The 60565-nt window shown below is 45.1% G+C and overlaps 1 protein-coding gene across 2 annotated transcripts; it reads right to left on the bottom strand.

Annotated features, from left to right (window-relative positions):
- Window positions 1-14001: 14001 nt before the first annotated feature.
- pelo (protein pelota) lies at window positions 14002-41653 on the bottom strand. 2 transcript variants are annotated; one of them, XM_070534565.1, is made up of 12 exons: window positions 41635-41653; window positions 41485-41572; window positions 39919-40011; window positions 34494-34644; window positions 34239-34329; window positions 33397-33560; window positions 28014-28074; window positions 27898-27938; window positions 24200-24320; window positions 22990-23182; window positions 21598-21704; window positions 14002-14187 (listed from the first exon to the last, which is right to left on the bottom strand). In XM_070534565.1, the coding sequence occupies exons 2-12, from the start codon at window positions 41523-41525 to the stop codon at window positions 14096-14098; spliced, it is 1155 nt and encodes a 384-aa protein (XP_070390666.1). In that variant the 5' UTR covers window positions 41526-41572; window positions 41635-41653; the 3' UTR covers window positions 14002-14095. The 2 variants fall into 2 exon arrangements, with proteins under 2 accessions (XP_070390666.1, XP_070390665.1); XM_070534564.1 differs by having other exon boundaries at window positions 41631-41649.
- Window positions 41654-60565: the final 18912 nt, after the last annotated feature.

Raw genomic sequence — 60565 nt, forward strand, 5'->3', positions numbered from 1 at the left:
TACAAAAGAAGTTTCACTTTATAGTGGGTAACAATTGCCTGTTTGCTTAAGTTGAACCAATAATACTAGCTAATCTCTTTGTTATGTGGTCACTAAGTAAATCCCACGCCATGTTTTCGATGAAGTCGCCTAATGTTTAAAAAGCTCTTACCATCTCTATTTTTTTCATATCGCATCATTGATGCACATTTTTTTTTTAGGACGATAAACAATAGCCTTGATTTTACTCGCGTTAATATACAATGCATTATACTGTGACCATATATGAAGCCGCGTGAACGTGGTGTTAACTCTGGCGATTAACTCTGAGGTAGTCGGAGCGGAAAATAGTAATGTCGTATTATCCGCATATACGTAACATATTTTGGTTCAGTGTCTGTGTGTGATAAAATTCAAGTATATATATTAAGAAGAAAAAACCGAGAATGCTCCCTTGGAGGATTCCATATAGGATTGTTCTAACGTGAGGAATGCCCATCTGTATCCACGTATTGCTGCCTGCTACCTAGATACTTTTCTGATAGTGTGAAACTTTTACCTCGAAATTTATAAGTTTCTAGTTTCTTTTAAAAGGAACATGAGGGGAAGCTGGTCAACCAATTTCAACAATTTCCAACCATTCGTGCTAGTTTAAACGTTAGATGTCACAATTCGATGCCATCACAATTAGATGTCAAGATGTCGCGGAAACAGTGGAAAAGTGAATCGCGGCCACCATCTTTGCGCCAATTTCTGGCCGTGTTGCCGGGTCCGAGATAAAGGTGACGCGTGCCCGCTCGATGGGACAATGGCGGGATTTGCGCGCGACAGGCATAATAGCTGCATTGCTGCATGAGGCCACCCCAGATAAGAGCTACCGCGGGGGACGCGGGCGCGATGGTGTCACAGGGGCTGCACGAAATTACCCGAGACACCAGCGTGGAAAGGTCCGGCCAGTATAGCCGCGCGAGCAAACAAGCAACCATTCAGTCCGCTATAGCGATGCGTGGGCAAGTTGCGTGTTTGTGTGTGCACAGGGGCATCCTGCTTGCGATTGCTGGGGAGCTTCTAGCGCGTTACCCGTTTATGATCCCGACCGGCTGCCACAACAGCGCACGTCTTCGAGTTCAACGACATCGACAAACAGCGCGCATTTATTTTTTCCATTCCTACGCTTACGTAACCAGATGTATTTACCTGGATACAACCTACAATGTAGGATCGCTCTCGTGGTTACATTGTACTGCCTAAAGACCGTCCTACAGGACAAAACAGCCTTGTTTGGCTGTGTTAGATGCAACGAAGCCAGGCAAACTAACACTAATTCATCAGCGCACTCTGACTACTGTCATAGTATAGGGTCTCAGTATAGAACAGTAGCGATGCTATTTTCTTTTGCTGCACTTTGCGGCATCTTGGAAAAGAAGCTACGTACCAATATAGTCACAGAAACCAGTTTCTTACTAATCTGCTGGAACCAAATTCACGACTTTCTTTCTTAAGAACTGTTTGCCATTGGCCGGTCCCTTTGGCCAACAATGTGTTCGCGATCACGAATAGGCCGCCGCTTGTTTCTACACACAGCTCTTGTGTATCAGCTGTTTTGTGAATGCAGGCCTTGATTAGCAAAGTTGGTACAGTGACTGACCCCTGATTAGACTACCCGGCTATAACGTATTTTTCAACTCAGACCTTCGGCCGGACTGCACCGACGCGAAGCGTCTCTTTTGTGTCGGTTGTGGTTGGGAGTTGCCTTCACGAAAGCTTATTCAGCACTCATCATAATGGCTGACATTCCTGCAGGTGATGTCCGCGGCTGCGAGGAGAGCACTCTACACCTACTGTGCCACTGTCCTCATGAAGTTTGAAGCACAAAGACAATCCATGACCAACGCATTCAGGAAACTAGATGATCGTCTGCTGAGTGAACAGGCTTATTAGAACACTGTCTTCACCGATCATCGGCTCAGAAGACACTAAAAGCCCTTTTGCGCTTTCTGACAACGTCTGGCTTGCGCGAGCGCCTTTGACTCTGTAGTGCTGTTCGCGGACGTCTCTCTACCCGCACCTCTCTCTTTCTCTCTCTCCTTTCTATTCCCCTACTCCCTTCCCTAGCGCAGGGTAGCCAACCGGACTCTTGACTGGTTAACATACCTGCCTTCATTTTATCTCTCTCTCTCCGTTAGGCGATGGTACTTACCACACCAGTCAATTATATGCCTGGCCACAATATCTCAATAAACCATACGGCGATACCTGCCCATGCTGCTTGGATTACGCATTCACAACTACCATGAAATACATCGTGTAGGCGTGCCAAGACCTCAGTCATGTCCGGTCACCTGCTGCAAACACTGCGCTTTCATCCCAGGAGACTGCCGGACTACATCGGACTACATCCGTGGCTACATGCCCCTACCATCGAGCCCTGCTGACGTATACTGCGGAAGCCGGCCTGTATTTGTACATAGGATAGCTTATGTCACTGGGCAAAGTTCAGAAAGAAAAAGAAGGAACTAATATAGATGATAATAAGAACCATGGAGAATGGATCACCTGAAGCTACCGGTGACGAGGCGCTGTCAGGACTTTTCGTCCCCTTTCTCTCCATGCAGAATAGCCAACCGTGTTACCCCTGGCCAGCTGCTTGGTTTTCCGCTGTCATTTCTTTCTCTTGAGCAAGCACCATTTGACACTGCCGGGCGCCAACGTCGACGTGGGAACCACGTTAATGTCGGTTTTGCGCGACGTCTACGCAAAATCGATTGTACGCGAACAATGACGGCGACGTAGAACTACGCGAGTCACTTTTTTTATACGAAAGCATCGAATGGCCCATTGATCACCTAAATTCCCATTGGCTGCGATGCACGTGACGTGCGCGCCTCGACGTGGCAGAGCGGGCGGAAGGGCACACCTGCTGCCGCGCTGGCGTGCCAGGTGCTGCGCGAGGGGACAGGGCATCGCCGCGAGGCAACATCGCCCTCGCTCTCGGAAGCCTGTGTTACCCGCACGTTCCTTTCGGCACAAGCTCTCGCCTGCGTTATAACTCCGCCTCTGTGATCGGTATAAAGAAATTAATGTATAAAAACTGAATAAAATAAAAAAGAAAAGCGTTGGCGGTAGGGATCTTTGTACCTACAACTCTACGCCCAGTAGCCGAGTGTCTTACCCACTGCTTAAACCTGCGCCTCTTAGATAGCTGGCCTGTGCACTCTGCTTTATGACATCATGCTACGTGAACCGAAATTTCCATTGCCGAGCCCGCGTGACGAAAGCAGTCACGTCAAAATCACCATGGCTTAGTCGGGAGCGTTTCGATTGGATTATGTAGCAGTCGGGCAGATAGCATGACGTCACGGATCGAAGTGCACCGGCCTTGTGCTTGCGTCACGTTTATTCACGTCACGTCACGTCATACTGTTTATTGAAATGCTTTGCTGTGAGTTCCGAGAAAGACGCAGAATAAAGAACCACGTAGACGGGGACCAAGGGCATAGTCACATCTCTTTCTATATACTGCGTCTATCTTGTGATTGCAGTAGCGCGTTTTAAGGAAGAGAATAATTTAATATGGGAACGGCATAGAGGTCGACCTGAGCTACATGAACAGCTACTGGTCTGGCCTGCCACTCTGGACAGGGGAAGGAGGGAACGGGACAAAAAGAAAGAATGATGATGATGAGGACAAGAAGAAAGGATGGGTGTATTGGCCCTTTTCGCGAAACGGTTTGTTCTGGGGAAGATGGCGGTTCCGGCGGCGAGCCGCACGTCGCCTCAGCGACAGCGCACGATTACTAAACCAATACCGCTACCACCTTGCTTCTGTGCGATCAGCTGTCGGAAATGCAAGTGAGTTTCCGCTAACGCACTGTGCTCCAATCATGCCGGATTGAACCACGTAGATTGAAGACGTGTGCAGTTGTTGGCTGCAAAATTATTGACTGGAATACCAAGGAATGGAATCAATCTGTGTAGCCGAGCTCGCGGGCCGTTGCTCCAACTGTCCGTACATGTTACCGGCAGTTCGAAATGTACGCCTTTCTTCGAGGATGCAGCCCCGGAAGTGCTTCAGCCCTGGAAAGAGGGCAAGAGTGCGTACCACTCGTTAAACAATGACAAATGGAGCGGCGCTGCTTCCTGTCATAGTACATTTCGCGCACAGTATCTACCCCAGCTGACACGGAATCTTACGGTCATTTTCGCCAATGTGTCAGTCGAATTTCGCCAATCAAGCTGAATGTTTCGTGACGGTCCACAAGAATAAGCGAGTTTCTAGCGATAATACATCTTTGCTACAAGGTTTTACAATGTACAAAATGGCTACGTTTCAAGCCTTGCGCACAGCAAGAACAAATCTATCAGAACTGTGCTAAATATGTGCTAAATAAAGAACGAAGAGCAAAAAATACTAATCCTGATTCAATTCACGAGCGTAAACATTGAATAGCTTGGAGTAGCTTGACCTCGTTTTTAAAACAAGCACCATATAAGCTGTTCGCGCCATTTGGACAAAGCTTAATCAGCTTCCAGAACGCTTTTGCATGTTTTCTGAAGCTGGGGCCAAATCTTCGTGTCGTCCACCCAGTCATCGTCTTCCATCTACAGAAACAGATGTTTGCTAAGCCGCACCGGTGTCATACACACCCACTGTAAACGCGGAGGCCACGGAGGCAGTTGAGGTACGCAATGGACGCGTCACCACGTGTTCAAACGTGGCAGCGTCGACGGGATCGCCGTGAAAGGGGTCAATACAACAACCACACAGTGGTTTACACAGGGCCACTTAGAAGAAAAAAAAGTTTAGCTATATTATCAAAATTACCCCAATACCAAGAAAGACATTAATACCGTGAGAGGGAATTAAAGACGCACTAGAACGAAAAATGGGTGGGGACGCCACCTCAAGTTCGCGCGACAGTTCACCATGATGTCATGAATTTTCATGGCGTCTGTTCAAACCCTGTTCTTCTTTATTGGTAAAGGTTGACGACAATGTATTGCAAAAGAGAGGTTGCATGAAATTTAAAATGTTTAAAGAACATTTACTGAACTGCGACGGTCAAAATAAGTAAAAGCACTCTGAAACCGGTGACGTCCCACCAACGTCACAACGCTGGGGTTTCGGACCGCAGTTCAAAAAATGAAAGTTTGGTCTTCAATTTTCGAATAATGAACCTATTACCATGTAATTTACGAGAATGGATTTCTGAAACTGCACTTTATCGGTCTAAATTATTAAGTGTTTCTCTTTAGTGTCCCTTTTAAAGTCTCGATCGAATCTAATCCACTACTCTGCAAATAGTTCATCACAGCACTTGTACCTCTCTTTGCTGCTGTATGGCAACACACTGAGACCAAAGTAGTATCCTCCGACAGTGCATGGCTGCTAGGATACCTGTGTTTCAATCAACGTGTACAAGCCACGAGCCCCAACAGTAGCTCTGACTGCCTAGCTAACTATACTGAATTTGCGCCGCTTCGTAGAAATGCCCTTATACGATCAGTGATGTCACCATTGCCGATGGCACTTTGTGTTTGTGTACAAGCTCTCGTCTCGCTTGAATTTTTGGTCTTCCACTTTTGAGAAACGCGTTGAGCGGCCGCATCTTCTCAGTTCCCTGCATATCGGCCTACCAAACGCTTCCTTCAGGCGATAATGACAACTTCGGGCTCGCAGCAACCTAACTAGTGCTGACGTTGTTGCATTGATGCACACGCAGGGATGAAGCTATTGCTACCTGACCGTTGCAGGAAAGTCAGAAAAGAAGTAGTCGCGGAATAAGGCTTCAAATCCCCTAAGCCACGCTAAATACTTCTTTTCTCTCACATTTATTAGCAACTACCTATATATGTGGCGGCTTTAGCTGGCAGCGTTAGACATAGCTGAAAAAGATGTGCTAACACGGAGCTTATATGGACGCCGTATATTGTGGAAGGCTCCGGATTAACTATGACCATCTGGGGCTCCCTTTTTTTCTTTTATGTGCGCCTTAATTTAGGCACACGATGCTCTGCATTACGATTACGCCCTCAAATGCCCTCGATCTCGTGGGCATTCAACCTATGCCCTCATATTCACTTGCAGAACTCCATGGCAACCGAGGTGCTGCGGCAATCAGGTTGAGATAAATCAACTGGAAAAGCTAACAGGGAGCACTTGCTTTTGGCTACTACATGTCATGCCGCTTGTAGCCTGAATTTTAGTGTAAGCATGTGCTACGTGGCTCCAACGGTTTAGAACAAAGTTCCACACCTACTGCCTTGGCCGTGAGCTGCGCCGGCAAGCAACTCAGACAGGATTACCTTCACATAGGCAATGCTATGTCAATGAATTCTCTCCATTCTGCGGCGCGGCAAAGCTTAAACTTTTTGGTTCGTTTATAACTCGCACGTGCTAAACTCGCGTGGGGAACAAACATGACTGCAGGCGTTACACGTGGTAGAAATGAGGGCACAAAGAAACGTGGTCATGCAGTGGCGCAGTACTATGTTGCCCGTTAAGTTGCTCACCCTTTTCAACCACTTCCAGGCAGATGACTGCGTAGCTGAGCACGTTTTCCTGAACGCATTCACCATCATTGCATCGGCATTGCGAAGGATTGAATTATAACGCAGTTAGGTAGATCCTCGTTCAATCAAATACCATTGATATATAAGACGTCATTGAAATTCGCGTGTCTAAGTGATTGCTATGTGCGAGCTCGTGGAAGGAATTCAGGTGGCTTGCGTATGTGCGGATTTCAGTTAATGTTATTGACTTCAATAATTCTTGAAGTGCGCCGACGGACGCATGGATGGATAGATACCTATAAGCATTCCCTTTGAAACTTCTTCGTGACGGATGCAACTAATCAATGCGGTGTCTTCGCCTTTATTGCGGAGGATATTCCGTCGGATTACACAGAAACTGCTAAATCAAGCCTCTGGCGCTTCTTATTTCTTCAAGTTCTTCCGGGTTCCTTCAAAGAAACAAACAGGAATTAAGAAGAACGTCACCTGCTCTTGGATGTGGACACGTGCTCTGTGAAACCGATATCGAAGCCCACTGGCGGTACCCACTGATCTCCGAATTTAGTGGAGGTCAGTGGCGTATACATTTTGTTTAAGTACCTGCAACAACGATGACCTCCACTTTTCAACCAGCGGAACGAACAAGTCCTGTCGGCCCCTCCTAACCCAACGTCTACATACCCTTAACTTCTGTCCGCTTACCGTATCACATTTTTTTACGTTCAAGGACGTAGTATCCTTCAGCTGACACGCGCAGCCAAACGCGTAGAATGCCGCTGATTAGACGTTCTTGCCCGCAAGGGGCGTTGTAAAAATCAGCCTCTTCGCACGTGAACAACACGTGAAGTGAGCAGGCGTCACTCGCGATGTCCACCCGTCGCGGATCAGGTTGGCGCTATCAGGGGCAGGACCTTTCCTGCTTCGTTGTTGTTTATTTCTTAGTTCAGCAGTGGCTGTATACTTCGTCGTACTTTTGTGATGAAGTGAAAAAACACAAGCTGTTTATCCATGTGCATCTTGTAAATGAACAATAGGTAGTTACACGACGCAGATTGCTTCGAAGGTTCCGCGCTGTCGAACTCGACAGCTCAATCAACTATATGTAGAATGAGAAAAAGTCACAGCAATAGAACTATTCACTTGAAATAAAAGAAAGGCAGATACAAAATTGGTCTTTTGGCAAAGTATAACAAATCAGGATGTTGGATTAGTATGTGCATGTAGTTGTCGATGTTTGTGGTACACAAAGTAATTGGAAGAAGGAAGAAATGGACAGAAAGAGCACCAACTCATATAGCACAATGTAGCCCCTATGCCCTCTACGTTTCCTCGTTCCCTCACTAGCCCGACACGCTCTATTGCGCATGGTATGGGCCTTTCAGCGTAATCCAACCCTAGACGTATACTTCCTAATCCCTGTTACGAGCAGTTGGGGAGAGCTGACCACCTCGCCCTGAGGACCAGCTCCGGCTGGTAGACGAAGCGGTGACGACAGCAAGATCTACCGATGTCCTGAACTGAGGACACCGCCAACCACGCGAAACGAGAGTTTATTCCTTTTCCCCCTAAGCCGTCTTTGAGACTTCTCTGAACATAAGCTTTCGGAATCACATCTATATAGGCGCGCAGGTAGCCAGTACAGCCGCTATGGTGCAAGAATATCGAAAGGGCTCGACGTTTAGCGACAACGATATGAAGGAAAGAAAAAGGGAATCGTTTGCTAGTTGGTGAACGTTCAGACTTGACAACACAACGCTAAGACAGACAGACGAGGACGAAAGAAGGAGGTGCACAAGCGCTCATCCTAGTCTGTTCTAGCGCTGTTTTTGTCTAGTAAGAGCCGAGGAAAGCATTGAGGAAATTGTTTCCTTTATTTTTTGTACAAATGTAGAATTAATTACGAATGGGGGCTAAGTTTTCGATCAGCTTTAAATTGGTAATAAAGGAAAAAAGGGGAATGAAAGTAGAAGGGAAGGCAACTTGACGCCGACCAGAGTCGAATTCGAGGCAACCTCTGTATGACGCATGCCATTTGCTCGGCTACATCTCCGTCCGCTTTCTTGGGTGTTCCTTGCATAAACGTACTGAGCCTAGTCTAGTTGAAGCGTTGCCCAGCAGCACTCACGACCATGGCGGCGGATGCGGAACATACTTCCAACCGCAGGTACATACTAGTAAACACTTCTCGCTCACTAACCTTAAATGTGTGCTTTAAGCGTACACGCACTTTGCCCTGGTAAGAATTTCGTACAGTGCAGATGTCTGACATGACTGTCGTCGTGCTTGCTTCAGCGTTGCAGCTATAAGTGAAAGTGCACATGCGAGCGCTGATAAGGAGGTCCTTTTTTTTTCTTGTTCTTGCTGCGTCATCACTCGTTGCGTCATCACCCGCTGCAGAAGTGCAGCAGCCTCTCAACGGCGACTGTCAGGAAGATAAAAAGGAAAGCTGGGACAACTGAAGAGACGTAAACAATAAACAGTTGCTTAATAACAGGAGACGCGACGAAAGCTGCAGTTTACTTATAATTCAATCTCCGTATATATGTATATAACGCGCCCTCCTCCCTCCGTATCCTCCCACCAATAGCCTCGGGCTTAGCAGCCCAACGTCCCAGCTTCTAAGCTACTACGGCTCACATATTTTCGAAGTTGTACGCACGTAGGGTCTCTTCTCGTACATGAAAGCATCACACTAAGCAACTAAGATTGGGAAAGAAAATATTTTAATTTTATAATAAAAGTGTGCCGATATGGCTCGCATCACTTCATTGTGACGTCATTACTGAGAAAAATATTGTTTTCGTCGTATATAGCAATGCGGCTAGGTACGTATGATGTCGTTGCCACGAAAAGAATTCTCGAGTGCTGCGCGCGCTTCTTTTCAAGTGTACTTCGCGTGCGGCAGCCGCAGCGACCACAGGAACGGTGCGTTATGACGTCATGACGCACCCTTACCCCTGGGTCGAAACCGACCCTCGACGAAACCAAAACTGGTTCGTAGAAGCAAGCATTGAAGTAAATTATGTGGGACGCTCTAGCGCTTGCGATTGTTTCATTTAAGGTTTAGGGTGTCTGGACTTTCATTCGAGTAAAGCAAAAAGACAAATCTAAAACTGGCACGCTGTGCCCTTATGGACTGATACGTAAGCTATACATTCTGAAACCCTCCCCCTTCCTCTCCCCAAACAAAAAACAAGGAAAAATCACAAACAAGTTTGGAAGTGTGGGGGCAAGAACAGTCCAATGATATATTTTGAGCTGGCTTTAGCCAATCATGGCACCTATTGGCGCGATCACGCCCTCCAGGATCAGAATTTTCTATTGCTGTAGCATCAGCAGAGCGGCTATGGGGTAGGATCCCGGACCGCAGATCTGTTAGTCGAATCCTCGCGGCACAATGAAAATCTTAATAACTTCTGCAGTTTTCTCGCAAACAATTTCGAGAAACCAGCGACGACACTGAAGAATATCAAAATGTCCAGGGGAGTGAGCCCACATAAGTTATCGCTGAAAGAAAAAAAGACAGAAACACGAGTGTATCCAATAAATAATTTTGCAGGAAATGTCGAGCGTCGACCAATCGTTGATTGTGCGCAAGGCCCCCGTAGCGGGGCCGTAATGTCTCGTTTTCAATGATTGGTCGGCGCTCGATATTTTCTACCAGACGGGCTTCCTTGGAACCCTGGATTTCAATAAATAATATTTAGAAAAAATGCGCAGTTTTGCTTGAAAGGCGAAGCATCGATTGCGATAGCAGATTAGTGGACGGCTATACGAAGTAAGGATTGTTTATCTGCTGTATAAACTTGCAAACTTAGCATACTAAATAAATGAGCAGGCATGGCGTCACGTGCGCACAAGCAAACATGAACACGTTTAACTCGGTGACCGCACACACTCGCTGTTAAAACGCTGGAGTGAGAAAGCGCAGTAGCAGCAGCGCGCGAATTGACCTTCGTGCTGCGTCTCACATCAACGCGAACTCGGACTGGAAAGCACAGCGCGCGGCGGTCTGTGTCCATGTCGCACATGGCTTGAGAGATACCGCGCCTCGGGCGCGTGCGTCCACCCGCGCCGCCATGTGTGATCCCCCCCGGCGGACCTTGTACACGTGCAGGTGGCTTTCAAGTTACAGCGGCCCGGGCGGGCGCGCGGTCGCTCGCAGTAGAATGCCCCCTCCCCACCCTCTCCAGAGCCTTGAGCGCGACGTAAGACGGCGTGTTTCCGCCCCGCTTTCTTCCCTTTCGGGCGCGAGATTAATGCCCCCTCCCCACCCTCTCCAGGCAGCCTTGAGCGCGACGTAAGACCAACACAGGAGGTGTTGGTAAGACGGCGTGTTTCCGCCCCGCTTTCTTCCCTTTCGTGCGCGAGATTAAGAGGAAGCTTTAGCTCGGGTGCTCCTATCTAAATACATGTAAAAGGAGAATTCGTTTTTCTCGGCAACCACTGCACCAAATTTGACGGGGTTTGCTGCATTTAAAAGAAAAGCTTAAAATCTAGTGACTGTTGGTTTAGAATTTTCGATTTAGGTCGTCAAATTTTTATAAAAATTTGGCGAAAATCGCAAATTTTCAGAAAACGAAACTATCAAGTTTACAATTCTGTAACTCAGCAAGAAAAAATGATATCGCAATTCTGTGAATTGTACCTGATAGCACATCTAAAGCGGACAAAATTGATATGTTACACATGAACCTCAAAAAATGGAGTAATGTTTAATTACAACTTTTGCAGAACCTTTGTAAACAACGTAAAAAATTCACGTAAGATGTAAACTGACATATCAAATTTGTCCGCTTTGAATGGTCTAATGGATGCCGTTTACAGAATCGCGATATCTTTTCTTGATGCAGAGCTATTAGCTTGTAAACTTCGTTCTTCTATTTTTTTCAAACGTCTGAATTTTTGAAAATCCTTTTAACAAAATTCATGCCCTAAATCAAAATTCCGCTTCCAACAGTCACTAGAATTTAACTTTCTCTCTCAAATGCAACAAATTTCATTAAAATCGGTCCAGGGGTTATCTCAGAAAAACGTTTTTGCATTTTTACATGTATTCGAATAGGCCGCGTCGGAGTTGGGCCCGAGCTAAAGCTTCCTCTTAATGCCCCCTCCCCACCCTCTCCAGACAGCCTTGAGCGCGACGTAAGACGGCGTGTTTCCGCCCCGCTTTCTTCCCTTTTGTGCGCGATATTAATGCCCCCTCCCCACCCTCTTCAGAGAGCCTTGAGCGCGACGTAAGAAGGCGTGTTTCCGCCCCGCTTTCTTCCCTTTTGTGCGCGAGATTAATGCCCCCTCCCCACCCTCTCCAGACAGCCTTGAGCGCGACGTAAGACGGCGTGTTTCCGCCCCGCTTTCTTCCCTTTTGTGCGCGAGATTAATGCCCCCTCCCCACCCTCTTCAGAGAGCCTTGAGCGCGACGTAAGAAGGCGTGTTTTTGCCCCGCTTTCCTCCCTTTCGTGCGCGAGATTGAACCGCGATCGCCGGCTCACCCTCGCGCGCTTCCACTCGCACATACAGCGTACGGCTTGCGGAGGCGATGTTATTGTCCTTTGACTTTATGCGGAACGTCACGGCGACGGCAGAAAGTGCACCTGGATTGCCCATAGGATTGCTATTAGACGCTTTTAACGCTATTAGACGCTTTTAACTTATCTGCGCTTCCACGTGTCATCCGCTTGTGGAACGACTTTCCCGATATCCTGGTAGCTGAAGCTAACAAAGAAAAATTCCGTCACGACATAAACATTCATTTCTTACTTTAAAAAAAAAACTTGTCTGTGTTGCTTCTTGTATGCTTTTTTTTCTTTTTATCTTAGAATTATTTACTTGGTGTAAACTTGACTCTTCGTTGTGTTTTTATTAACAAAGCATTGTATAATTGTATAATTTTGTATAATTGTTTGCTCTTTATACTGTGTCAATTTTTCCCCCCTTACCCAATGCCCATTCTTCGGGCCTGTAAGGTATTTTGAATAAATAAATAAATAAATAAATAACTCCCCTGAACATTGTGTTTGCAACCTTCAAGTATCCTTTTGGCATTGAATAATCCATTCAACCCAAACCTTGTCCTCAAGCGACACTTCTATGCTCTTGGCTTCCTTTTGCAGGATGGGGTGATTGATTTTCGGAATCAAGCTCTTACTTATGACATTGCCGAGTGTTTCATAGTGCTGTTCTCTCAGACATTTCTGGGCAATGTATCTTGGCTGAATGACTGTGTTGCAATACATGTATGTTAATGCTCTACATTCTATTCATTGGTTTATCAATAGTATGCAGATAGTATCTGTACCTTACAGGGTACAGGCCCCGTCAAGCAGACTCTTCAAGCTTTTAGCCTGTACTCTAGATATGTGTAATTCAATGTCGAACAAAGGTGATTTGATTTCATTAGTTGACTGACCAACTCATTGCTTTATCGCAAGTAGCCTTATTGGGCTAACCCTAGTGCTATACTTCATGTTCAGTTCAATAATAGCTAATGTTTTCTGCAATCCACTTAGCAGAATATATGTGGCATTTTCTTATGTCTCTGTTAATATAACAAAAAAGATAGATTAATGGGTAATTTTCAAGCTTTATAAAAACTAAGAAAAGTTTCTTCAGAGTAATAGGGACTAGGTATAGGTATAAAAGATAAACAAATGTTTGTGGTAGAAAAGAGTACTTTCACTTCAAATGATTCAGCATAAAAATATGTCAAGATGTTGATTAGCTTTTGTACAATCCTAAACATAATTATTTTTATGGATGACCACATTATACACGCCAAGTAAAATACAGCGAAACATTTTCGGTAAAGTGAAGCTAAAGAAGTGTCAGCATATGTGGGCATCTCTTGGCTAGACACTTTTTAATTCTACTAGTGCTTGCTCTTTACAGTTGAAAGTGGAGCATGGCACTGGTCACAAAGGCTTTGTGAAATTACATGTAAGCTAGAAGACCTATAAAAATGGTGCCAATCTATTACGAGAATAAAGCAGAAACAGCAAACAATGCCTAAGTAATAAGAAAGGATACGTAAATGTGATCACATGCAACAAAGTATATGACCCATTGAAGGCAGACGCTTCCTTGACGCTACCTCAATCCTTCCACAGTACTTAGGTCATACCAGGCTGCATGCTTTTATTTGATGACTTTTTTTTTTACCCCTATTTGTAGCAAATATGACAAATAAAAAAAAAAGTTTGTAAGACTCCCTCAAAGGTGCAAAGAGCAGGTTCGTGTCAGCACTTCATTTCACGTGATATTTCAACATATGCAATCTATCATGTTGGGGGCACTGTAGCAACATTTGCTTTGTGCATGTGTATTTATAACCTTGCTTTGTGACTGCCATTATAACAAATGCATATGCAGAACTTTTCTGTTCCTTGTGAAATGCACTTTTCTTAATCTCCACAGACAAGAAAGAACACCGAGGCCTTATTTGCATATTCTATAACATTGTTTACTCAAGATACAAGACACCTCGTGTGCACATTCAGTAACAACTAGTAGTGACGTCCATGCCCTTTGCTTTATCATACACATTGTATGTACACTGCAGCAGTCGAGATAAATTAGAAGATGCTATGTGAGGAGAAGCTTCCTTTCAGGACTCTTCATCAGAGCTCAGCTCTTCGTCCTCAAGCTCAGGCATCGGATACCTCAGGATGGCTGCTACTCCAGTCAGTTGGTCCAGCTCTGAGAGATAGAAACCACACAAAATGTCACTCAGAAGCTTACAACTGGCAAGCCTAGACTTTTGCACAAAACTGGAAGTCTAGCCATAGACCTAGAATGGGCACACTCAGTGTGGTTAAGCCAACATCCATGGGTATGACTAAAAGCCTATTCAAAGGACTTGGGACAGGCAAGTCTAGACCTATGGGCACAGCTAATGTCTAGCCAGTGGACCTGGAATGGGCACGCTTAGAACGGGCAAGCCTTCCACGACGGCGTGGCATGCAACTCTGAGTGCAGGATCAGCAATAAAATGGATGGGAAGATTGGCAGCATGGCGTGGCATGGCAGCAGCATTTGACTAGAAATAATGCGGAGTGTGAAAATTATAAGAAACTTTAAAATTATGAATAGAATATTGTCCTATTCAACTTGGTCCTTGAATCAAACAGTCACCCTGCACAAATTTGAATATATTTAGAGTATCTTCTATTGTCAACTGTGCATGATCAAACATAACACTGCAGCAAAAATGCAGTTGGGTGTTTCCAGATAAGGACAGACTAGGGGGCGGTCCCAACTATTTTTAGTTTTCCACCAAATTTTTATATGAGGTCGGAAAATGTCTCTGTAGGAAGGAATCAGCCTTCATTAAGCAAAACTTAGCAGGGATTTCTTCAACAATTCTTATTCCAAAAGAGCATTTTAAGGACTTGCAGATTTTACAAATTCGAAAGCCTATCACTTTAAATACCAAATTGTCCCCTGCCAAATTTTTTTGGGGCGCAATTTACACCACTTTTACTATTGGCCTATGGGAAAGTAAATTTAAGTCGCTTATAATATGTTTCTTGAAAAACTGCCAAACTTTGGTTTTTGTGCAAATGCCTTCAATTTACCCTGAAATCAGGGTTTTTTTGGGGCCATTTTAGCCAAGTCAATGAAGACGAAAAATACTTCTGACAAATCCTCAAAAGCTTTTTCGCAAACTGAAAAAAGAAGTATGCAACTACACCACATATTTATTTCGTTATAGAATCCAAAAAATGCCAAAACTGCAAAAATAGCGAGAACTGGAACATTTTAGACCTCTTAAAAAATAATCATCGCCGCTTTTTATGACAACTTTACAGATTTCCCACCTAGGGATGGTAAATATAGTAATGCAAAAATACGCATACCTGCCAACCTGATGATTTGGAAATTCGTAAGACTATCACGGTGGGGGAGGGAGTGAGGGGTGCGCGGCAGCACTTCTTTTTTTAAGGGATTTACCTTTTGTGACAAGCTTACTCATGTTTTCAGAACCACAAGTGAAATCCGTGTCTTGGAGAGTAAAGAGCGAGAACGCCACTGGGGCACAATTTATTTTTGCAATGATTTTGCTGTTGCCGACTTTGCCTGCTTCAGAAACTTCTCCGTGTAGGTTTCCTCAAAGCAAGTACCACTCTAGTGCCCCTTGACCTTCAGCAGACTTTCGAGTGTTTTCTCACTCACAGATGAGTGAAACTCCATTCACATTTTGTTCACAGTGCTCAATATTCTCTCACATTCAGCATTGCTGTGGGGAATGGAAAGAATACCCAGCATAATCATTTAAATTCTGTGGAACCTGAGCGATCCGCTGACACTTCGAACGCATCATAATTGCGACCACTGCACGTCACACCTTAGCTCAATCAATATGTCGGCTGGAACTTTATATGCTTGCAAGTTGGCAAGCTCGACTTAAAGTGTGTCAATTGCTTCTTATTTTGATTCTCCACTCTGCTGGGGTAGAATAGCACGGAATGCCATAATAAAATCATGTACGCTGCTGAATGAAGCAGCTTCCAGAGCTTGTACTTGAGCAACTTCAGCCATCTTGAGACTGACGTCTTCTAGCGGGAATTTGTGGCGAATGTAACCGCATGCTGCCGTTAAGTACAGAGACGCACAGCAGAGAACTGCTCTCTCTCAATGCAGCTCAGTGTCTCAACCACAGAGTAGGTTGTGCTTCCAATGACTATGTCTTCATCACCTTTCTGTTTCTCTGCAGCTCCATAGTCAACTTCCAGCAATGAATGACATGACTTGACAACACCTGGGCACACAAATCTAGTCAGGGGATCTACGAAAAGGCGAATCAGGAGGCCCCTCAGTACATGAATCTGAGGAGCCTGTGCCTGAAGAAGGCAGTTTGCCTTCTCGAAAAGTGGTATAACATTTTGGATAGAAGGACAGCATGCCCTGTTTACCTTCGATGAAAAAACAAATAAAACAGGTGCTCCTCAGGAGTCACGTGGCTGGCTTCCCCAGAATTCTTGGTATGAAGTTTAAGTTCTTTTGCTTGAGGTCCAGAATGAGCTCCTTTCCCCTTTCGCGAGAGTTCATCGCCGTCGGTACTTTTTTTCCCAACGCCTGCAGTAGTCTTGTGAAGATGTGCAGTAAACTTTGGTGTCAGTGCAGGGCTCTTTGGGGTTTGTGAGGAAGCCTTTGGAATTTGGTATGACTCCAAAAACAAGCTCTGCTTTTTGCACTGTTTTGTTTCAGATAAAAATAAGCTGAGTAGTAGTTTCCAGTGGTCGAGCAGCCGTTTCAAACACTTTCCCAACCACAGTCAACATGTCGGCATCAACATCTTTCTGACCTTGGTGTCATGCATTTTTTTTTTAACTCTTTAAATAGATTTTTCTATTTTGAGCTTTTCTTTAGGTAAAAAAGAATGTTAACTAAAGCCTCATCAACCTTTACAGGAAGACATGAAGCTCCTTTTTGGGCGACCAAGTTGATGAGACGGCACGGGCAACCAGCTCCTATCAAACCTGGTTGAGCCTCTCTCAATACAGTAGAAACACTGTTTTTCTTGCCAACCATGACATTGGCATTGTCTGAACACATAACCAACAGGTTTCCAACAGGAAAATTCAGAGACTTCATCTCGTCCAGAACAAGATTTGCAACCAATCTTGTGACCGGTTCCTTCTCCTAGGATTGTCCAGAGGCACCTAATGTGGCTTTCGACTCTTCTCGTTTCTTTGACGAAATATGTTGCAACAATTGGGTAAAGCTGCGTATCCTTATCGTTACTGCCATCCAGAGTGATCGAAAATACTTGCTGTTTTAGGGCATCCAGCTAAGGAGTCTCTGCGGTGGCAGCCATTTCCCGAACAATTGACTTCGTCTTTGTTTGTCCACAGGCATAGCGTTTCGCTTCTTCGCACTTGGGGAACATCTTCCAGAAAAGCGGTCCAGCATGATCGCTGACACTCAGTGGAATGTTGCGCTCAACTAAAAACGTCGTGAAGAGGCATTCTGCACAAATCACACCGAGATCATTGTCTCTGCATACAAAACTTGTAGGCTTGGCTGACTGTCCGCGGCTCGCACGTATCCCCAATTCTTTTTCGAAGTGATGTGGACCTTGATGTCAGACTTGCTGCCATGTGAGATGTTCCCATCACAGGCACACATGGTGCAGAATCCAAACTCCTCCCCTTTCTTTGACGGCATGAAGCACGGAAATTCTGCTGTGTACAATTTCAAAAATGCTTGTAAGTGCTGTCCGGGCTTCGAGCCCACTATTGCACTGCAAAGCTGCTACAGGTCAGAGTCGCACTGCGTCCTACGCAGCAGCTAGTCACACAGAAGGCAAGGCCAACATTGCAGTGACTGAAGCTGACTGAAGTCCAAAGCTGCGCACCTGCGCAAACAAAGGCAACAGCATGGCAGCAGGTTTGCGGAAGCACTAGCGGCGTTATCAGCACTATTGAACTTTGGATATTGATTTGTGACCCCCTTAGTAGACGACAGAAGTCACTACAACCTTGTAGCTGCTGATTATCATACCATGCATATGTATTGCCCCCTCGTGGCGGTGCAAGGTACCAGGGTGTAGTTTTACTACATTTTAACATTTTTTTCTTTTTCGTAAATAAAACGCTTTCCATAAAATTTCAAGCAAGATTCGTAAAATCGTAAGACTGCTCGAAATTCGTACATTTTACAGAAAATTTGGAAGAGTTGGCAGGTACAAACATGTTGCATTATTTTGTTATGTCGTAATTATGTTGCAAGTGAGAAAATCTCCTATTTTAATACCCATGTATGGTCATCCCAACGATCTGTACCATTCTAATAATAAAATAAAAACCACACTCATATTGAATTCTGAATTGATTAATTTTTTTATCGTAAAGAAGAGACTCAGATTGTCTTTTTTGCCTCTTTTTAGCCATGAAATGAGTTGAGCATGGGTTTTCAGGGCTCCTGCATATGTATTCCTACTACGGTACGCTGAGGTAACAAGCACGTGAGAGGGCATACAGCAAGGTCTTTAAGACTAGTCAGTGGAAACTATTCTGGCATCTCTAATTCCATCTGCAATCTGAAATGCTCCCCGTGTACATGAACAATGCACCAGTCTAGTGAGAAATTGTGAAGACGCCACCGCAGTGGATGAGACAGCTGGGTATGTTCAGATCAGGACAGTTGCAAAACGGGTCCCAAATATTTTTTTATTTCCACCTAAATTTTGACACATTAGGCTTAAAATCCTTCCCCACTGCAGCAGTATTACTACTTTTCCAACGCACATTTTTTTTTTCCACACACAAGAAATCTTAACTGAGACAAGGTGTAAAAATCTCATTATTGAGTCGCAAAACGCTGCAAACATTAAAAGCATGTGGTATAGAGAACGCAGTTCTCTACAAGTTAACCCTTTTTCTCGATACCTATAACCCTGCTCACACGGAATTAAGGCAAACTGAACTTTGTTTCCATGTTACTGCCGTAGTTATGTCTTGACATTAGTATTAACAGTCTCAGATGCATAGGTCAGCATATATTCACTCATGAGTACACTGAATCATACTCTTTCCATAACGATTATATAGGTGCAATCTAGAGCGTGAGTGAGCGTCAAGAGGTATGGGCATGAGCATAAATGAGTACCGACTAGTCTGAGTGGATGTAAGTATGAAGAGCAAGTACAAGTTAATGTATCAATGAAAATCGGTGACAGTGTTTGAATGGACATGAGTACGAATGTGAATGGCTGTTGACGAGCGTGAGTGGATGTGAAATGAGCATTTCTGGATGCTGGTAAGTGTGATTTAAGGTGATTATAACCATGAGCGAGGGTTAGTGAGAATGTGCGCTGGCACAACTAGGAGCGTGAGCAAGTGCCAATGAGTGTAAGTAGACATGAGTACGAAGAGTACAGATGAGCACCTAGTTATTGTGCTTGCCTAAGGTCACATCAAAATGTTTTCCTTTTTAAATGCTGCTGCTTGTGCAGCCAGACCTAAAGTGTAAATGTGTTAAATTTACCTTATACCATATTAAAACCATCATTATCACCCTATTTTATGTCTACTGCAGGACAAAGGCTTCTCCCTGTGATCTCCAATTACCCCTGTCCTGCGCCAACTGATTCCAACTATCACCTGAAAATTTCTTAATTTTATCACCTCACTGAGTCGTCTGCCGTCCTCGACTGCGCTTTTCTGCTGTTGGCATCCATTCTGTAACCCTAATGGTCCACTGGTTATCTAATCTGCACATTACATGACTTGCCCAGCTCCATTTCTTTCTTTAATGTCAATTAGCATATCAACTATCCCTGTTTGCTCCGGATCGACACCGCTCTCTTCCTGCCTCTTAACCTTACGCCTAACATTCTTCGTTCCATCGCTTTGCGAGGTTCTTAACTTGTTCTCCAGCTTCTTTCTCGACCTCCAAGTTTCTACTCCAAATGTTAGCATCGGTAGAATGCACTGATTGTACACCTTTCTTTGCAATGACAGTAGTAAGTTTCCAGCCAGGATCTGGTCATGTCTGCTGTATGCGCACCAACCCATTTTTATTCTTCTGTAAATTTCCTTCTCATGATCAGGGACCCCCCTATGAGTGACAGACCTAGGTAAATGTGCTCCTTCACAGACTCTAGGGGCTGACTGGCAATCCTGAACTCTTGTTCCCTTGCCCTGCTATTGATAATTATCTTTGTCTTTTGCATATTAATCTTCAACCCCACTCTTACACTCTCTTTGTTAAGGTCCTCAATCATTTGTTGTAACTCTTCCCCAGTGTTGCTGAACAGAACAATCTTATCTGGAAATCAAAGGTTGCTGAGATATTCACCATTGATCCTTAGTCCTAAGCCTTCGCAGTTTAACAGCTTGAATGCTTCTTCCAAGCATGCAGTAAATAGCATTGGAGAGATTGTGTATTCTTGTCTAACCCCTTGCTTCATAGGCACCTTCCTACTTTTCGTATGGAGAATTAAGGTAGCTGTGGAATCTCCGTAGGTACTTTCTAAGATATTTACGAAAGCGTCCTGTACTTGTTGATTACGTATTGCCTCTATGACTGCTGGCATCACTACTGAATCAAATGCATTTTCGGAATCTATGATTTCTCAATTACATGATTAAGGACATGGATGTGATCCATGGTAGAGTATCCCTTCCTGAAACCAGCCTGTTCTCTTGGTTGAGTGAAGACTAGTGTTTCCCTTATTCTATTGGAGACCATCTTAATGAATATCTTATGTAATACTGGAAGTTAGCTAATGGGCCTATAATTTTTAAAATAGTTTAATGTCTCCCTTTTTGTGAATTAGTATAATGTTTGCATTTTTCCAGTTTTCTGGGACCCTTGCAGTCAATAGACACTTCTTATATAGAGTTGCCAGTTTTCTAAACATTATGTTGTCTCCATCTTTGATTAAATTGACTGTTATTCCATCTTCTCCTGCCACTTTCCCCGTTTCGTGTCTTGCAAGGCCATTCTGACCTCATCACTAGTTATAGGAGGAGTTTCTGTATCCTGTTCAATACTGCTGCAAATGGAGGTATCGTGGCTCCTCTGGGTACTGTACAGGTCAGTACAGAATTCTTCCCTTGCTTTTACTATATCTGCGAGATTGCTGATGATATAACCTGGCTTATCTTTCAGTGCCTGCATCTTGGTTTGTCCTATGCCAAGTTTCTTTCTCACCGATTTCAGGCTGCGTCCATATTTTATGGCTTCCTTAGGCTTTCTCACATTACAATTTCAACAGTTCCGAAAATTCTATTTTACCTTTTGAGTTTGACACTTTCATTCTTTGTAGTTTTTTTATTAGGTTCTTTGTTACAGGGGAGATCTTACCTACAGGTTGCCTTGTTGCCTTACCTCCCACTTCAATTGCTGCTTGTGAAGCCAGCCTAGTTATGGTTTCATTCATTGCCTTTATGTCATCTTCATCTCTCTGTTCTAAGGCTGCATATTTGTTTGCAAGTGTCAACCTGAATTTGTCTGCTTTTGCCCTTATTGCGTCTAGGTTGGCCTGTTTCTTCATAACCAATTTTACTCTTTCTTCAAATTGAGGTGACTCATATAAAATAAATTTTATCATCCAGTAAAAGCAACGTCAATGTGGTGAAAGCATGAAATGTTACTCACGTTCTCCAGATATGTGCAAGCTGGAGAAGATCTTCACTTCACCTCCGTTTTCCCGCACAGAGTCAACAAGTGCAACGTAACGTTTCCTTTGCTTAACATCCTGACACCTGAGGACCGAAAAAAAAAAAGTTGTCAGTTAGTTTCGCACCACGTCATTAAAGTGCAATTGAAACATGGCACAACTAAAATCCCAGGAGTCTATGAAGAATGTGTTGTAGTACTGCCCTTGTTGCAATACCAGCAAAAAACAGCAGATTGAGCCTGGCATTAAAGCAGAACCCTATTCATACTTTTTGAAAAAGCACGAGAGAGAAAATGGGCGAACCGAGAAAACAAATGATCCGAAGTAACTAAAAAATTTGGCAGACTCAAACTGTAGCTGACATCTATGTAATGCAAAGTGTTGCATGAATCATTGCAGCAAGAGACACAACATGCTCCAATCTGGTAGGGCCCAGGAAGGTTACGACAAGGTTACGATTGGCAAGGTTACATTCATGCTCCTTGATCTGCAGCTCCTTCAGGAGGGGCATCTCGGCAGAAAGGTTTTGACCTGTCCAGGTGGCAAGGACCGTTGTGGCATGAAATATCAACGCGCATTGAGTTGCAGGGACCCGAGAGGCCCGAGATGTATTTTGTTGCTTTCTTATTACATGGCATATTAAGGAAAGCAAACCAAAATCGAGTGTTGGCCGCGATAGCTGTGAATAGCGATGTGTGACGACTCTTGAGGGGATTAGCTGGTACCAGAAGAGGAAACAAAGTACGTGCTGGCATTTTCACGTGAGGCAAGTATTACGGGAAGCTGCCATAGCGGACGCTACTGCTCTCGATCATATGGGCCTTGTGCCTTTTTTGTTCACGTGGGACCTATAGAGGCCGCAAAATGTATGATTGCAGTTTGACGATGTACTGAATGTTGGTGCCAAAAGATCGTGTTTTCTGCGAACTTATTAACTGGTAAGAAAGAAGTGTAACTGTAGTGGGTCATTTTGTGTATTCTCGATCGCGAACATTTGTGCTGAGAAATTTTATGAAGTGGGATCATATCAATGAGGTTCTACTGTAAATGATGATGCATCAGATGCGTCACCCAACAGCACTGTTCCAAAAATCAGAAACTTGATTATTATAACAAATCCTGTAAGGAGCTTGCTCTATTCCATTCACACACATGATGAATACTACAAAAATCAGGTGAAAATTGTTCCATACTCTGTCACATTGTGCAGATGCTCAATGATATGTTCTACTACTGACAGACCCATAAAAACCTAGCTAGAGGTGTAATCAATTAAGAAAGCTGAAAATACTATATTGGTGCTAAAATCTAGTTCTGCACTAAGGTCAGGCCAACATTCTAGAGTAGACACATGTCATACAAATGCTCACCGAAATAGGTTGTCCGAAATCAAAAGCGTCTCAATGGCGAGTCCCTCGTTGGCGCGCTCTACATGCTTCGTGCCATAGAAAGCTCGGCTAGGCTCTGTCTGCAGTATCTGATAGAACTGCTCCAGGGCCTTCACTTCCCCGGCTGCCTTGGTGTCACTCAGCTTTGACTGCACTGAGGGGTCTTGTAAGATCTCTGCAAACAAAGTACTCATTACATCACCTCAGGTACTATGTTTTTGAAAGCTTGTATTCTAAAAGAGTGCTCTTTCAAGTCGGTCTCTACACATTTTATGAATACGAGGAAACGTCACAAGGAGATGACAAGCGGCAAGCACAAATAAAGCTCTGTAAACTATGGTTTGGTGCAGTAGTAACATGGGAAAACTGAAAGTGGTAAAAAAGAAACCTGTGTTTTGGTGTTCTGCTGGTATAGCATCTTGTGGTGTTACTGAAACCAGAGCCCACAAAGTGTATGAAGCTACTCTCAATTACCAGCACTGTAACACCATGCCACAATTTGCTTGCTAAGAGAGCAATGAATTGGCACATTTGTTGTGTGTTGGACAGCTGCGTGCAGGCACACTTCCTCGTTCACACTACTTCTTCCACTTAACAAAGTCATACAGGCAGTCAAAAATTTTATGAAATAGAGCATTTCGTTATGTCAACTATTCCATGTTTCAGCAGTAAAAATTACCGAACAGGTTCTTAAAGCAGTCTTCCTGCTTTAGGAAGCAAGTAAAATTCAGGTAACAATTATAGGATCAAATAACTAGCTAATGTTGATTTATTCGTCTTAATTGATTGGGCATTTGTATATGCATACAAAAATAAAGAAAAAGTTACATCTATGGGTCTTTATATCTCATCAGTAAATGATGGCACATTACTAACTGTGCGTTCCCTGTAACAGGGCAGTATATACTGTGCACTACACCTTCCCCCACTTAATTTATCATTGTTCGCCTACCTTCAGTGAGAAAGCTGGATGCTTACTGTGACAATAAAAATCTTTTGGAGGCCGCCTGCATATTACAGAAAGCACCACCACTTATAAAATGTGTGCTGACATATAGCACCTTCTCGCTCTCAGAAATATAACAGTGAGGCAGCTACTAAAGCATCACAAACACTACTCCGGTGTGGACTCATTATTGAAATGGTGAATAAGATAAAGCTACTACTAGAAGAGACAAGCTTTGGTACCTACCTTTCAGAGAGTGCTTGAAACCTGACGAAGCATGTGTAAGCACAAATTTGCCCTTGTTCTCAAGGATCACCTTAAGGTCAAGCTTTGTTGCAGCCTGGAACATGTACTCGTAGAACTGGTCCTGAATAAACGGTGAATTAAAACCCAATCAGATTTGAGGGAGAACATGCTCTACAAAAACTGGATCGCATGCTTAACATCAGCAGAATACAATACAGCATCCATTCACTAGCGGTAAATGAATCAGTAATGAACAGTTCAACATGATGGTTAGGCATGTGCACTTTGTGTTTATTCAAACATTAGAGTGAGTGTGCTGTGCTGTTATACACTATGCAACTTGCCTACCTTGTGAATTCCATGCCTCATGAAACATAAATAAGTCATGGCCTGTGCAGAATGTGCATGCAGTGAATATTGTGCAAATAAAAGCTATAGGTATACTACGCAATGTATGTACATGCATCTTGAAGAGAAACTTCTGTGCATGATGTGCTTGAACAAGCTGGGAAATCAGCGGCAAGAATCACGCATGCATAGCGCCCTTGTTTACATAATACATACTCAATATGTTCCAGCCAGGTCTATACACAATCTATTACAGCTGGAAAACTGTACTTTCAACCACTCTTATGTCTAGTTTACAAGACCAGTGCTCTAATGACTGCTCTGTGAGCCTATAAGCATCAGCTTACACTCAAACACATCACTGTAGCTGGTAAGGCCTATGATGCACATGAAAGTTCAAACAAAATGTGTGTACTAGGCAAAAGATGGCACGTACAATGGCAACAGGTTCATAGTGCACAACATAGTTACCTGCACTAAGTATGCCAGGAAACCACTCCATATGAAGCAAAACTGCTAAACGTACGAGAAGAAAATGAAAGCAGACAGGGTCACAAGCCCTCACATGAACAGCTGCCGTAAGAAAGATGATAGTGCTGGCACAGCTCAAGGGCGTTCAAGCTACAAACAGAAAATGGCTGAAGCGTGAGACCATACATTCGAACCCACTTATAATGACCCTAGATATAACAATTGATCATTTATAATGACTAAATTTCGATGCATTTACAGATTCTCCGACCCTACCAAATGAAATTACACCTCGATACTACACAGTGCAGTCTTAAAACACTATACTGCTAAAACAACGATTTATACTCTGGTCATAGTAAAAAAACAGCGCATGCAAAATTCCGGAGCACCGAAGTGCGACCGAACTAGGAACATGGCAATGCCGTCCCGCTCCTTCGAGTAGGATGACCTTTGAGATGAGTGAGTGTGCACCATCTGCATATCTTGAACACAATAAAATTTAAAAAAAAAAGTAAATTAAAAAGAGGCCATTAGCTTCCACATTTCAAGCATGCTTTCACAGCACATTTTCAAGAAGGGGCCGATTTGGAGGATTTATACCAACGGCCACCCAGCCTTGCTATAGTGGCCTGAGACTGTGTGAACGCAGCACGATGCGCTGCTGCAACGTGAAGTTGCAAAGGGTCAGCGGTTACTTTTTTACGTTTCCCACTACGCCGTTATCAGGAAAGCACTGTTTGTCGACAATTTGTTTACATCATTGCTGGTTGCTGCTAACAGTTTGTGATGATGTTTTACTTTCAGAACTTAGAATTTTTTAATCTGAAGTGGCACAGAAAATGAAAATTTTATGGCTCTCAACAATTGCAGCCTCTTGCCGTAATAATGGTGAGACCTTTGCGAAATAGCAAACACTGCAGTAATTTTCACTTCTAACCAACTAGAATGCTTCACGATTGCATGCAGGATGCACTCATGTCTCATTGATAGCAAAATATATCGCAAGTTGTCAAAGGAACAAATGGTGGCGGAACTATTGGATTGACAGGTGACTGGAAGTGAACACTGTTTTAAAGTGCTACGATGCTCACATTTCATTCTTCAGATCCAGTGTTTTTAACAGAAATTTTGAGCTAGGTGGCGGAAAGTCCCAAGAACAAAAATGAAGATACTGATAATGTAATTATTGGACCAGAGTGGTGCTGAACCATACCTGCATGCCTACGCCAGCTTCAGTGCTGTTTGCACATATTAAAGGGCATGTTAACATGTAACAAACAACTGTGCTGATACAACAGCCACTTTTCATAGACCTATCGAGTTTGCTATATATGGGTTCAACTGTAATGCATGTGTCGTAGAATTCAATGCGTCATGACATTTAGTGCAAATACAAAATAAGGTATTTTTGTGCATGTAACCCACACCCCAAATTACAACAGCTCGGAAAGAAAAAAAAAAGATATCCACATGTATAAGCCGTGGAAATAACTGCATACAACAATGCTCAAATCCTTGCAAAGACCGTCTCCACTCATAGATGCGCGATATGTCTATGCTGTATCTTTGGCAGCGGCTGAGTTCCCCCCTTCCTTGGCGATGGTGACAATGCTGGATTAACACCAGAGATGTTATTGCGAACAAACTTGTCACCGTATATGTGACGTGAATATTCATGGATCATTTCGCTCATATGCAAAATATGAAATATATCATATACTCATATATACTCACATACTCATATGAAAGCAGGTGACAACGCGGACGGAGAGATTTCAAATGGGCAACAATGATGAAGCAAATGCGATTGAGCCGAAAATCTCAACAATAATTTAGCTCACCATCGTATCACAGAGCTTTCTGTGCGGACCAAGGGAGCATAGTGACAGCGGGAGATGTACGAGTTTGCCGGTGCTGCGTTTGCTATTTGCTAGCTACCGTAATAAACACAAAAGGGTGACCTGTACATACGAGGAGAATGGGTGACCATGAAGCAGGGAGATGGGAGCTTCAACATGCAGGGGTGAGGTGAGGGTGGGGCTTCCTAAGAGATAACGAACTAGTTTGGTCTGGCTTGTCATTTTCTTTAAGGCTATTTGACTAGTAAAGGTACTGCTGCCCACTTTACAGTTCATGTGATCATTACACTTTTTGCTGTGCACTCATACTTCTCTCTGCTTCGTTCCAGACATGGCATATGATGTCGCTAAAGATGCTGACCTTGTAGCAGTGATGGTACAAAAGGGACTTGCTCATGCCTGTCTTGTCACGTCTTCCCCGACTTTAGTGCAAGCTAAGATTGATGTCAGCATTCCTCGCGACAAGACAACCTTGCAATTCACTGCGATTCAAAGTGGGTTATATGGGCAATTCACATATAACCCCACCCCCCTTTTTACTGCTAAATGTTTAGAAATTTCGGTGTGGGTTATACACGTAAAGATACAGTAGTGTCCTGTGTACACTCGCCTTTCATCTTTAATCATAAAAAAAAATTCTGGTGTTATACGTGCCAAAACCACTTTCTGATTATGAAGCACGTTGTAGTGGAGGACTCCAGAAATTTTGACCACCTGGGGTTCTTTAACATGCTAAGTACACGGGTGTTTTCACATTTTGCCCCCATCGAAATGCGGCTGCCGTGGCCGGGATTCGATCCCGCGACCTCGTGCTCAGCAGCCCAACTTTAATCATGCTTCCTGTGCTGAAACAGGTCATCAAACATTGCAGCTGGTGGTACAATTACAGTATGCGTAATGGTTGATGTTTATGTCTTATTAAAAATGTAGAGTATGCACTAACCCACATCAAATGAAAGAAAAATCAGTCATATTGTGGGCCTCCTAGAAGAAGCAACAAAAGCGAGTTTCACTTACTTTGACAAAGCCAGGACTGGCAACCAATACACACTTGACAACTGAAAAATGCAGTGAAGGACAGGACAATACAATAATTTCACCAGTGTCTGTTTGTAGATGTAGCAATAACTCACCATCAAAGTTCACATGGCGCAAAATTGCTTGCATCACAGCTTCGTAAAATCTTTGTAAACCCTAAAATAAAACAAAGCAGAAAATAATCAATCTAAAGAACATCACAATCAACAATGTTCTCTTAGCTTCATGTGCTGACGGGCTTTTACAAGAAAACTGAGCCCCTAGCAAATCAGTATTCACATCATAACTATACTGTAGCTAGAGCCAGGCAACTTTAACGCGACAGCGTTAAAGGCCCCCTGTCGCAGATAATCCAGCGTCGGACGTCGTTTCGGCAAAAAGATTTTGTTGATTCGAACCACCCATACCCAGGCCCTCCATTGGTGCAAGGAAGCTACTGAACAAACTGAATTTTTCAAGCTAAAATACGTAGAAAAATCGTAAAGTATGGCTTATACACAATCTGCAGACATGATAGCATTGGAATGTAATTTGACTATATGAGAAAACATAATTTTGTAAGGTAAAAACTCAAACCCCCCCTTTTCCAGTGTTTCTACCATTCATAGACCAGCCACAGTGTTTGCTATTTGTGTGTGCTGTCGCGTGAGTATCTTGGAGGCCACGAAGCAGTGCACCTAGTTCTTTGTAACACCTCCAGATGGCGCTTGCCTCCACTGCATCTCCGCATCCATCCATAGCTAGGGAAATGACGGAGCATGTTTTATTAGAATGTGAAGACGTCTACTCAGCGGTCGATTTAGGCACCACTGGCCTCCTTGAGGCTCTTGGGTTCAGCGGGAGCAGTGGTAAAGCAAACATGTCCGCAATAGGCATTTGTAAGAGGCGATTGGAGGATTGGTGGAAGAAAAGTAGGGAAACGACAAAAGACGGAGACATACAAAAGCACAGTTCGCACGCAATAGGGGATCAGAAAATTTGAGCGTGGTAGTTCATAGTGTTTTTTTTTTTTTTTCATTGTTTAATTTAGGTAGGACATTAGCTAGTACAATAGTAAGAGCTTGGTGGCGCAAACCACCGCCCCGTTCCAAAGGGGACACTCATAACATCCATCCATCTATTGTGGCCCACGCAAGAGGTTGCATTCCTACCAGAAAGCCCACATTTGTTAGCATTCACAGCCAGTGCTTCCTACTAAACATCATGCTTACATATGCTCCAGCTGCCAGGAAATGTGAGAAGCAGTCAGGGAGCTTTGAATGCTATCGCGCTCCGCTCTTAAAGGTGGAGCTTCATCGTCCTCCACCTTTTTTGTTTATCTAGTGTGGAAAATCAGGTTCAGAACTAAATTCACCGAGTTATTACATTGCTGAGGTATGACTTTTGAAGAATCGTGAGCAAAATATGAACTTTACAATTATAACACAAAACTAACAATGATGCACAATGCAACTGTGAATACAGTAGACTCGTTACAATGAATGGTTAAGCCATATTTTGGGATATGAAGAACAGTGTATGAACAATTGATTGGTTTCCCACAGACTCCATACAAAAAGAAAATGAAGGATGCAAGAAAAATTGCACTAAGTCAGCTAGTTTTGCTAAGCTGAATTTCAGCAACTGCCATGCCCGTCTGCTACTCAGTTCTGCTAGAGGCCAGGATAGTAGACTTAGAGGAGGGACTCTACTAGCTACACCAGAAGCAAACGGTGCTTCGGTGGACATAAACAGCTCCACAAGCATCAACGATGGAATGGAAGCCTGCAGTGCTGGCACCAAAGAAACTATAGTGAAGAATATTAGTGCCTTTCGAAGAAGCAGAGTGTGCTGCTCACACAGTATGAAGATGCTGACTCAGCAGCTAGAGGCTTACTCTGTTTTTGTCTGTTTATAAAGAATGTTGGTCACAAGCACCCCATTATGTTTGGTGGAGGTGCTGGGAAGAAAATCACAGTCAAGGACATCGAAACAGTAACTGAGGAGGTCCTTGATTTGCCTCCACAGGCTGGTAATTGGGCGAGGGCAAAGTCCAGGGTGCTACAACAACCTTCACACATGACAACTGATAATGGCATGAACGCTTTTATTGTACCGGCTACTGTGTCACAGGCCATGCTGGAAACTGTGTAAGCGTGATATTTTTTTTTCTACCTCGCTCTGTCCCTTTTCCATTCCCTCATTCCTGGATTGCTATATAAACACCCTGCAGGTGACATGTTGATTTTTGCCCGTCTCGTTTCAAGGCGTATATGTACGTTCCGTTCCTGCTGTGGCTGCCGGTCGCAGCTATGTTACAGCTTTGGTGGCTCTTTTTCAACGTGAGGGCACTGGAAAATATTTCGAGCCAGACAGATGAAATGTCAGCTTTCGTGACAGCGCACAGACTTGCACAGCACTGGAAAAGAACAATTATACTCAGCAGCTGTGTAAAGCAACACTTTGTATTGTGGAAAACTAATAAATGTCTCTTTTAATGTAGTTTTCTATTTATTTTGTGTCGTGGGTATTTGGGTGCACTAGGAATAGCAGATTTTGAGTTTTGTGGATGGCACCTGGTAAGGCGAACTTTTGATAAGGCGAACAAATTTTCAGTCACTTCAAGCTGTCTGTGGGTGTTTTATAGCAAAGAGTAGTACACAATATACAATTACATGCCTGCACATCATTTTAGGAGATGGTACCTCAAGCTCAATTAAACCTTCAACAGAACCACACCATGCCGCCACAAAAGGCGGGTGTAAGCATGCTAACACACATGCACTTTCACAGCTGAGGTCATGTGCATGTGCAATATCGTAGCTAATTAGGCTGTTGGACCTAAGTGGTCCTTAGATGAGCTTTCTTGAATATTGACTTAAGTTGTACTAGCCTCTGCCTGAAGTTTCACGGGGCTGATGTGACACCTTCGGCCTTAGGTTAGGTGCTACCGTATTTATTCGAATCTAGGTGGGCAGTTTTTTCAAGTCATTGTACACCAAACTCTAGGGTCGCATAGACTCAAGGATTTTAAAAAACGCACCAGTAGCCAACTGAAGTACACAAGCGACGTCGCCATTTTGACCTGTGCCGTATCGGTGTGAGGCTTGGCGTTATTGCAGTGACCCCAAACAGGCGATGCCACTATGCTGCCACTTTCAAATGAAAAGTTGTGCTGGCCGCAGAGTTGTGCTAGCCGATCACCAAATGTTGAAGCCCGGAGGGATTTCAGCATCAATAAAAAAAACGACCGTCATTGGAGGGGGCAATGGGAGATGCTTTTTGCATGTTCCGCAACGAGGGGACGACAGCGATAAGGAAGATAAGCACGCAATAATGAGCAGTTGTTCACCGAAATTGCGCCATGTTTTGACGCGTATGAACCATGCTGCACTGTCCGTGCATGCGTGGGAGCACGGACGTGAACTTGCGCGCATCCATAAGTGTATGAAGCTAGCAGCGATGATGACGTAGAGTGAGTTTGGTATGTTCATATTAAATAAATGCCGTCTTCATTTTGTGAATGCTGTCCTCACTTTTTTGCTCGTCCTACATTCGAAGGTCGGCTTTGTATTGGGGACGTCCTAGATTCAAGTAAATACGGCATGTTACAAGCATGATATCCAATACAGCATCCAGTAAAGATTCCCTCTTAATCATAGGACAACAATTACAACAAGCTGAGATGAAGTCAAGATACCACAACAAGCAGTCAAAGTGCATGAGACTTGAAAATGTCTGTTCAGCAAAATCAAAAGCAGATCTTCTACACTTGAACCCACCTATCACAACATTCAAGTGCCACAAAAATTCAATAATTGTTATAACCGATAACTGCTATAACCGGGTCGCATGAAAAAATCACCTTCCTCCACCTGGCTGCTGATTGTGTTCACTCATTTGACTGCTTCCTGGGCTCTCCGATAGTGTGTAACAAGCCACAGAGGTCAGTGTTAAAGAATGGCACTGCTATAGTAACTGCAAAGAGGGGTCACGGGTGGCAAGCGATATGCGAGCACCACCAAGGCATCGCTTTGGTGGCCCCAAAAGGGGCCTTTTAAAAAATGCGAGAAGGCTGCCGCGGCAGCCCGTCAGCTTAAGAAATCCAGAAGAAACTCTGAGGCGAGATCACCACAAGCACCTCACCATGTACTTCTCACTGGCTTGTACGAAAAAACCCTATGTCTGTCAGCCCTGCATGCTTTACGCAAAGCTTGGCGACATCCTTCTCTGAGGCATCCAGGTGCTCCACGTAGTGCAGCATAAGGTTTCTCAAGAAAACAAAGCCCCCGAAGAGACTGAATCATCTGCCGGGCCTCCTGTGAGGACCATGTTGAGGCAGCCTGTCCTACCGCGTTCATCGCTGCCATCATTGCTATCCGCGCAGCACGTTCACGACAATCGCCTCAACAGTTAGAGGCACTTAGTTTCCAAATCTATAGCCGTGCACTTTCTTTTCACTGGCAGCATCGTGCACTGCCGATGATAAGTGGGCGAATCAGTCATCTTCCATTTTGGTGGCAAGTCAAACAAGGCCGAGAAACCACGTGACCAGGAAAGATTTTGACGCAACCAACAAAGACCAACGCGAATGATTAAGCTGTTTGCAGAACTGTGCTGAATGAGGAGCCAGCGAGTAACATGCGAGCAATCTGGGAGCAGCGCAGTTGGCGCGGTCTACTCGTGTTTTGGAGGGTGGCGCGACGTAGAGCTATGGGCACAGCCCATTTGTGTTTGGAGGGATGGAAGGGCAACGGGGGAGAGGTGAGCGGGGAAGGCTGGAAATTGAGCGCTCGGTGGCCGTTGGAGCAGCAAGCCATCGTGCAGCGGCTCGAATTTCTCGTCATTTTTTCTTTTCAAGGATTTCGCATTTCACTACCTTTCGGCTCGGACACCCAGCAGACAGACTTCATTGTAATAATCGATAATGTGGCATAGGGGCATTGTGGTAAGCGGGTTATTTCACCACAGAAAACATAAATAAGCCAATGGTGCAGCAGCTTCTCATAGTTATAACCAATATAGTGTTAAAAGCAGTATTGTTATAAGTGGGTTCGACTGTACTAGGCATCACCGATTCTAAGGTTATGCAAGAATCACAACAGTCACAGTAATAACTACTTATTTTTCCACCAGTAGGCGGCATTTATTTTAAGACATTTTTTAGACACATTTATTAGACAGATTACTTCACGGTAAACAGGCACAGTTCAAAGAAGTGCGCAGTCATTGTGAAAACAAATGAAACCACTGTGAGCATGACTCCAGTTTACTAGTCAGCCTTGTGTTGAATTTACATTGCTAAAAAGCTACAGAGAAAGAGCCAAACTCTCGTCCATGCCCTGTGGAGATTTCTAGTGACTGGAGCTCTACAGGTTCAATGCAATGCCTTTAGGACTATGCAACTCTTGTGCACCCGGTGGTGCCATTATTTTCTACGACTGACCTTGCTGCACTGCTACATCACAAATAACAAGGACACTAAAAGTTTATTCTAACCTTGTCATGCTGTGAGCAGCTTCCTTTCCGCTTGCGAGGAATGCTGACATCAATCTTAGCTCGCACCAGAGTCATCGAAGACGTGACAAGACAGACATGAGCAAGTCCCTCTTGCATCACCACTGCTGCCAGGTCAGCATGTTGAGTGACATCACATGCCATGTCTGGAACGAAGCAAAGTGAACAAGGATAAATTCACAGCGAAAAGTGCAATGATCACATAAACTGTAAAATGTGTAGCAATATCCTTACTAGTAAAGCAGCCTTAAAGAAAACCACAAGCCAGAACAGACTAGTAAGTTACACTTTGAGATATCGATTGGTGCACTTGGGTAACTGGCAGAAAATAAGGCAGCTTGCTAGCAATGAAAGTCAAGGCGTGTTTCTCAAACTTCAGAAACAATTTGAGGAGGTACTAGTGGTGCCATCAGGACGTAATGGTTCTAAGTAATGGTTAATCATTTTAGCCTTATTACATGAGTTTCTAGTGATACTTAAGGAGGCACAATAAAAGACGGTAATGTTCACATGACGACTGCATTGTAGCAGAGCATTTCGTGTCTTAATAAACATTAAGTATACTGAATCACGAGCAGTATTGTACTTTCATTTCTATTATTGAAAAGCAGAGTATCAGTCCGAAATCTCAGCACCTGTTCCAAGCTTTTTACATTAGCTCAAATCCGCTTTTAGACTGCCCTTACAACAATGCCTTTATCATCTTTCCATACACGCCCATGCTAAAAAACCAGTAAAATCTTGCTGGCATCATACTAAACAGGCCACTAACATTACGTTTGCAGTCTTTTACATAGCAGAAAGTGCCAAGGACACCGGCTTACCAAGCCTCTCTAAATGCACACTGTCCCAGTGTTGTTTGGCAAGGGTGAACTTTCTGTTCATTTCCAAGTCCAACGTGTGGTAAGCACCCATCTGCAAGAGTGGCAAACAGGAGTCGTGAAATTGGAGTTTGTAAATGTGTCCGTACCAGCTGAACCTTGCATCCTGTTTCTGAACAAACTTTCTAAAATTCTAAAAGAAGCCAAGTCATACTTTCTTTTGTCACTTGAAGCACTGGTCACAAAATGAAGCCATACCTTGACATACTGGTTCTCTGCAATGTTGCGGCCCTTAACACGAAGGACACATGCCTGCGTGTCAAAATCAATGCTCTCAATGCAGATGACGAGTGTAGTTCGAACTCTGTTGCTCCCAGTACTTCCGGTTGCTGACTCTGTGGTGACCTTTCTGCAATCGCAGAACATAATGACATTGTGAGTGACAAAATTTTATTGTGAGCTATCTCAAGGCTCTCTCCCCAGTGGGTGGCAGCTAGGTATTTTGCTACCCACAAGCCAACCTCCCTGACTGCCCACTTTACCTCTCATGTACTACACAACTCTCATTGTTCTTGCACTATGTATGGCACAGAGATAAGATGACCACCGACTAGGAACGAAGGCACGAACTGACACAAAGAAGTGCACGTTCATGTTATTGCACTTCGTGTCAGTTTGTGTCTTCATTCCTAGCCAGTGCTCCTCTTGGTCTCGTTAGTGTGTGCTGTACATAGCGCAAGAACAATGAATGTTACCCACTAGCCCAATTCATTGCTTTGGTAACTGCACAACTCCTTTACCCACAATGAAACTAATGTCTGCACCAATGGCCCACTATATCAGGGACACCCAGGACCACAGAAAGTTAGGGCCAACTGCAAAGGGCATGTCACCCCCTGATTCCTCCATGTAGTAACTCTCTTGTTATTTTTTTCATATTCGCCCTTTTAGTGCAGGCTATGCACAGGTGCCACATGGCACAAGATGGTGTGGCAAACAGCACCACCAATGGAAGGTGCTTGATCCTTGATGTATGAAGCAGGTGACACTTTGCATCAGGCATGCAGCCCTATCAATTGGTACCTTCTGCTGTGCCTCTAAACCATTCACTTAACATTTTGCAAGTCCAACTTCTTTGTTTTAAACATTAAAATGCTGCTATTTGCACAAATGATTGCATGCTTATGAGGTGAGGCTTGCAAAAGAAACACCAAATGCAGAATCAACAGCAAATTTGGAGCAAAATATAAGCATGAACTAAACATAATTTAGACCTAGTAATTCATAACAATAACATAATTCACATAATACACATTCACACACATAATAATATAATTCAGCAAGCCCAGATTTATTGTATTGGGGTCAAACTGCGATTGTTATTTTTGGCTCCCATCATGTCACCAGTATGACTCGACATTAACAGATCTCTTGTACCAGTAGATAAACAGGCAGCTACGCAAGAATGAAAGCAGGGTCAAACCACTAGTCCCACAGATTTCCATTATGGAATTGCAGACTCAAATGCTGAAAGCTTCAGATAACCATTACTCACAGCCAAAGCTGCGTTTCTAGAATTTCGTGGTAATGATTTTTGCACATTTTCATCACATGCTTCTGTGCCTGCTGAGCTTCTGCAAGCAGCAGTGCAAGCCACTGAAGGAAGAGTTGTACACTTTATTTTTGCTGTGCGTATGTTTTCTGCTACATCTTTTGGTCTAGATAGGTCATTTAGAACAGTAGCAGTTGCCCTTTTGTTTCTAGCAATGATCTGAAGTAACACTTATTGTATTCTTGCTCTTGCAGGATATTGCAGCATTGCAATGTATGAAGATTAGGGTAGGTGTTAGTACTGTAGACAGTGCTAACACATAAGGTGTTGACAAGTCGGAGGTGCATTCAAGCTTTTGAGGTCCTTGTTCTCCCTTTAATTCAGAAAGCAACATTGCAACATGGTTGAAAATCACAACATAAGTTAATGCAAAAGGGGGGGGGGGGGGGGTAGCAAGATACAAACACCTTACATTTGGCGAGCACACTTCATGGCATGGGAAGATCACATTTGTTTGCAGTCTGAATGTTTCATTGATGCTGCATTCAGTACTCATTTATGCGTCTTGATCTCGTGAACGCAAACAGTTGTATGGAAAGCAGCTTTCCTGACATTCAGAGTGAACAAAATCACTTAAGAGTTCGACGGAAACCCAACTTGCAAGGAAGGAACATGAAATTAAAACACACTCACCAAGAGTTTAACAAAAAGATGAAAACTTGACCCACCTGGGTCCGTTATTCACAATGACAGCAAACAAAATGGTTCTTGTTTATGTAGGGGAGAGATGGCACAGTGTGCATGCATAGGTTTTGGGCAGAATACCACATGTTTTGTTGATCGCTTGCTGCATTGCCTGAACATGCAGTGATTCTAATAGTAGGGAGTTTTAGTGTAGGGGACGCAAGCGGCTTGCGTACGCAAGAACTAGGGGCGACGGTACGGCGCATGCGCAGACCGCTATGTCTACTTGCGTCCTTGGGTTGTTTGGCCGGCCGAAAACATCACTGCCCCTAAGTGGTCATGTTACCCACGTGACTATCGCGGTGTAGGAGAACTTACGAGTAGCTAGCGGGTAGATAATCTAATGAATCTTCCGCAAGTGTCGACAGACGTCGTTTTTATATATATTAGAGAGGTTTAGCACGTCCGGTATGCCGATAAACGCAGTTGGGGCGTTGGGGTGGAGCCATAAACGGAGCGTCTTGCATGGTGCATCCACCTGGCGGCGTAAAGCTCAAACTGACAAAATCAGCTAATATTGCTGTAACCAAGTCTATTCTACTTCGCTGCTGGTGTAAATTTTCGGCACTGGCGTAATTGTGTTGCTGCAAAAATTTATACCCGCAGCAATGTAAAATACACTTGGTTACTGCTATATTAGCTGTTTTTCTCTGTTTGAGCTTTGCGCCACCAGGTGGCAACACCATGCAGGCCGCTCTAGTTCATAGCTCCGCCCCCAACGCCCCAGCCTGCGTTTACCCGATTACCGGACACTCTAAACACTCTAAACCTCTCTATTAACTGCTTTTAATAAGAATAGTTTTATGTGCTTTACTTAATATGCTTGATTTCATGTTTTAAAAAATGATAATGCATCAAAGATCAGACGTTGATGACGCTGCGAGCGCATGCGACCTCACTGCGGCTTGCGTTTGGGGCCGCTAACCTATAACGTGTTTCTGCTTGCGTACGCAAACGCAAACGCACCTAAGCGCTTGGGGCCCCAACGCCTTGCGTCTTTCAATACTAAAGCTCTCTAGTTATCCCGAAGGTAATAGCTTCTCCACAGTGACGACTTGAAGGGGCCCTGAACCACTTTTTACCAAAGTAGAGAAATGCATTTGAAGCAAAATTAGGTTATTTCATAAATACTTTGCTGCAAAAAGTACTTCTATGAATTCAGCACAAGCGGAGTTATTGGCAATCAACCATCCCCTTTGCAGTGCTCCCACTCTTTCTTCAATGCCTTGCACTGCGAAGTGCTATGGCAGAGGGGGGCTTGCCACAACTCTCTGCCTACTGAACACCACCGTGGTGCGCAGTTAGAATTTGATTTTGGATGTTCATGTAGACATAACTACTTCCAATTTTGGCACCTACAGCACATCAAACGCAGTTGTCTTCAGTGAGCCGCAGTGTGCTCAGCCAGCGGACTCGTCGCTACATCCGCGGCAGCCGCGGTATATACGCTACGTAGCAGACCGCAGCTACATGCAAATGCAGTGTGCATGCAGTGCGCTTGCTTTGTGCACGACAGGGCTTGAGTGCATGCTCGTGGTAATATGCTCCAGTCTGGCTATGCTACGTGGTGTGGACCGGCTTTGTCCTGCACTGGCTTGCCCAACAGATGGTAGCCACCTCCAACTTGCTTGCTGGTTCCTATTCCCATGACCTTTTGGCACCCATTGATCCGTGCTTCGTCGACTCGAATAATGCCGCACTGTAAGAGCTATCAATAGCTCAATACGAAGCGGTCTGCCAAGGCATTTGACCAGGACTAGCCAGGAGTGAGCGCGTGCTGGCAAGCATGTGTGTGGTCTGGCCTTAAGTTTCGCGTGGTTCAAGGCTAGTTGAGCGTTCAAAATTAGTCTAAATTAACGAGACCCGACAGCTACAACACTAATAAGCAGGGTGGCTAAATATTCATCCCTACACGGGCCGGCCGCATCCGTGCGTGAGCAGACAATAGTCAGGTTTTTCTGGAAGTACATAATTTTTATCGAAATTCAAAACCATGTTTTGAATTATTTCAGCCTGTTTATTAAACTTCATCAATAAATATACACAGTAACAGTAGGTAAAAGCGCACTAACCTAAACACCCTTCTTGATTAATATCAGTGATTGATCAATAGCAGTCTCATATGGAAATCCGCTAAATCGCAAAATAAAGCATCCAGAAAAGAGTGAGGAGCAGGCTTCTGTTGAAAAGAGAACATGTGAGAAAAAGGTGACTTCGCGTTCCACTTGTGAGCTCCACATGCCGCGCATGACTGCAAAACTTGGCTGAGATGTTCAGAGCAGTGTATGCTATCCACGTAATATGTTTTTTCACCAAGGCCGAGGAGAGATTCAGGGCACCTTTAAAGAACCGTTGAATAAAGGTTGACATTTTTAACACATTTTAAATAAACACATATATTGTGTATAAAATGCCATGACAGTTACCCTTCATGAACATGGCAGAATTAAGCACAGTGCATAAGCCGCAACTTCAAGAAACAACCCATGCCCCTCTGAAACTGTAGCTATTGCTGCAGAGCCTGGAGTTGGTGAGACAAGTAATGTGACAAGCATGAGAGGGTGTGCGTTCATAGGGCAGCAAAAGTGCAAAATGCTACAGCAACCGAGCAGTCATTCATTAAACGCCTGTAACTCTGCTTTATGGCATCAGTTACTTGTGACTGTAAATTTATTACAGTGTAGTGCACAGCTGCCGCTATATAAATAATTTGCCAGCTCAGAGAGGTTTGGGGCTTTTTAAGAAATGTAAACGTTTTAAAGCCATGGCAAAATGCACTCATTGCACTGTGTACCCAGCATTTCTCCTTCAATCTGCTGCCTGCTTCACACGCCACTTGCATGCCCCAGACCAAGTCGCTGCTACAGGTGGCACTGTTCCCTACAGTCCTACTGGCATCTTAAAATGTACATATGGAAGCTATTGCAAGAGTGGTGGATACAAGGCCAGAGGCTTCATTGACTTGTTTAGAGTCCCATAGCTACACCTGATCTATGAGTAATGCTGTAATGCTGGACTTCAGGCCTGGGGGGTTTTCTGTAAGAGTCCACCTAGTGGACTGTACATTTTGGCCGCTACTCATTGGCCAGGGCCACTCGTCTCCTCCTCTCTCGTACAGCTGCATCCAATCAACTGCGACCGAAATGGACAGTCCACTAGGTGGACTCTTACAGAATACCCCCTCTGGTTCAACGTCTTCGGGTTCTTTCATCTTCTTCAGCCTATCTTACTTTAATGTGCACCAAATGCTACGATACAACAGTGCTTTTGATTTCCTCGATTACTAGCTTCTGATACTTCCCTGCAAACCACGAATGGCTTTTTCTGGCATGCGTGCACTAATTGTAGCGACAAGGGCTAAGTGTATGATCACAGCCCTCAACAAACCTGATTGTGGAAGCCTTGAGGCTGTCGCCCTCGGACATCAAGTTATAGGCGTGCCACATGTCCTCGGCTTCTTCGGGAATGAGTGTGACATTCCTGAAATCGTATAATCATGACATTAATGAAGGTACACACATCTGCAACAAATTCTCAAGCTTCCAGTTATCGATCAAACGCCGTATGATTATTAAGCTTTTCCCCTATGTAGTTTAGCAGAATGCGTTGTTGGCCAAGTTGGTTGATTGTATCTGGAAAGAATGGATGCGCTTTGTAGACGATGACACATGGATATGAGTCCCTAGTACGTTCACTAAGAAGTAGGACAACAAAATATACACTGAAGAGTGGAGTATCTAACTTGGACGGCATGTATGATCAACAGAGCCACATGACAGGGTGCAAAGTGGGCAATAAATGACTGGATGTAGCAGGAAAGTGGGAAACAAAGAAGGAAAGCAACAAAGTTTTAAGCGTTTACGTTAGTTTCAGTAAAAAAATATGAAGGAGGAGTGTTGTGGAGGTGGTGTGTTGCTAGCTATAGGCACACGTCAAAAACACTGCTTGCAACTGCTCTGCCGAAGTGCCCCTTATCAAGTGACGTAGAGCCTAGAGTCCCTCAAAACACATACGAGTGAGACTAATGGTGAAGACAGGTTTAAACAGGGGTGCACCATTCACTGTGTGCCAATAATAGTTTCAGCTATTATGACAAACAGAAAGAATTGCCCTTAGACTTGTGGAATTAGTACCATGGAGGTGGAAGTCTGACAGATTTATACATCATAACATGAGGTTACTGTTCTTTTATAGGAATTTCACCACATCAGCCATTCATTCCTAGAATAAAATATTCACGGGTATTCCGATTGCTTTTTTAGACCATATTATTAGGCGCAACGGACTGTCTGCCGTATAACTTGGAAAAGTATGAGGCCATTTAACCAGGTTAACTAAGTCACGTTACTTACATCATTTAAATTACACTACAGAATTGCATCGGATGCTCAGTTCTAGAACGAAGTGATTTAGAACGTTCGAATATCTCCAAGCACAAGCAAATATTTTCTTTTGATTGGCATAAAGAGCATTGCGAGCATGGCACTGCGATCAAATGATCAGCCTGTCAGGTGATACATTTATGGATGCGGATAACAAGTTGGTTTTACCGACGAAATGAACATAGTAAAGCGTTGCTTGTAAAAATTTCCATGTGCCAGCGGGCACTCTCTAATTGAACCATCCTTGAACACTCATATACATACGCGTCTTCATGCATAAAATGAGTTGGCAGTTAAATTCTGGTGGACGGTTCGGTAGATCCGACTAACGAATACGGGGGTGCTCTTGGTTCAAATTTGCATGTCCGATCAAGCTCCGCACCGCGCTAGCAGCTTTCCACAAGCTTGCCATATATCAATCAACAGATGAAAATAAAACAGACAGCTATGTGTAAGGGCATTAGATACAATTTATCGTTTGACAGTGCTCATTTCGGTAACTCAAATCCCGGCTGCCACGACTCCGGCGATGTTACTTGTCCATCCGATGGCCTTTTTTGGAATTGCTTACCCACTGCCGTCCCTTTCGAAGAACTTATGAACAAGCTTCATTGTTGGAGCTTTGAAGCCTTCGTCAGTTTATAAATAAATGGTTGAATCTGATGAATGGGAAATAGATAAAATCAGAACTGAACTTCAGATGCTTTCCAAGCTCACCGACATCCATGATTCTGCTCCACGTAGCCGCCCCGTGGCAAACATCAGCAACGTTGAAATAGTTTTATTAGTGTGCAAGCTGTTACTGGTAGGAAATAAAATATTTTTAGGGTGTACTGGTGCACTCAGGAAACATATTTAGCACAAATGTTTAGATGTTGACACGTAATATATTTTTTTTTGTCTGAAAGCGGGAAATTTGAATTCATCTGAGAGAAAGGAGGCAGGGCGCATCTGTACATCTTCGTGCTTACTCGAAATTTGTTTTGCGATGCACGAAGTGTTGAAAGAAGCATGTCCTGGTGTAAAAGTGTCAAACGCAAATGTAACACCAGAATGGGAAGGTGGGGGAGGGAATGGGCAAAAGAGGCTATCATCAACAAGGCGAGTGAACGAGTGTTGGCTAAGTGGCTAAATTTCTGAACATGGTGCGTACCTCTAACTCGACGTCGTCTACGGTCTTGTCGGACACCTGTGACACGCACTTGGCTTTCACTCTCACATCACCGTCCACAATTTGTTCAACGCCGTACACGTTCGGAAGCAGACGCTCCCCTATCGTGAGGTTGCCGCCACGAAAAAAAAGCTGTCGGCATCGGCAACCTTGTTAATGCAAGAAACCCCCTGGCGCTGGCAGCCAAGAGGATTAAGGACACCGGCACCGTCATAGTTGCCTTTGACGGATACCGGGTACCTAACTACGTCAGGTATGACAATGCATTGGTCAGATGTACTTTATATCGTAAGCAGATCGACATCTGCTACGTTTGCGGACGGCTTGGCCATCGTGCCGACGTCTGTCCGACACCCAGAGAAGCCGTATGCAGAGGATGTGGAGCCTCGAATCCAGACGAGCAGCATCAGTGCACGCCTAAATGCAAGTTGTGCGGTGAGGGCCATCTCACGGCAGGAAAGGAATGCAGACAACGCTTTAAGATCCCATACGTCGTTCGACGTCGCCGACAAGAACGAGCCAGAGCCGAAAGGAGCCGGATGAGAAGCCCTACCCCGGATTACCGCGGTCCTGAGCTCCAGTTCCCGGAGCTCGACCAGCATCGGTCCCAGCATACAGCCCCCGAGGGAGGTCGCCGTCACTCGAGATCGCGGTCTAGGGATCGTGACCGTTCCTGGAGTTTATCCCGGAGCCATTCCCGTGGTCGCTCCAGGGGACGATCTGCTTCCATGGTTCGCTTCGAGTCCAGAAACCGGTCCAGGTCGAGATCCAGAGCCCGGGGACATGCTCATCAGCATCAGGTGGTCCACAAGGAGGGCCGTCCCACTTGGGCAGATCGGGTCCGTGGAGGACCATCAGAGGTGATGTCGAGGTCGCTGCCAGAGCATGATGATAGTTTGGAAAAAATCACGAGATTAGAGCGCGAGAACGCGGCCATGAGAGAGAACATTAATAGGCTAATGGCTGAGATAGCAGAGATTAAGGGCGCTAGGAACTCGCAACCCACCGCTACCATCAACGCGGAAATTCTGGAGGTCCCGATGGCCGAGGGTAGCGACGGGTCACGACCACCGAAGAAGAGGGCAATAGCTTGTGATCAGGAGAACGTGTCACGTAAAGCTAAATCAGAAGTGCGCGAGATGCTAACCGCTCTCAGCGAAAGTCTGAAACAGTTAGGTGATAGGATCACTGAGATGCAAAGCAAGATGACGACCTTAGAAGCAAACACCAACCAACGGTTGGCCAAAATGGAATCCTTTCTCGAGTTTGTGGTGGGCCCGGTAACGCCACCGAACCCGCCGATACGTCTTTCTGAACCAACAGCTAGCAACGTAGCCCCGATTCTAGCCCCACCTAGAGTCGGCGTTCAGCTCGTAAGAGATGGCTCCGCCCCTTGAGACATTCCGAATTTGGCAATGGAACTGTAGGGGCTTCTCTAGGAAGAAGGCTCCCCTACAGCAATATCTACGCAATTGTGAAAAGATGCCCCAGGTTATCTTATTACAGGAAACCCTCTCGCCTGGCATCTCGATGGCTGGGTTTTGCTCGGTCGCCGTGCAGTCGGGAGGGAGGGGGTTATGTACTCTTGTTAGTAAGAAACTCACTCATGTGACACATGATCTCAAATTGGCTGGTAGTAATATTGAGTATATTATGGTAGAGGTCATACCTGGTCGGGTCAACCGAGGCAGCATATATGTTCTTAACATATATAGTAGTCCCAACGAAAAAAGGCAAAGATTTAAGACTCTGCTCCGCAAGGCCATAGACATGGCAGGCTCAAGCCCTCTTATTGTCGCAGGGGACTTTAATGCCCCGTTTCATGCCTGGGGTTATAAATATGATACCAATAAGGGTAAGCATCTCTGGCAGAATGCCATGGATCTGGACCTGACGCTGATCACTGACCCTAACTTTCCTACCCGAATCGGGACATCCACGTGTAGAGACTCTACCCCCGATCTCATCTTCGTTAAGAACGTGACTGAGGCCAAATGGAATAACTTGGCTGAGAACCTTGGTAGTGACCACTATATTTGTGAGGCCCAGCTTCCTATCGTGGGTAAAAAACAGCGCGAATTCTCGTACACGGACTGGGATAAATTCCGCAAGCTTCGGGAGGAGAGGCCTCCCTCAGATTCCCGACCTACTATAGAGCAATGGATGGTTCAGGTTCAAGATGACGTTCGGCGTGCAACCTCTAAGGTCTGCACCGACCTTCCTGTTGAGAAAATGGACAGCAGGCTAGCCCATCTGTTAGAAGCCAAACAGTCCATTCTCAACAGATGGAAGTGTCACCGACTTAATCGTAGGCTACGCAAAAAGATATCTGAGTTCAACAAACACATTGAGGAGCATTGTGCAACCCTCTCTAAACAGCAGTGGGACGAGGTTTGCAATTCGATAGACGGCCAAATGCGCAATGGTAAAACTTGGAACTTGCTTAAGCATCTGCTTAACGAGACCAATACTAAGTCCAATCAGAGGCATGTCATTGCTAGAACCATACATGAGGCTGCACGAATGACCTCTGAGGACGAACTAATCCGCACGCTTGCCAACAAATATCTCCCAGTCGGCTCAGGGCGGTCTCCTGTACATCTCGATTACCAGGGCCAGGCCAATTCCTACCTGGATGCAGAGTTTGGCGTTGAGGAGATTCGAAGTGTTCTACATGGACTCAATGGTAGATCCGCACCAGGGCCGGATGGCATCTCCAACAAGGCGTTGCGAAATCTGGATGAAAAATCAATCGCATACCTCACAGAGGACATTAATGAAATTTGGAGGAGTGGAACCGTCCCGTTACCTTGAAAGACTGCCCTCGCAGTACTCATACCCAAACCTGGAAAAACACCTAGCGTTGACAACTTGAGGCCCATCTCGCTTACATCCTGTGTGGGTAAGGTAGCGGAGCACGCGGTCCTGAATCGACTCTCCCGGTTCCTGGAGAATAACGACGTTTACCCCCATAGTATGATAGGATTCAGACCAGGCCTATCCACACAAGATACCATGAAACTGATTAAGAATCAAATCATAGACAACGACTCTAGCGACACTCGAGCCATTTTGGGACTTGATCTTGAAAAGGCCTTCGACAGCGTTCTACATTCGCATATCCTAGCCTCGATATTTCGGCTCAATCTGGGTGAGAGATTTTATAACTATGTTAGATCGTTCCTCTCGGATAGGAAGGCTACCATCCGGGTGGCCGATCTCGAATCCCAATTACTGGAACTTGGCGAGAGGGGCACCCCACAGGGGTCCGTCATTTCCCCCTGTTTATTCAATATAGCCATGGTTGACCTAAGCAGAAAGCTTCTCGAGATTGAAGGCATCAAACACACTATGTATGCTGACGATATAACTATATGGTGCACAGGAGGCAATGACGGTCAGGTTGAGGGCGCCTTACAGGAGGCAATAGACACTATTGAAACCTATCTAGAACCCACCGGTCTCAGATGCTCCCCCTTGAAGTCGGAACTTTTGTTGTATAGTCCCAAGAAACGCGGTCCAAGGCCCAAGGGATGGACATCGTTAGAAGACAAAGATATTAACTTATGTACAAAAACCGGTTGTCGTATACCCAAAGTCGATTCAATCAAGGTCTTGGGCATGATCGTTGAGTCAGGGGGTACAAATGGCAAGACTATACGCAAGCTAATTACTAAAACTGAAAGTGCTGTTCGTTTAGTCAGGAGAGTATCAAATCGGCATCATGGACTCAAGGAGGATAACCTCATTCGACTAATGCATGCCTTCGTTCTGTGCCACTTTAGATACGTGGCAGCCATGCATCGATGGAAACGGGCAGAGAGGGATAAACTGAATGCACAGCTTAGGAAGATTACCAAACGGGTTCTCGGGTTACCCGTATACACTTGTACAGAGCGATTAATGCAGCTTGGCATTCATAACACTCTTGAAGAGATCGCAGAGGCCCAGGAGCGCGCACAGCTATCTCGCCTCACAACAACGAAGGCAGGGAGATCTATCTTGCAGGAACTCGGATATCACCCCGATAGAGTAGCAGAAGAGTTCTCTGACGTTCCTCCGTCGATTCGTGAGAACATTACGGTCGCGCCAATACCTAGGAACATGCACCCAGATCATAATCGCGGTAGAAGGAGGGCAAGGGCGGCCAACCTCCTTAGGCAAATACACAATGATCAGCGACAGGTCAGCTTTGTGGATGCCGCTTCTTGTAAGGGACGTCAGGCGTTCACCATCGTCACTGTTGATGGTCGCCAAGGAATCACCAATGCTGCCTCGGTTCGGACGAGGGACTCCGAAATAGCTGAACAAATGGCTATTGCACTAGCCCTGCTAGATAGCTCACGGGATGCCATCTATAGTGATTCAAGATCTGCAGTCAGAGCATTTGAAAAAGGCACCATTTCCAAACAGGCCCTCAGACTTCTTGGGGGCAAGGCAATCACGCACCACTTCATTTATTGGTTTCCGGCACATCAGGGTCAGATAAAGGGTGCTCCTCCCAACCTCAATGAGTCGGCTCACGGGTCTGCGCGTGAACTTGCCCACCGCGCTACCCTCGACCAAACGGAAGCCGACTCACTAGAGAACAGGGACACGCCCTCCACCTACAACGAGATAACTAAACACTACTATCTCAGCCGTAGAACCTACTTTGTTCCTCATCCGCGCCTCAATAGAGCTCAAGCATTAACGCTCCGTCTACTACAAACGAATACCTATCCGAATCCATCGCTCTTAAATAAAATCTATCCGCATACTTACACCAACGCTACCTGCCACGATTGTGGAGATATAGCCACGTTAGACCATATGCTCTGGCGGTGTGCTCGGTCACGCTCTATCATCGCTAACAGCTCGGCCAGATGGGAGGCGGTTCTCCGCAGCCCTCTTCTGGCTGACCAACTCTGGGCTGTCCAGCAGGCCCACGATGCGGCCGAGAGGCTCGGCCTTCCGGTTCCCACGTGGGAGCGGCCCGCTTCGTGAAGACTCACGATCTGCAGGACTTTAATTAATAAAGTTTTACCATACCATACCATACCATCGGCAACCTTCTTGAAACCGCACGGCAATCTTTGCATCGCTGTTGCGCAAGCAGGCGATCTGCCGCCGTCGAAAACGGAGCGCCATGAGAACGAGCAGCGAAGAAAAGCGCGGACGGCACAACGTAAACAAAGCGGAGACTACGCCACGACGCGACCGCGCTGCTTGGCGTTTCCACATTGGGGCGCTGTCAGGAGGCGCAGTAGCGCCGCCTGGCCATGGTTTTCTCGTCTATGGTGCACAACGCATCAAGCAAACACAGCTGCCTTTGTGTTCTGCGTACTCCGTAGACAAGCAGAAGTGGTGCACGCAAGGTAGCATTTAACATCCACTCATCATCCTCGTGTTGGTCTAAAGGTTGAAGAAATTAAACATGCGACGTCAACATCACCGCTAATTATCAGCGGTCAGCGCGAACAGCATAGAAAGCTTCACTCACATCGATTCCCGCAGTGAGTGGGATCTGCATAATTTCTATAGTCGCTAGTTATTCTTAATTTTCTCGCTTAAAAAAAAGAAAGATTCAAGGATGGCATGCCCTCCCGTTTTTGTTTTTTTTCTGATTCCGCCAAAACTCGCGGAACACCGAGCGCAAGATATATATTATATATATATATATATATATATATATATATATATATATATATATATATATATATATATATACGCTTCACTGCTGTAGCCACGAAAACGAATCAAGGTACGTGTAGCGCAAGCTGCATGGATGCCGGATAACTCTATAAATAGAAACCAGAACCAAGCTTTGACATGTATAAATTAAAAAAAATTATCGGAGGTAGTGAAATTTGCCATTCCCACATGCTATACCATCTGTGCACGTGCAGGGAGTGGACAAACATGCAGGGAGTCGTCTCACTTTCGCTCTTTCATTTTACGATTTTATTTTCGCAAAAGCAACCACTGAATTTCACATATTTTCTTTCGGAACTAACCCATGTGGTGTGAGCTTACTCCCACTAATATATAAAATATTTACCAAAATAGTCTCCAATAGAATAGGGGCAACACTGGACTTTAGTCAACCAAGGGAAAAGGCTGGCTTCAGAAAGAGATACTCTACAATGGATCCCATCCATGTCATTAATCAGGTTATCGAGAAATCCGCAGAGCCTCTCTATATAGTTTTTATAGATTACGAAAAGGCATTTGATTCAGGAACGATACCAAGAGTCATAGCGGCATTACGTAATCAAGGAGTACAGAACGCTTACGTAAATACCTTGGAAAATATCTACAGAGGTTCTACAGCTACCTTAATTCTATGCAAGAAAAGCAGGAAGATACCTATAAAGAAAGGGGTCAGACAGGGAGACACAATCTCTCCAATGCTATTCACTGCGTACTTGGAAGAAGTACTCAATCTATTAAACTGGGAAGGCTTAGGAGTAAAGATCGACGGCGAATATCTCAGCAACCTTCGGTTTGCCGATGACATTGTTCTATTCAGCAACAGTGCACACGAGTTACAACAAATGATTGATGACCTTTACAGAGAGAGTGTAAGAGTGGGATTGAAGATTAATATGCAGAAGACAAAGATAACGATAAATAGCCGGGCAAAGGAGGAAGTGTTCAGGATCGCCAGTATTACGACTTTGCACCGCTGCACCACGATTACGACTTTGGGGTCCCGTAGCGCTCGTCACCCGTTTCGTGACAGAGCGTTGGTAGCGAAGACTCCGAGCCAGGCGTCGATGAGAATAACAAAAGGGACTTTATACACTATATACAGGTCATTATACAGGACATGAACGGGTCGGCACTGGGGCCGAGATCTCACTGCAAACGCGACTGTTCCCGCACGGCGACGTCCGGCGAAAACGCGTGACACATCTCACCCCAGTCGAGAGCGGCACTGTGCGCCCTGTGGGTCGGCGGATCCGGTTTTCGAGGCGGCCGGCTCCCCCGAGGAACCATTGTCACTCAAACGGCCCAATACAAAGTCAGCACTCGGCGGTCGTCCGAGAGGTCCAACCAGCGACCGCGCTGGCCACACGGTTCAAAGTTCGCGCGCGCGGTGACCTCTAGGCAAAAGGAGGTGCGGCGCCGGGCTGTCTGGCACTTGGTGACACGTCTGAACAAGTTGCCCGCCGAGGCTTCTCCCGCAGGACACCTCTGCCTGACGGCTCAACATCTTGGCTTTTCAAGGGAGAATTTGGGCGCTCGCAGGATAAATTCTGCATCTTGCAGATTCGGAATCCGGGCTTGTGGTAATGGCACAACACCAGTCGACCTCTAGAATATGTGAAGGAATACGTTAACCTAGGTCAATCAATCACAGGGAACCCTGATCATGAGAAGGAAATTCTCAGAAGAATAAAAATGGGTTGGATCGCATACGGCAGACATTGCCAGCTTCTGACTGGAAGCTTACCATTATCATTGAAAAGGAAGGTGTACAATCAGTGCATTTTACCAGTGCTGACATATGGGGCCGAGACTTGAAGACTGACAAAGACGCTTGAGAACAAGTTAAGAACCGCGCAAACAGCGATGGAACGAAGATTGCTAGGCATAACGTTAAGAGACAGAAAGAGAGCGGTTTGGATCAAAGCGCAAGCGGGTATAGACGATGTTCTAATTGACATCAAGAGAGAAAAATGGAGCTGGGCAGGTCATGTAATGTGCAGGTTAGGTAACCATTGGACCATTAGGGTTACAGGAAGGGTATCAAGAGAAGGGAAACGCAGTCGAGGATGGCAGAAAACTATAGGTGGAGCGATGAAATTAGGAAATTTTCGGGCGTTAGTTGGAATCGGTTGGTGCAGGACAGGGGTAATTGGAGATCGCAGGGAGAGGCCTGTGAATGAATGCTCGCGCCGTTGGGCTGACTATAATTGCTGTCGCTCTTGGACGACTGCGCTAACTTTTGCTGCGCGTTAACTAAGCTGGATGGCGTCGGCCGTGCACGCAGGAGCCTCGAAGGAAAGAACTTCACTCATTGGGATCCGTTTTGGGACTGGTTTATTTACAAAATACAGATCGAAGAAAGGAGAACGGAAAGAGAGCAGAAACACAAAGCCCACGTTCCCTGTTGGCCGCACGAGACACACGGTCCGATTCGGTGTCCGATCCGGCGTCCGACGCGCCGGAACGGCAGCCGGAATCGAGGTGTTTTGCCGTGCTGAAGCGCCGGATCGGACGTCCGGCGTGCGACAAACCGGGCAGATTTTCATCGTCCGACAACCGCACCGTTGTTTGGCCGCAGCCAATGACAGCGTGGCTGGCATGTGACGTCCTCTGACGTTCCCTCCACAGAGGCGGGCCGGCGGGCCGGTTTCTCGCAGTCTTTCTTTCTTTTTCTTTTTTCTTGCCTGCTGCAGTTACCAGTTCAGTTACCAATAGTTACCAGTTCAGCATAGTTACATATCCCATGTCGGGCAGTCGCGCGCGCGGAGAACAAAACTGTCGTTTTCTATTAGTAAGATCTTGATGAGGGCTAGTTGGTTCATACTTAGAACTGAGGTTAAACAGCGCGAAAAAGACGAGGACACAACGAAACAAATGCCACAGACAAGCGCTGACTGCCAACTGGAAGTTTATTTGTAATTCACCGGAAATGTATACCTTTTTCAGCATAGGCATGCGCGCACCAGTCGCAAAAACATCTGCAAATCAGCAGCATATTAATATGATTTGCAGATGTTTTTTGTGACTGGTGTGCGCATGCCTATGCTGAAAAAGGCATAAATGTCCGGAGAATTTCAAATAATCTTCCAGGTTGCAGTCAACGCTTGTCTGTGGTATTTGTTTCGCTGTGTCCTCGTCTTTTTCGCGCTGCTTAACCTCAGTTCTAAGTCATTTTCTACCTTGTTCCAGCGCACGATCACGCACTGTGATTCGCTTGCGTCTGCCTCAGTGTTCATGTCGGGCTAACTTAATACCGCGAGTCAGGTGTTCTCGTGCACAGCGCAAAAAATCAGGCACTACGTGAAACGAGACAAACGCACCAGCTCGCGCACGAGACTATCACCAGAAGTGCGGCGCGCAGAAAAAAAAAACAGCAATTGCTTTGTATCTATAGTCTGCAGTCCATACGTGAATGGTTACCGTGATTTATATTTTTCTAATTTAAAGAAATTGGTGCAGCTAAAAAAAAACACCCTGTATACACACACAGAGAGAAACCTATGAGATGCACACGCAGCAAGAGCAGTAACCGTTCGCTGCAGAACACCAGAACACTTATACGATTCGTAACACCAATCTTATGTCAAACCAATCATGCCTGGCATTACGTAGATGTCAAGTGAAGTTCAGATTGCTAATATTTTTTTCTAACCGTTTTCTTTGTAAATAAACCATCGATAAAAAGTTAGCCTCACGCACTCTGCAAGAGCATGCCCAGATTACAATGATACTCTGGACCAATCCGGACATAAGCGCCGTGACAAAATGTTTCATTTATTTCGCACCTATGCCTCCGGGAAAGCAGCTGATAGCACTCGCCCAGACTGGCGCCTTCGCTTGCATGATAGAAAAACAACGTTTAAACACATGTCTATGAGGAATCGCCGTGCCGTTTAGCGTCGCGCAAACACGCCTGTATGTAGATGTCAACTCGAGGTTAAGTTATGTCGCTTGGGTGGCCTGCGCCGGATCATCATCCTCCTGTCGAGATCACATGTTTTTATTGGTATTCGTATTGCACGCTAAATGTTTTCCGACGCGTTGTGACAGCGTTTTTCCAAACATCTGACGGCCGATCGTCCACATGGCGCAACAGAGTTCCACTGCGGCTGGAAGGAAATCGGATCTCACGCCTTTTTGGGTCGGACTGCGCAAACTGCTTTGACCGGCATGAACTACAGTCCGTCCACGAAGGACACGCAGTGAGGCAAGCAGAACACGTTTTTCTACTAGCCAGTATTACCGCTCACGCAGTTTCCCTATTGTTAAGGGCATACTGAAATGATGTCTTCGACTATTCATTCTTGTACGTTAAATGAAGGTTCTAGACCTCGTAACTCCAGAAAAATTTAATGACAGGCATGAGGGCGCCGTTACTAATTTAATTCAATAGCTTTTACAGCTTGTTATGATTCAGTTTCACAGGATGAGAGAGAGAGAGAGAGAGAGAGAGAGAGAGAGAGAGAGAGGTAATTATTATGAGAGAAAAGCATAGAGGTTGGCCAAAATCAATGTTCTGACCTGCGACTCGGCGTTGGAGGTAGGGAAATGGGTCTAGAAAGAAAGAATAGAGAATACGTTGATTATGAGGAAAAATATGGTGGTGAAAATCTTGCATGATCCAAGACTCTTCAATGCCTCTTCTCCAATTCGCTCTCATACAAAAATTTGTTGAGAGCCTTCAGACTATCAGGCTGATGACGAGGATCAGGTGAAGGCCCCCATAGAACCTTTCCAGTTATTGAGATGCAACCATATATAGGCGCCGACTACGGGGGCACTCAAGGGCCCGAACTTCCCCAGGCGATGCCAGAGACCCCCTCCGACCGCACTCCTCCGACCGCCGACCGCCAGAGACCCCTCCGACCGCCGGGGCGCGTAGTCGCTGCGCCGTAGCCCATTGTCTTACACCCCTTGGCGGATCGACGGGAACGCTGTCGCGTTCCACTCTTGAAGGCGAAGCAGAGTAACGCATGAGTGGTTTCTTCGTCTAGCCGAACCAAATATAGCCAAGCAATAGCAGTTCACCGGGCTAAACAGTGCTTCAACAACTAAAATAAAGGCTAGTATGCTTCGCATCCTGGGCTTAACCTTAGCTAAGCCACAGCCATTTTTACTTGAAATCTTGCTGGGGCTAACTGCTTACTGGATTATTGTTGGTGCCGACGTGCACGGCTTTTAATTCATACTTTCGCTTTATTTCTGCAAATCCTGACAATAGGAGTAAACGCGCATTAGAAGCACTTGCGGCGGCTGCCTCATCCGTATTTTCTCACCTCAACATTGTTTCAAATTTCCACTGTAAACACCATGCACATACACAATATATTTAAATATGCACTCAGGACAAAATTTATATATGTTTGAAAGAGATGGAGGTAGTCAATTAAAGCTTATTTCTAAAAGTGGGGATAGCCTATGCCTAGAGAATGAATATGTTGCTGTATAGCACTCTTTGTTTGTTTTTTTTTTCTTTTTCTTTTTAACATAACGACCCGCACTGCTCCCTTTCCACCCTTCGCCATGCCCCTCGCACCTTTACTTTTGCTTTATTTTTGCCTCTCCGCGCGCGTATATTTTTTAATCGCGCGCGTGCGCTAGGCCCGACATTGGCATTGTGAACTGGCGCGTGATGCGCCGTGGGTTCTTTATGTGTTTACACGCACGCAGTCTCGTCCATACTTTCAGAATGCCGGCATATGCCAGAACATTTATAAATTACACATCCAACACAACAGATTTCGGGCCTCGTTTTATTCACCTCCGTCTCCGAAAACAAATATTTTCGCATAGCTTGGTATGATACACACTCAGAAAATGAACAAAGGTGAAAAATGCATGACATGTACATAACTACTAAACAACACAAAAGTTCAGAGACAGTGAAAAAAAAATGAAACTCAAGAAAACGCGAAGGCCGTTTCAATTACACACATGTAAAAAAAAGAATTTTATTTAATGCCCTAAAGACCAAAGTGTAGAAGAGCTTCTGATATGCGCCCTGAGAGCTTCTGATATACTCACTGAGATATCGCACAAAACTGGAAGGCGTGTATGACATAGTCATGACAGCTAAAGAAAAAGAAAATTCACTGTTAGTGGCAAAAACACCTCAACACAAGCCCTGCAAGGTTCTTCCGGGTGCCTAAAGACAATAGGTGAGCGCGCAGACCCAAGGACATAAGACGCATGTACACGAACACGGCCCTGTGCATGTGTGTGTTCCATGAGTCTCCGGAAGTCTTTGCGCTTTGATTGTGCTACACTTACCGGTAGAGAAAGCTGACAAATAGATGTTCCACTTCATTGTCACTTGGTCTATGTCTTGCTTTTCTTGCCAAGACTCATTCTGCAACTTCAGTAACTCGCCCAGCTTTACATTCCGCCCTCATTGCTTTTTCTGTGTGTCACCGTTCTACAAACGTAATGAGAAATTGCTGTTCGCGTTTGTATATTATCTCAGTAATTGCCGATGGGAAAACCGCGCGAACAACTTTCATGAGTAGGCATGACACTCTCTTTTTTTCTGGAAAGCATGCGCATTGCAAATACCCTATATGCAGATTTTTGCAGCTCGTGTTTATTACACAAAGTGACTTAGTGCCTTAAGTGACGTAATTTTACTACTATGCATTGCATTTGTGGTGAAAGAAAAGTATTATTGTTGGCTTATTTCACCTGGTCTTTGATTGAAGAATAGGGGCTTTCGGCGAACGTTTTTTATGTGCTGCTGCAAAAGCTGACTACCTTCCGCTCCCCCTTGCTACCGTTACTCTAGTTGTGGCCAAATGCAAAATAATGTGATAATTTGTATTTTCGTTTTCAGTACAATGTTATTTTTGTTACGCCATGTGTTTTTCATTTTGTTCAGTAGTAATACACATGTCACGCATTTCATATACTTTTGTTCAGGTATATAAGTAAGTTCTTGCGTTTTTTTTTTGTATGACAGTCAGTAAGACAATCTTAGCATTGGAAGGAAGTGATGACTGAGTGCGCAGTGAAGCACCGTGACACCAAAGTGGCGTTCCAAAGCTGGTGATCTGCGTTGATCACATCTGGGACGACCGAAGGGCCAGTGGTTGTTTTGCGAATAGGAGGCTGCGGGTGAGCTATGGGGCTTACTCGAGAGTTGCAAGCACTGGATTAAGAGCATCCAGTACTTGCATTGCACTTCGCGCTGACAGAGTATGCAACTTGCTGAAAAGTTCACGAAGGGTATTCGTGAGGGACCGAAGCATCACAATCACTTGCTGCTCTTCTTAGGACAATTTGTCAGGAGTCGGCGCTGTGGACTCTACCACGGTGCGCTGTATGATTTGATGTGACTGTGGCTCCGGCTGTGGCACCGGCTGTGGCATCGGCTGTGGCATCGGTCATGGCTCCGGCTGTGGCTGAGGCATAGGTCATGGCTCGCTCTTGAAAAAGGTCGTTCCGCCGACCGAAATGGTCTGGTAAATAATCACAGATAACCGCGAAGTTGTACTTCTCAGCTTTCTGAATATGCTTGGCCTATTAAAAACCCAGTCACTTTTACAGCAATGGCTGCTAACTACTGCACTTCCAAGTGGTTGTCTCTTCGCTTCCCTCCCATTCCGATAAGTTGTGCTGCAATCGGAGACGCCACGATCAAGTACGTCCATGAGAACTTCAATCCCGTTGAACGCGAAGCTCCACATTTCGTGTGCTACAGCGGCTGAAGGTTCCGCGATGTTCCAGGTCTCTTTCAGCATGTGGCACCAGCAGTGCCGAGGCTACTGCTACGGCGTACAACGCCACTCTCTCAAGACAACTTTAAACCGACTGGACTCGAGACCGTTCTCTGAGTCAAAGATACTCGGGCCATGGCCACACCCGCCATTGGCACAAAAAGCGATTCGTGCACTAGTACACTACTTGAAGTGCACCGGCTTAAGAGATGGCTTATAGTGTCCCGGCGCATCCTCCCACATGCACTCAGTGCTCAAAGCTATGAAGGCACTTGTGTCTTTCTTGAGAGCGACTGGCCTATATGACTGCCTTTGACTCGCTCAGGCCCTCCGCGTGCGTGCGCGAGCTCACCGCGGCTTTCCTCCCTCTCCCCTCCCTCTCTCTACCTTATCTTTCTATTCCCTCTTTCCCGTCCCCCAGAGTAGGTACGTAGCCAATCAGACGCATTTCTGGTTAACATCCCTGCCTTCTGTATGGTAAAGAATTATAAATAAATAAATAAATAAATAAATAAATAAATAAATAAATAAATAAATAAATAAATAAATAAATAAATAAATAAAAGCGACTACGTCAAAGAAGCTCGCTTCTGCTGTCACTTCATTGAAGCCAGTTTGTTAACCCGGCCCTGCATACCAGCAGTGTTCAGGCCATTAAAGGTAAATGCAGCTTTTACGGCGGGACCACGGCTGTGTTTTTTCTGTGACCACAGTGATGCAAGTGGCGGCTTGAGCGAATGTGCTCTTGTCTGCTGCTCTGCACTGCTGGGGAGGGGAAATGGTGGAAATATGGCTGGCTTGGTTGACGATAACGTTGGCAGAAACGAATGCACACGTGGCACCACAAGCGATTTTCGCAACTGAACATGGAACTGAAAATTCGATTTGATAGGCGCCATGAAAGGCGGTTGCAGAGTAGCAACAACCTACGAAGGCAGTACGTGTTTTGTTCACGTTATCAAAGTACATGCGTGCTGTGCCTATCCTTCTTTGACACCATTGACTTGAATGTATTCATGTAAGCGTCACAAACGAGAATATCAATATCGTTTGAACTGACGATATTAATGCGTACGCGCGCAGATTAGTAACGGTCCTTTGTTGATGCTTCTTTGGTTGTGACATTAACATGACAAGATTCCCACTCCAATTTAGATGAAAAACGCCATAAATGAACCTCTACCAGAACCGCGCAGCATTTATGATTTGTACTTTCTTTCTACTCCCCTGTAACGCTTGGTTATCCACGGGGGTAGGCCTTCGTTCAGGTTTCGTAGTCGAGTACACTTACCGTGTTTATGCCAATACGAGATGAAAACAAGAAAATGTACATGCTGCGCCAACTGATTCCAACTTGCGCCTGCGAATTTCCTCATTTCATCCCTCCCGTCGTTTTCTGGAGTCCTAGACTGCGCTTCCCTTCTCTTGACACCCTATCTGTAACCTAATGGTACATCGGTTGTCCATCCTATGCACAACATGGCCTGCCCAGCTCCATTTTTTTTTTTCTCTTAATGTCAATGCAATGTTGGATATCCCCGTTTGCTCTTTGATCCACACCGCTCCCTTCCTGTCTCTTATCGGTACGCCTACCATTCTTCATTCCATCGCACTTTGAAAGGTCCTTAACTTGTTTTCGAGCTTCTTTGTCAGTCTGAAAGTTTCTGCCCAATATGTTAGTACCGGTAGAATGCATTGATTGTACACCTTTCTTTTCAATGATAGTGGTAAGCTTACAGTCAGGATCTGACAATGTCTGCCGTATGCACGCCAACCCATTTTTATTTTTCTGTAAATTTCCTTCTTTTGATCTTGTATTATATGAATAGGTGCAACTCCGAATCACGCAAGAACGATCGGTATGGTTATGTAATGGCCCCACCTGGCTATTCACAGATGTCATTGGTCACACAGTAACAGGTGTTAAAAAACGCCGAGGCCGAAAATGAAGGATGCAAGACAAGCGTTGGTCTTGCCGTAGAAGATTATTAGCTCTTCTTTGTCCCGATTGTTTTTAGCGCTGTTATATGTTATAGGTTATAACGTCGATAACATTATAACAATTATAATACATTATACCAACAAAGCCGAACGTCATCCTTTGTTTGCGACCTCCACATTCCTCGGCTTCAACTTGAGTACTACGTTCCCGGTCCTTGGTATTAAAGGGAAGCTGAAGAGTCTGTCGAATTCAATAAGGCGCTCATATACGGATGCGGGAACCTTATAAACCATGTGGTAAAATTTGTTTTTTTTTTCAATTAGGAGCGACGTAATCGTCGGCTGAAATTGCCCTGTAGCTCCGCCCCCCGTCGAATGCCGCGCGCTGCTGCTGACGCTGACGATGCGAGCGGAGACCGGAAACCGCGGTGTTGTGACGTCAACTCTAGTGTTTCGTTCCTTCGCAGCGTCCGCGACCGTGCCTGACCGCGCTTGTTTCTGCGTGCGTGCCATCGTAATCTGCTTCGATCGACCCTGCATTCCTTTGTTGGTGCGTCTGCGTGTATGTAGAGTGGTAGCCAACATGCGTGGTAGTCAACGTGAGTGGTAATCAACGTGAGTGGTAATCAACGTGAGTGGTAGTTAACGTGGTAGTCAACAGATGAAGGTCACTACACGTACTGCATGAACCGGGAAGCTTTTCACGCGTTTAAGATTGCCGACAGCTTTGGACAGCGCACAAATGCCGACGATCGCATCCCCGCTTACGTTCCACGAGGAGGCATGCAGGAACACAACACTACAATTGTTCGACCGGAAACGAGCTCACTAGATCGGCGAAAGATCGGCGAGATCACTAGATCGCTTTGCAAAAAACATACTCACCAAAGAGCATTTCGAACACGAGGAGATCCCAAGACTGCTTTCGTTCGCGTCGAAAGCGCTGCTCGCACCAGCATCGTTTGCTTCTTCGAGAGGCCGGCTCTTCGCAATCGGCTCGTACATGTAGGGAGTAACGCCGAACTCCTCAGAAAAACGCAGTCTCTCTAAATTTTCCATTACCGTCTCAGAAAAACAGCACCAAACTACCTGGCACCGCGCTTCATGTGTAGCGGCAGCGGTCGTTTACCAGAGTTGACGTCACGAGGCGCCCGACCAATCACAGGCGGAAACGAGACGCGCGAGCTGGGCGTGTCCGCTGCTGCACTCTTCGTCGAAATAAAATATATTTGCGCTTTCTTTCGGTCAATTTCGATGCGATATTCGAATTCGGAGGGTTGAAAACCATTATGTACAGATGTTCACTCATTTTTTCTGGAAAACCTTTCAGCTTCCCTTTAAAACACTTGGACGCGGCTTATCGAAACCATCCTACATGTCTATGCTGGCGGTTTTGTGAACGCAGACGTCGGCGACAGCGCAGCAGCGCACTGTGTTCCATCCCTTGGTGCTAAATGGTGCGCCCGTTTTCTCACTATGATCACCCTAATACTACGAACCTTACTTCGTGTAGTTGCCTAATACTATGGTAGTCTTATCAGGCTTCGTGTTTTGGGTGAAACTGCGACTTTTCTTTTTTTCGGTTCAGGCTTGGTTCGGGTTCACACACGTTCTAAGAATATCGATTTGGATTCACTTCCAGCTAAAATTCCGGTTGACCTATGGCTTTCGGTTAGGGTTCGTCTCGATACCCTGCTTATAACGTACCCCATTGTCATCCATATGTAAAGTTCCTGCCACATTTGCTTCTCCCAGGACACCGCTAAAGCATTCTAAGCGTTTCGTATACGTTACGCCTCTAAACAAAAAGAAAGCGAGTATTTAGCAATTTTAATTAGCTTCTAATAAATTCAAACGCTTTAATCTCGGCTCACACATAATCTATAACGTGCCCCCAGTTCCCTTCAAATTTAAACTCGGGAGAATACTTACTGTTCCAGTACATTGCAAAACATACATATAACGTTTTGAAACGCTTCAAGTATGTCCCGTCAAACGAGAGGCTGCAAATGACAAGCATCTAAGCTCATATTTTCTGACGCACCGTCGCAACGACTATAATGAAAGAAGAACAACGCGTTATCGGATGCACATAGTGTGCTGTGTTCGTTCAAGAAGCAAAGTGCAATGCTGCAGCACATGGCGCATCATGTTAAGGTTATGCAAGCAAATTGAGAAATCACAAGGTGCCCTAAAATGAAAATGCTTATTGATTGACATGAACTTGTAGTTGAGCAGAAGCTAGCTGCTTCATGCATTTTCTTCATTACCTGAGGCATATGCGCAGCAACCACGGCTTCCCTGCAGCAGAGTTCTTTAAAACATTCATATGAATTTGTACGTCCTCCTCCATTTAAGTATTGTTATCCTTTACACTCAAACAGAAAAAGAAAAAATGGCTGTGGCTTAGCTAAGGTTAAGCCCAGGATGCGAGGCATACTAGCCTTTATTTTAGTTGTTGAACCACTGTTTAGCCTGGTGAACTGCTGTTGCTTGGCTATATTTGGTTCGGCTAGACGAAGAAACAACTCACGCGTTACTCTGCTTCGCCTTCAAGAGTGGAACGCGACAGCGTTCCCGTCGACCCGCCAAGGGGTGTAAGACAATGGGCTACGGCGCAGCGACTACGCGCCCCGCATTGGACGCGGTGAGCGTCGAGCAACGCAGCGTTCGGCGCGGCAACGAAATGTGCGCCTGAGCAAGCGACGCACGCCTGAGCCTTAGAAACAGCTCGTTTCTAAGGCAACACCGCATTCACTAGAGGCGCTTTTGTACCGCTTTGAAGCATCGTACTCGTGGCTCAGTGGTAGCGTCTCCGTCTCACACTCCGGAGACCCTGGTTCGATTCCCACCCAGCCCATCTTGCAAGAGTTGCCAAAGCCACCTAGAAACAAGCGCAGCTGCTTATATACCGCCGCGAGCGACGGCGCGAGTTGGAGCCCCGTTTCTCCTCTGTCGTGACATCACGATGTCACGTGGTATGGCATGGGGTCAAAGGTCATTGAAGGCGACTCCGCCGCGCCTGAGGAGCTGGGTTGAGCTCTAGTAATATGCTTCGCATAAAATTCAGCACCTCCGAATAGTGGATTGTCAACTCTAATCTGAATAGCAGAGTTATTTGCCACGTATTTAAGATT

Source organism: Dermacentor albipictus, chromosome 2 (genome assembly GCF_038994185.2).
Source record: "Dermacentor albipictus isolate Rhodes 1998 colony chromosome 2, USDA_Dalb.pri_finalv2, whole genome shotgun sequence".
Taxonomy (NCBI): domain Eukaryota; kingdom Metazoa; phylum Arthropoda; class Arachnida; order Ixodida; family Ixodidae; genus Dermacentor; species Dermacentor albipictus.

What these genes read in the sequence shown, in the direction of transcription:
- pelo (XM_070534565.1), bottom strand. Translation starts at nt 41,525, where the DNA reads ATGAAGCTTGTTCATAAGTTCTTCGAAAGGGACGGCAGTGG. An exon ending in TGTGCATTTAGAGAGGCTTG is followed by an intron (nt 33,561 to 34,238) that starts GTAAGCCGGTGT and finishes GCTTCGTTCCAG; the next exon opens with ACATGGCATGTGATGTCACT. An exon ending in CTTGCACATATCTGGAGAAC is followed by an intron (nt 14,188 to 21,597) that starts GTGAGTAACATT and finishes TCTATCTCTCAG; the next exon opens with AGCTGGACCAACTGACTGGA.